Source organism: Heterodontus francisci, chromosome 29, assembly GCF_036365525.1.
Source record: "Heterodontus francisci isolate sHetFra1 chromosome 29, sHetFra1.hap1, whole genome shotgun sequence".
In the NCBI taxonomy this organism is placed as follows: domain Eukaryota; kingdom Metazoa; phylum Chordata; class Chondrichthyes; order Heterodontiformes; family Heterodontidae; genus Heterodontus; species Heterodontus francisci.
In genome coordinates this window covers 70,744,401-70,814,977 of record NC_090399.1, presented here as the reverse complement: position 1 = coordinate 70,814,977, position 70,577 = coordinate 70,744,401, and positions in this window count along the sequence as shown.

Here is a 70,577-nt window from a genome sequence, read left to right as displayed (position 1 = left end):
CAGTCACTCAGTGAGTTGCAGCATTGGCCTCACCCCCAGTCACTCAGTGAGTTGCAGCATTTGCCTCACCACCAGTCAGTGAGTTCCAGCATGGCCTCACCACCAGTCAGTGAGTTACAGCATTGGCCTCAACCCCAGACAGTCAGTGAGTAGCATCATTGGCCTCACCCCCAGTCAGTCAGTGAGTTGCAGCATTGGCCTCACCCCCAGTCAGTGAGTTGCAGCATTGGCCTCACCTCCAGTCAGTCAGCGAGTTACAGCATTGGCCTCACCCCCAGTCAGTGAGTTACAGCATTGGCCTCAGCCCCAGTCAGTCAGTGAGTTACAGCATTGGCCTCACCCCCAGTCAGTCAGTGAGTTGCAGCATTGGCCTCACCCCCAGTCACTCAGTGAGTTGCAGCATTGGCCTCACCCCCAGACACTCAGTGAGTTGCAGCATTTGCCTCACCACCAGTCAGTGAGTTCCAGCATTGGCCTCAACCCCAGACAGTCAGTGAGTAGCATCATTGGCCTCACCCCCAGTCAGTCAGTGAGTTACAGCATTGGCCTCACCCCCAGTCAGTGAGTTGCAGCATTGGCCTCACCTCCAGTCAGTCAGCGAGTTACAGCATTGGCCTCACCCCCAGTCAGTGAGTTACAGCATTGGCCTCAACCCCAGTCAGTCAGCGAGTTACAGCATTGGCCTCACCCCCAGTCAGTGAGTTACAGCATTGGCCTCACCCCCAGTCAGTCAGTGAGTTGCAGCATTGGCCTCACCCCCAGTCAGTGAGTTGCAGCATTGGCCTCACCCCCAGTCAGTCAGCGAGTTACAGCATTGGCCTCACCCCCAGTCAGTGAGTTACAGCATTGGCCTCAACCCCAGTCAGTCAGTGAGTTGCAGCATTGGCCTCACCGCCAGACACTCAGTGAGTTCCAGCATTGGCCTCACCCCCAGTCAGTCAGTGTGTTGCAGCAATGCCCTCACCCCCAGTCAGTCAGTGAGTTGCAGCATTGGCCTCACCCCCAGTCAGTCAGTGAGTTACAGCTTTGGCCTCACCCCCAGGCAGTCAGTGAGTTGCAGTAATGGCCTCACCCCCAGTCAGTGAGTTACAGCATTGGCCTCACCCCCAGTCAGTGAGTTGCAGCATTGGCCTCACCCCCAGTCAGTCAGCGAGTTACAGCATTGGCCTCACCCCCAGGCAGTCAGTGAGTTGCAGCATTGGCCTCACCCCCAGTCAGTGAGTAGCAGCATTGGCCTCACCAACATTCAGTCAGTGATGTGCAGCATTGGCCTCACCCCCAGTCAGTGAGTTACAGCATTGCCCTCACCCCCAGTCAGTGAGTAGCAGCATTGGCCTCACCCCCAATCAGTCAGTGAGTTACAGCATTGGCCTCATCCCCAGTCAGTGAGTTACAGCATTGCCCTCACCCCCAGTCAGTGTGTTGCAGCATTGGCCTCACCCCCAGTCAGTCAGTGAGTTGCAGCATTGGCCTCACCCCCAGTCACTCAGTGAGTTGCAGCATTGCCCTCACCCCCAGTAAGTGAGTAGCAGCATTGGCCTCACCCCCAGTCAGTGAGTTACAGCATTGGCCTCACCCCCAGTCAGTGAGTTACTGCATTGGCCTCAACCCCAGTCAGTCAGTGAGTTGCAGCATTGGCCTCACCACCAGACAGTGAGTTCCAGCATTGGCCTCACCCCCAGTCAGTGAGTTACAGCATTGGCCTCAACCCCAGACAGTCAGTGAGTAGCATCATTGGCCTCACCCCCAGTCAGTCAGTGAGTTGCAGCATTGGCCTCACCCCCAGTCAGTGAGTTGCAGCATTGGCCTCACCTCCAGTCAGTCAGCGAGTTACAGCATTGGCCTCACCCCCAGTCAGTGAGTTACAGCATTGGCCTCAACCCCAGTCAGTCAGTGAGTTGCAGCATTGGCCTCACAGCCAGACACTCAGTGAGTTCCAGCATTGGCCTCACCCCCAGTCAGTCAGTGTGTTGCAGCAATGCCCTCACCCCCAGTCAGTCAGTGAGTTGCAGCATTGGCCTCACCCCCAGTCAGTCAGTGAGTTACAGCTTTGGCCTCACCCCCAGGCAGTCAGTGAGTTGCAGCATTGGCCTCACCCCCAGTCAGTCAGTGATGTGCAGCATTGGCCTCACCCCCAATCAGTCAGTGAGTTGCAGTATTAACCTCACCACCAGTCAGTGAGTTACATCATTGGCCTCACCCCCAGTCAGTGAGTTACAGCATTGCCCTCACCCCCAGTAAGTGCGTTACAGCATTGCCCTCACCCCCAGTCAGTCAGTGAGTTGCAGCATTGGCCTCACCCCCAGTCACTCAGTGAGTTGCAGCATTGGCCTCACCCCCAGTCACTCAGTGAGTTGCAGCATTTGCCTCACCACCAGTCAGTGAGTTCCAGCATGGCCTCACCACCAGTCAGTGAGTTACAGCATTGGCCTCAACCCCAGACAGTCAGTGAGTAGCATCATTGGCCTCACCCCCAGTCAGTCAGTGAGTTGCAGCATTGGCCTCACCCCCAGTCAGTGAGTTGCAGCATTGGCCTCACCTCCAGTCAGTCAGCGAGTTACAGCATTGGCCTCACCCCCAGTCAGTGAGTTACAGCATTGGCCTCAACCCCAGTCAGTCAGTGAGTTACAGCATTGGCCTCACCCCCAGTCAGTCAGTGAGTTGCAGCATTGGCCTCACCCCCAGTCACTCAGTGAGTTGCAGCATTGGCCTCACCCCCAGACACTCAGTGAGTTGCAGCATTTGCCTCACCACCAGTCAGTGAGTTCCAGCATTGGCCTCAACCCCAGACAGTCAGTGAGTAGCATCATTGGCCTCACCCCCAGTCAGTCAGTGAGTTACAGCATTGGCCTCACCCCCAGTCAGTGAGTTACAGCATTGGCCTCACCCCCAGTCAGTGAGTTACAGCATTGGCCTCAACCCCAGTCAGTCAGCGAGTTACAGCATTGGCCTCACCCCCAGTCAGTGAGTTACAGCATTGGCCTCAACCCCAGTCAGTCAGTGAGTTGCAGCATTGGCCTCACCCCCAGTCAGTGAGTTGCAGCATTGGCCTCACCCCCAGTCAGTCAGCGAGTTACAGCATTGGCCTCACCCCCAGTCAGTGAGTTACAGCATTGGCCTCAACCCCAGTCAGTCAGTGAGTTGCAGCATTGGCCTCACCGCCAGACACTCAGTGAGTTCCAGCATTGGCCTCACCCCCAGTCAGTCAGTGTGTTGCAGCAATGCCCTCACCCCCAGTCAGTCAGTGAGTTGCAGCATTGGCCTCACCCCCAGTCAGTCAGTGAGTTACAGCTTTGGCCTCACCCCCAGGCAGTCAGTGAGTTGCAGTAATGGCCTCACCCCCAGTCAGTGAGTTACAGCATTGGCCTCACCCCCAGTCAGTGAGTTGCAGCATTGGCCTCACCCCCAGTCAGTCAGCGAGTTACAGCATTGACCTCACCCCCAGGCAGTCAGTGAGTTGCAGCATTGGCCTCACCCCCAGTCAGTGAGTAGCAGCATTGGCCTCACCCCCAGTCAGTCAGTGAGTTGCAGCATTGGCCTCACCCCCAGTCACTCAGTGAGTTGCAGCATTGGCCTCACCCCCAGACACTCAGTGAGTTGCAGCATTTGCCTCACCACCAGTCAGTGAGTTCCAGCATTGGCCTCAACCCCAGACAGTCAGTGAGTAGCATCATTGGCCTCACCCCCAGTCAGTCAGTGAGTTACAGCATTGGCCTCACCCCCAGTCAGTGAGTTGCAGCATTGGCCTCACCTCCAGTCAGTCAGCGAGTTACAGCATTGGCCTCACCCCCAGTCAGTGAGTTACAGCATTGGCCTCAACCCCAGTCAGTCAGCGAGTTACAGCATTGGCCTCACCCCCAGTCAGTGAGTTACAGCATTGGCCTCAACCCCAGTCAGTCAGTGAGTTGCAGCATTGGCCTCACCCCCAGTCAGTGAGTTGCAGCAATGGCCTCACCCCCAGTCAGTCAGCGAGTTACAGCATTGGCCTCACCCCCAGTCAGTGAGTTACAGCATTGGCCTCAACCCCAGTCAGTCAGTGAGTTGCAGCATTGGCCTCACCGCCAGACACTCAGTGAGTTCCAGCATTGGCCTCACCCCCAGTCAGTCAGTGTGTTGCAGCAATGCCCTCACCCCCAGTCAGTCAGTGAGTTGCAGCATTGGCCTCACCCCCAGTCAGTCAGTGAGTTACAGCTTTGGCCTCACCCCCAGGCAGTCAGTGAGTTGCAGTAATGGCCTCACCCCCAGTCAGTGAGTTACAGCATTGGCCTCACCCCCAGTCAGTGAGTTGCAGCATTGGCCTCACCCCCAGTCAGTCAGCGAGTTACAGCATTGGCCTCACCCCCAGGCAGTCAGTGAAATGCAGCATTGGCCTCACCCCCAGTCAGTGAGTAGCAGCATTGGCCTCACCAACATTCAGTCAGTGATGTGCAGCATTGGCCTCACCCCCAATCAGTCAGTGAGTTGCAGTATTAACCTCACCCCCAGTCAGTGAGTTACAGCATTGCCCTCACCCCCAGTCAGTGAGTAGCAGCATTGGCCTCACCCCCAATCAGTCAGTGAGTTACAGCATTGGCCTCATCCCCAGTCAGTGAGTTACAGCATTGGCCTCACCCCCAGTCAGTCAGTGAGTTGCAGCATTGGCCTCACCCCCAGTCACTCAGTGAGTTGCAGCATTGCCCTCACCCCCAGTAAGTGAGTAGCAGCATTGGCCTCACCCCCAGTCAGTGAGTTACAGCATTGGCCTCACCCCCAGTCAGTCAGTGAGTTGCAGCATTGGCCTCACCCCTAGTCACTCAGTGAGTTGCAGCATTGGCCTCACCCCCAGACACTCAGTGAGTTGCAGCATTTGCCTCACCACCAGTCAGTGAGTTCCAGCATTGGCCTCAACCCCAGACAGTCAGTGAGTAGCATCATTGGCCTCACCCCCAGTCAGTCAGTGAGTTACAGCATTGGCCTCACCCCCAGTCAGTGAGTTGCAGCATTGGCCTCACCGCCAGTCAGTCAGCGAGTTACAGCATTGGCCTCACCCCCAGTCAGTGAGTTACAGCATTGGCCTCAACCCCAGTCAGTCAGTGAGTTGCAGCATTGGCCTCACCGCCAGATACTCAGTGAGTTCCAGCATTGGCCTCACCCCCAGTCAGTCAGTGTGTTGCAGCAATGCCCTCACCCCCAGTCAGTCAGTGAGTTGCAGCATTGGCCTCACCCCCAGTCAGTCAGTGAGTTAAAGCTTTGGCCTCACCCCCAGGCAGTCAGTGAGTTGCAGCATTGGCCTCACCACCAGACAGTGAGTTCCAGCATTGGCCTCACCCCCAGTCAGTGAGTTACAGCATTGGCCTCAACCCCAGGCAGTCAGTGAGTTGCAGCATTGGCCTCACCACCAGTCAGTCAGTGAGTTGCAGCATTGGCTTCACCCCCAGTCAGTGAGTTCCAGCATTGGCCTCAACACCAGTCAGTCAGTGAGTAGCAGCATTGCCCTCACCCCCAGTCAGTGAGTAGCAGCATTGGCCTCACCCCCAGTCAGTCAGTGAGTTGCAGTATTAACCTCACCACCAGTCAGTGAGTTACATCATTGGCCTCACCCCCAGTCAGTGAGTTACAGCATTGCCCTCACCCCCAGTAAGTGCGTTACAGCATTGCCCTCACCCCCAGTAAGTGAGTAGCAGCATTGGCCTCACCCCCAGTCAGTGAGTTACAGCATTGGACTCACCCCCAGTCAGTCAGTGAGTTGCAGCATTGGCCTCACCCCCAGTCACTCAGTGAGTTGCAGCATTGGCCTCACCCCCAGTCACTCAGTGAGTTGCAGCATTTGCCTCACCACCAGTCAGTGAGTTCCAGCATGGCCTCACCACCAGTCAGTGAGTTACAGCATTGGCATCAACCCCAGACAGTCAGTGAGTAGCGTCATTGGCCTCACCCCCAGTCAGTCAGTGAGTTGCAGCATTGGCCTCACCCCCAGTCAGTGAGTTGCAGCATTGGCCTCACCTCCAGTCAGTCAGCGAGTTACAGCATTGGCCTCACCCCCAGTCAGTGAGTTACAGCATTGGCCTCAACCCCAGTCAGTCAGTGAGTTACAGCATTGGCCTCACCCCCAGTCAGTCAGTGAGTTGCAGCATTGGCCTCACCCCCAGTCACTCAGTGAGTTGCAGCATTGGCCTCACCCCCAGACACTCAGTGAGTTGCAGCATTTGCCTCACTACCAGTCAGTGAGTTCCAGCATTGGCCTCAACCCCAGACAGTCAGTGAGTAGCATCATTGGCCTCACCCCCAGTCAGTCAGTGAGTTACAGCATTGGCCTCACCCCCAGTCAGTGAGTTACAGCATTGGCCTCAACCCCAGTCAGTCAGCGAGTTACAGCATTGGCCTCACCCCCAGTCAGTGAGTTACAGCATTGGCCTCAACCCCAGTCAGTCAGTGAGTTGCAGCATTGGCCTCACCCCCAGTCAGTGAGTTGCAGCATTGGCCTCACCCCCAGTCAGTCAGCGAGTTACAGCATTGGCCTCACCCCCAGTCAGTGAGTTACAGCATTGGCCTCAACCCCAGTCAGTCAGTGAGTTGCAGCATTGGCCTCACCGCCAGACACTCAGTGAGTTCCAGCATTGGCCTCACCCCCAGTCAGTCAGTGTGTTGCAGCAATGCCCTCACCCCCAGTCAGTCAGTGAGTTGCAGCATTGGCCTCACCCCCAGTCAGTCAGTGAGTTACAGCTTTGGCCTCACCCCCAGTCAGTCAGTGAGTTGCAGCATTGGCCTCACCCCCAGTCAGTGAGTTGCAGCATTGGCCTCACCCCCAGTCAGTCAGCGAGTTACAGCATTGGCCTCACCCCCAGTCAGTGAGTTACAGCATTGGCCTCAACCCCAGTCAGTCAGTGAGTTGCAGCATTGGCCTCACCGCCAGACACTCAGTGAGTTCCAGCATTGGCCTCACCCCCAGTCAGTCAGTGTGTTGCAGCAATGCCCTCACCCCCAGTCAGTCAGTGAGTTGCAGCATTGGCCTCACCCCCAGTCAGTCAGTGAGTTACAGCTTTGGCCTCACCCCCAGGCAGTCAGTGAGTTGCAGTAATGGCCTCACCCCCAGTCAGTGAGTTGCAGCATTGGCCTCACCCCCAGTCAGTCAGCGAGTTACAGCATTGGCCTCACCCCCAGGCAGTCAGTGAGTTGCAGCATTGGCCTCACCCCCAGTCAGTGAGTAGCAGCATTGGCCTCACCAACATTCAGTCAGTGAGTTGCAGCATTGGCCTCACCCCCAATCAGTCAGTGAGTTGCAGTATTAACCTCACCCCCAGTCAGTGAGTTACAGCATTGCCCTCACCCCCAGTCAGTGAGTAGCAGCATTGGCCTCACCCCCAATCAGTCAGTGAGTTACAGCATTGGCCTCATCCCCAGTCAGTGAGTTACAGCATTGCCCTCACCCCCAGTCAGTGTGTTGCAGCATTGGCCTCACCCCCAGTCAGTCAGTGAGTTGCAGCATTGGCCTCACCCCCAGTCACTCAGTGAGTTGCAGCGTTGCCCTCACCCCCAGTAATTGAGTAGCAGCATTGGCCTCACCCCCAGTCAGTGAGTTACAGCATTGGCCTCACCCCCAGTCAGTCAGTGAGTTGCAGCATTGGCCTCACCCCTAGTCACTCAGTGAGTTGCAGCATTGGCCTCACCCCCAGACACTCAGTGAGTTGCAGCATTTGCCTCACCACCAGTCAGTGAGTTCCAGCATTGGCCTCACCCCCAGACAGTCAGTGAGTAGCATCATTGGCCTCACCCCCAGTCAGTCAGTGAGTTACAGCATTGGCCTCACCCCCAGTCAGTGAGTTGCAGCATTGGCCTCACCGCCAGTCAGTCAGCGAGTTACAGCATTGGCCTCACCCCCAGTCAGTGAGTTACAGCATTGGCCTCAACCCCAGTCAGTCAGTGAGTTGCAGCATTGGCCTCACCGCCAGATACTCAGTGAGTTCCAGCATTGGCCTCACCCCCAGTCAGTCAGTGTGTTGCAGCAATGCCCTCACCCCCAGTCAGTCAGTGAGTTGCAGCATTGGCCTCACCCCCAGTCAGTCAGTGAGTTAAAGCTTTGGCCTCACCCCCAGGCAGTCAGTGAGTTGCAGCATTGGCCTCACCACCAGACAGTGAGTTCCAGCATTGGCCTCACCCAGAGTCAGTGAGTTACAGCATTGGCCTCAACCCCAGACAGTCAGTGAGTAGCATCATTGGCCTCACCCCCAGTCAGTCAGTGAGTTGCAGCATTGGCCTCACCCCCAGTCAGTGAGTTGCAGCATTGGCCTCACCCCCAGTCAGTCAGCGAGTTACAGCATTGGCCTCACCCCCAGTCAGTGAGTTACAGCATTGGCCTCACCCCCAGTCAGTCAGTGAGTTGCAGCATTGGCCTCACCGCCAGACACTCAGTGAGTTCCAGCATTGGCCTCACCCCCAGTCAGTCAGTGTGTTGCAGCAATGCCCTCACCCCCAGTCAGTCAGTGAGTTGCAGCATTGGCCTCACCCCCAGTCAGTCAGTGAGTTACAGCTTTGGCCTCACCCCCAGGCAGTCAGTGAGTTGCAGTAATGGCCTCACCCCCAGTCAGTGAGCTACAGCATTGGCCTCACCCCCAGTCAGTGAGTTGCAGCATTGGCCTCACCCCCAGTCAGTCAGCGAGTTACAGCATTGGCCTCACCCCCAGGCAGTCAGTGAATTGCAGCATTGGCCTCACCCCCAGTCAGTGAGATACAGCATTGGCCTCACCACCAGTCAGTCAGTGAGTTGCTGCATTGGCCTCACCCCCCGTCAGTGAGTTACAGCATTGCCCTCACCCTCAGGCAATCAGTGAGTTGCAGCATTGGCCTCACCACCAGTCAGTCAGTGAGTTGCAGCATTGGCTTCACCCCCAGTCAGTGAGTTCCAGCATTGGCCTCAACACCAGTCAGTCAGTGAGTAGCAGCATTGCCCTCACCCCCAGTCAGTGAGTAGCAGCATTGGCCTCACCCCCAGTCAGTCAGTGATGTGCAGCATTGGCCTCACCCCCAATCAGTCAGTGAGTTGCAGTATTAACCTCACCACCAGTCAGTGAGTTACATCATTGGCCTCACCCCCAGTCAGTGAGTTACAGCATTGCCCTCACCCCCAGTAAGTGAGTAGCAGCATTGGCCTCACCCCCAGTCAGTGAGTTACAGCATTGGACTCACCCCCAGTCAGTCAGTGAGTTCCGGCATTGGCCTCACCCCCAGTCACTCAGTGAGTTGCAGCATTTGCCTCACCACCAGTCAGTGAGTTCCAGCATGGCCTCACCACCAGTCAGTGAGTTACAGCATTGGCCTCAACCCCAGACAGTCAGTGAGTAGCATCATTGGCCTCACCCCCAGTCAGTGAGTTGCAGCATTGGCCTCACCTCCAGTCAGTCAGCGAGTTACAGCATTGGCCTCACCCCCAGTCAGTGAGTTACAGCATTGGCCTCAACCCCAGTCAGTCAGTGAGTTACAGCATTGGCCTCACCCCCAGTCAGTCAGTGAGTTGCAGCATTGGCCTCACCCCCAGTCACTCAGTGAGTTGCAGCACTTGCCTCACCACCAGTCAGTGAGTTCCAGCATTGGCCTCAACCCCAGACAGTCAGTGAGTAGCATCATTGGCCTCACCCCCAGTCAGTCAGTGAGTTACAGCATTGGCCTCACCCCCAGTCAGTCAGTGAGTTGCAGCATTGGCCTCACCCCCAGTCACTCAGTGAGTTGCAGCATTTGCCTCACCACCAGTCAGTGAGTTCCAGCATTGGCCTCAACCCCAGACAGTCAGTGAGTAGCATCATTGGCCTCACCCCCAGTCAGTCAGTGAGTTGCAGCATTGGCCTCACCCCCAGACACTCAGTGAGTTGCAGCATTTGCCTCACCACCAGTCAGTGAGTTCCAGCATTGGCCTCAACCCCAGACAGTCAGTGAGTAGCATCATTGGCCTCACCCCCAGTCAGTCAGTGAGTTACAGCATTGGCCTCACCCCCAGTCAGTGAGTTGCAGCATTGGCCTCACCTCCAGTCAGTCAGCGAGTTACAGCATTGGCCTCACCCCCAGTCAGTGAGTTACAGCATTGGCCTCAACCCCAGTCAGTCAGCGAGTTACAGCATTGGCCTCACCCCCAGTCAGTGAGTTACAGCATTGGCCTCAACCCCAGTCAGTCAGTGAGTTGCAGCATTGGCCTCACCCCCAGTCAGTGAGTTGCAGCATTGGCCTCACCCCCAGTCAGTCAGCGAGTTACAGCATTGGCCTCACCCCCAGTCAGTGAGTTACAGCATTGGCCTCAACCCCAGTCAGTCAGTGAGTTGCAGCATTGGCCTCACCGCCAGACACTCAGTGAGTTCCAGCATTGGCCTCACCCCCAGTCAGTCAGTGTGTTGCAGCAATGCCCTCACCCCCAGTCAGTCAGTGAGTTGCAGCATTGGCCTCACCCCCAGTCAGTCAGTGAGTTACAGCTTTGGCCTCACCCCCAGGCAGTCAGTGAGTTGCAGTAATGGCCTCACCCCCAGTCAGTGAGTTACAGCATTGGCCTCACCCCCAGTCAGTCAGCGAGTTACAGCATTGGCCTCTCCCCCAGGCAGTCAGTGAGTTGCAGCATTGGCCTCACCCCCAGTCAGTGAGATACAGCATTGGCCTCACCACCAGTCAGTCAGTGAGTTGCAGCATTGGCCTCACCCCCCGTCAGTGAGTTACAGCATTGCCCTCACCCTCAGGCAATCAGTGAGTTGCAGCATTGGCCTCACCACCAGTCAGTCAGTGAGTTGCAGCATTGGCTTCACCCCCAGTCAGTGAGTTCCAGCATTGGTCTCAACACCAGTCAGTCAGTGAGTAGCAGCATTGGCCTCACCCCCAGTCAGTGAGTAGCAGCATTGGCCTCACCAACATTCAGTCAGTGAGTTGCAGTATTAACCTCACCACCAGTCAGTGAGTTACATCATTGGCCTCACCCCCAGTCAGTGAATTACAGCATTGCCCTCACCCCCAGTAAGTGAGTTACAGCATTGCCCTCACCCCCAGTAAGTGAGTAGCAGCATTGGCCTCACCCCCAGTCAGTGAGTTACAGCATTGGCCTCACCCCCAGTCACTCAGTGAGTTGCAGCATTGGCCTCACCCCCAGTCACTCAGTGAGTTGCAGCATTTGCCTCACCACCAGTCAGTGAGTTCCAGCATTGGCCTCACCGCCAGACAGTGAGTTCCAGCATTTGCCTCACCCCCAGTCAGTGAGTTACAGCATTGGCCTAAACCCCAGACAGTCAGTGAGTAGCATCATTGGCCTCACCCCCAGTCAGTGAGTTGCAGCATTGGCCTCACCTCCAGTCAGTCAGCGAGTTACAGCATTGGCCTCACCCCCAGTCATTGAGTTACAACATTGGCCTCAACCCCAGTCAGTCAGTGAGTTACAGCATTGGCCTCACCCCCAGTCAGTGAGTTACAGCATTGGCCTCACCCCCAGTCAGTCAGTGAGTTGCAGCATTGGCCTCACCCCCAGTCAGTCAGCGAGTTACAGCATTGGCCTCACCCCCAGGCAGTCAGTGAGTTGCAGCATTGGCCTCACCCCCAGTCAGTAAGATACAGCATTGGCCTCACCACCAGTCAGTCAGTGAGTTGCAGCATTGGCCTCACCCCCAGTCAGTGAGTTGTAGCATTGGCTTCACCCCCAGTCAGTGAGTTCCAGCATTGGCCTCACCGCCAGTCAGTCAGCGAGTTACATCATTGGCCTCACCCTCAGGCAGTCAGTGAGTTACAGCATATGCCTCACCCCCAGTCAGTGAGTTACAGCATTGCCCTCACCCCCAGTAAGTGAGTAGCAGCATTGGCCTCACCCCCAGTCAGTGAGTTACAGCATTGGCCTCACCCCCAGTCAGTCAGTGAGTTGCAGCATTCGCCTCACCCCCAGTCACTCAGTGAGTTGCAGCATTGGCCTCACCCCCAGACACTCAGTGAGTTGCAGCATTTGCCTCACCACCAGTCAGTGAGTTCCAGCATTGGCCTCACCCCCAGTCAGTGAGTTACAGCATTGGCCTCACCCCCAGTCACTCAGTGAGTTGCAGCATTGGCCTCACCCCCAGACAGTGAGTTCCAGCATTTGCCTCACCCCCAGTCAGTGAGTTACAACGTTGGCCTCACCCCCAGTCAGTCAGTGAGTTGCAGCATTGGCCTCACCCCCAGTCAGTGAGTTGCAGCATTGGCCTCACCTCCAGTCAGTCAGCGAGTTACAGCATTGGCCTCACCCCCAGTCAGTGAGTTACAGTATTGGCCTCAACCCCAGTCAGTCAGTGAGTTGCAGCATTGTCCTCACCCAAGACACTCTGTGAGTTACAGCATTGGCCTCACCACCAGTCAGTGAGTTGCAGCATTGGCCTCACCACCAGTCAGTGAGTTACAGCATTGGCCTCAACCCCAGTCAGTCAGTGAGTTACAGCATTGGCCTCACCCCCAGTCAGTCAGTGAGTTGCAGCATTGGCCTCACCCCCAGTCACTCAGTGAGTTGCAGCATTGGCCTCACCCCCAGACACTCAGTGAGTTGCAGCATTTGCCTCACCACCAGTCAGTGAGTTCCAGCATTGGCCTCAACCCCAGACAGTCAGTGAGTAGCATCATTGGCCTCACCCCCAGTCAGTCAGTGAGTTACAGCATTGGCCTCACCCCCAGTCAGTGAGTTGCAGCATTGGCCTCACCTCCAGTCAGTCAGCGAGTTACAGCATTGGCCTGACCCCCAGTCAGTGAGTTACAGCATTGGCCTCAACCCCAGTCAGTCAGCGAGTTACAGCATTGGCCTCACCCCCAGTCAGTGAGTTACAGCATTGGCCTCAACCCCAGTCAGTCAGTGAGTTGCAGCATTGGCCTCACCCCCAGTCAGTGAGTTACAGCATTGGCCTCAACCCCAGTCAGTCAGTGAGTTGCAGCATTGGCCTCACCGCCAGACACTCAGTGAGTTCCAGCATTGGCCTCACCCCCAGTCAGTCAGTGTGTTGCAGCAATGCCCTCACCCCCAGTCAGTCAGTGAGTTGCAGCATTGGCCTCACCCCCAGTCAGTCAGTGAGTTACAGCTTTGGCCTCACCCCCAGGCAGTCAGTGAGTTGCAGTAATGGCCTCACCCCCAGTCAGTGAGTTACAGCATTGGCCTCACCCCCAGTCAGTGAGTTGCAGCATTGGCCTCACCCCCAGTCAGTCAGCGAGTTACAGCATTGGCCTCACCCCCAGGCAGTCAGTGAGTTGCAGCATTGGCCTCACCCCCAGTCAGTGAGATACAGCATTGGCCTCACCACCAGTCAGTCAGTGAGTTGCAGCATTGGCCTCACCCCCCGTCAGTGAGTTACAGCATTGCCCTCACCCTCAGGCAATCAGTGAGTTGCAGCATTGGCCTCACCACCAGTCAGTCACTGAGTTGCAGCATTGGCTTCACCCCCAGTCAGTGAGTTCCAGCATTGGCCTCAAGACCAGTCAGTCAGTCAGTAGCAGCATTGCCCTCACCCCCAGTCAGTGAGTAGCAGCATTGGCCTCACCACCAGTCAGTGAATTACAGCATTGGCCTCACCCCCAGTCAGTGAGTTACAGCATTGGCCTCACCCCCAGTCAGTGAGTTACAGCATTGCCCTCACCCCCAGTAAGTGAGTAGCAGCATTGGCCTCACCCCCAGTCAGTGAGTTACAGCATTGGCCTCACCCCCAGTCAGTCAGTGATTTGCAGCATTGGCCTCACCCCCAGTCACTCAGTGAGTTGCAGCATTGGCCTCACCCCCAGTCACTCAGTGAGTTGCAGCATTTGCCTCACCACCAGTCAGTGAGTTCCAGCATTGGCCTCACCACCAGACAGTGAGTTCCAGCATTTGCCTCACCCCCAGTCATTGAGTTACAGCATTGGCCTCACCCCCAGTCAGTCAGTGAGTTGCAGCATTGGCCTCACCCCCAGTCAGTGAGTTGCAGCATTGGCCTCACCTCCAGTCAGTCAGCGAGTTACAGCATTGGCCTCACCCCCAGTCAGTGAGTTACAACATTGGCCTCAACCCCAGTCAGTCAGTGAGTTACAGCATTGGCCTCACCCCCAGTCAGTCAGTGAGTTGCAGCATTGGCCTCACCCCCAGTCAGTCAGTGAGTTACAGCATTGGCCTCACCCCCAGTCAGTCAGCGAGTTACAGCATTGGCCTCACCCCCAGGCAGTCAGTGAGTTGCAGCATTGGCCTCACCCCCAGTCAGTCAGCGAGTTACAGCATTGGCCTCACCCCCAGGCAGTCAGTGATTTGCAGTAATGGCCTCACCCCCAGTCAGTGAGTTGCAGCATTGGCCTCACCCCCAGTCAGTCAGCGAGTTACAGCATTGGCCTCACCCCCAGGCAGTCAGTGAGTTGCAGCATTGGCCTCACCCCCAGTCAGTGAGATACAGCATTGGCCTCACCACCAGTCAGTCAGTGAGTTGCAGCATTGGCCTCACCCCCCGTCAGTGAGTTACAGCATTGCCCTCACCCCCAGTCAGTGAGTTGCAGCATTGGCTTCACCCCCAGTCAGTGAGTTCCAGCATTGGCCTCACCGCCAGTCAGTCAGCGAGTTACATCATTGGCCTCACCCTCAGGCAGTCAGTGAGTTACAGCATATGCCTCACCCCCAGTCAGTGAGTTACAGCATTGGCCTCACCCCCAGTCAGTCAGCGAGTTACATCATTGGCGTCACCCTCAGGCAGTCAGTGAGTTACAGCATATGCCTCACCCCCAGTCAGTGAGTTACAGCATTGCCCTCACCCCCAGTAAGTGAGTAGCAGCATTGGCCTCACCCCCAGTCAGTGAGTTACAGCATTGGCCTCACCCCCAGTCAGTCAGTGAGTTGCAGCATTGGCCTCACCCCCAGTCACTCAGTGAGTTGCAGCATTGGCCTCACCCCCAGACACTCAGTGAGTTGCAGCATTTGCCTCACCACCAGTCAGTGAGTTCCAGCATTGGCCTCACCCCCAGTCAGTGAGTTACAGCATTGGCCTCACCCCCAGTCACTCAGTGAGTTGCAGCATTGGCCTCACCCCCAGACAGTGAGTTCCAGCATTTGCCTCACCCCCAGTCAGTGAGTTACAACGTTGGCCTCACCCCCAGTCAGTCAGTGAGTTGCAGCATTGGCCTCACCCCCAGTCAGTGAGTTACAGTATTGGCCTCAACCCCAGTCAGTCAGTGAGTTGCAGCATTGTCCTCACCAAAGACACTCTGTGAGTTACAGCATTGGCCTCACCACCAGTCAGTGAGTTGCAGCATTGGCCTCACCACCAGTCAGTGAGTTACAGCATTGCACTCACCACCAGTCAGTCTGTGAGTTGCAGCATTGCCCTCACCCCCAGTCAGTGAGTAGCAGCATTGGCCTCACCCCCAGTCAGTGAGTAGCAGCATTGGCCTCACCCACAGTCAGTCAGTGTGTTCCAGCATTTGCCTCACCGCCAGAAACTCAGTGAGTTCCAGCATTGGCGTCACCACCAGTCACTCAGTGAGTTGCAGCATTGGCCTCACCGCCAGAAACTCAGTGAGTTCCAGCATTGGCCTCACCCCCAATCAGTCAGTGTGTTGCAGCATTGCCCTCACCCCCAGTCAGTCAGTGAGTTGCAGCATTGCCCTCACCCCCAGTCAGTCAGTGAGTAGCAGCATTGGCCTCACCCCCAGTCAGTCAGTGAGTTGCAGCATTGGCCTCACCCCCAGTCAGTCACTGAGTTGCAGCATTGGCCTCACCCCCAGTCAGTGAGTTACAGCATTGGCCTCACCCCCAGTCAGTCAGCGAGTTGCAGCATTGGCCTCACCCCCAGGCAGTCAGTGAGTTGCAGCATTGGCCTCACCCCAGTCAGTGAGTTGCAGCATTGGCCTCACCACCAGTCAGTCAGCGAGTTACAGCATTGGCCTCACCCCCAGGCAGTCAGTGAGTTGCAGCATTGTCCTCACCCCAGTCAGCGAGTTACAGCATTGGCCTCACCCCCAGTCAGTGAGTTACAGCATTGGCCTCAACCCCAGTCAGTCAGTGAGTTGCAGCATTGGCCTCACCACCAGACAGTGAGTTCCAGCATTTGCCTCACCCCCAGTCAGTGAGTTACAGCATTGGCCTCAACCCCAGACAGTCAGTGAGTAGCATCATTGGCCTCACCCCCAGTCAGTCAGTGAGTTGCAGCATTGGCCTCACCCCCAGTCAGTGAGTTGCAGCATTGGCCTCACCTCCAGTCAGTCAGCGAGTTACAGCATTGGCCTCACCCCCAGTCAGTGAGTTACAGCATTGGCCTCAACCCCAGTCAGTCAGTGAGTTGCAGCATTGGCCTCACCGCCAGACACTCAGTGAGTTCCAGCATTGGCCTCACTGCCAGTCAGTCAGTGTGTTGCAGCAATGCCCTCACCCCCAGTCAGTCAGTGAGTTGCAGCATTGGCCTCACCCCCAGGCAGTCAGTGAGTTGCAGTAATGGCCTCACCCCCAGTCAGTGAGTTGCAGCATTGGCCTCACCCCCAGTCAGTGAGTTGCAGCATTGGCCTCACCCCCAGTCAGTCAGCGAGTTACAGCATTGGCCTCACCCCCAGGCAGTCAGTGAGTTGCAGCATTGGCCTCACCCCCAGTCAGTGAGATACAGCATTGGCCTCACCCCCAGTCGGTCAGTGAGTTGCAGCATTGGCCTCACCCCCAGTCACTCAGTGAGTTGCAGCATTGGCCTCACCCCCAGTCACTCAGTGAGTTGCAGCATTTGCTCACCACCAGTCAGTGAGTTCCAGCATTGGCCTCACCACCAGACAGTGAGTTCCAGCATTGGCCTCAACCCCAGACAGTCAGTGAGTAGCATCATTGGCCTCACCCCCAGTCAGTCAGTGAGTTGTAGCATTGGCCTCACCTCCAGTCAGTCAGCGAGTTACAGCATTGGCCTCACCCCCAGTCAGTGAGTTACAGCATTGGCCTCAACCCCAGACAGTCAGTGAGTAGCATCATTGGCCTCACCCCCAGTCAGTCAGCGAGTTGCAGCATTGGCCTCACCTCCAGTCAGTCAGCGAGTTACAGCATTGGCCTCACCCCCAGTCAGTGAGTTACAGCATTGGCCTCAACCCCAGTCAGTCAGTGAGTTACAGCATTGGCCTCACCCCCAGTCAGTGAGTTACAGCATTGGCCTCACCCCCAGTCAGTCAGTGTGTTGCAGCATTGGCCTCACCCCCAGTCAGTCAGTGAGTTACAGCATTGGCCTCACCCCCAGGCAGTCAGTGATTTGCAGTCATGGCCTCACCCCCATTCAGTGAGTTGCAGCATTGGCCTCACCCCCAGTCAGTCAGCGAGTTACAGCATTGGCCTCACCCCCAGGCAGTCAGTGAGTTGCAGCATTGGCCTCACCCCCAGTCAGTGAGTTACAGCATTGGCCTCACCCCCAGGCAGTCAGTGAGTTGCAGCATTGGCCTCACCACCAGTCAGTCAGTGAGTTGCAGCATTGCCCTCACCCTCAGGCAATCAGTGAGTTACAGCATTGCCCTCACCCCCAGTCAGTGAGTTGCAGCATTGGCTTCACCCCCAGTCAGTGAGTTGCAGCATTGGCCTCACCCCCAGTCAGTGAGTTACAGCATTGGCCTCACCTCCAGTCAGTCAGCGAGTTACAGCATTGGCCTCACCCCCAGTCAGTGAGTTACAGCATTGGCCTCACCTCCAGTCAGTCAGTGTGTTGCAGCAATGCCTCACCCCCAGTCAGTCAGTGAGTTGCAGCATTGGCCTCACCCCCAGTCAGTCAGTGAGTTACAGCATTGGCCTCACCCCCAGGCAGTCAGTGAGTTGCAGTAATGGCCTCACCCCCAGTCAGTGAGTTACAGCATTGGCCTCACCCCCAGTCAGTGAGTTGCAGCATTGGCCTCACCCCCAGTCAGTCAGCGAGTTACAGCATTGGCCTCACCCCCAGTCAGTGAGATACAGCATTGGCCTCACCACCAGTCAGTCAGTGAGTTGCAGCATTGGCCTCACCCCCCGTCAGTGAGTTACAGCATTGCCCTCACCCTCAGGCAATCAGTGAGTTACAGCATTGCCCTAACCCCCAGTCAGTGAGTTCCAGCATTGGCCTCACCGCCAGTCAGTCAGCGAGTTACATCATTGGCCTCACCCTCAGGCAGTCAGTGAGTTACAGCATATGCCTCACCCCCAGTCAGTGAGTTACAGCATTGGCCTCACCCCCAGTCAGTCAGCGAGTTACATCATTGGCGTCACCCTCAGGCAGTCAGTAAGTTACAGCATATGCCTCACCCCCAGTCAGTGAGTTACAGCATTGCCCTCACCCCCAGTAAGTGAGTAGCAGCATTGGCCTCACCCCCAGTCAGTGAGTTACAGCATTGGCCTCACCCCCATTGAGTAGCACAATTGGCCTCACCCCCAGTCAGTCAGTGAGTTGCAGCATTGGCCTCACCCCCAGTCACTCAGTGAGTTGCAGCATTGGCCTCACCCCCAGACACTCAGTGAGTTGCAGCATTTGCCTCACCACCAGTCAGTGAGTTCCAGCATTGGCCTCACCACCAGACAGTGAGTTCCAGCATTTGCCTCACCCCCAGTCAGTGAGTTACAGCATTGGCCTCACCACCAGTCACTCAGTGAGTTGCCGCATTGGTCTCACCGCCAGAAACTCAGTGAGTTCCAGCATTGGCCTCACCCCCAATCAGTCAGTGTGTTGCAGCATTGCCCTCACCCCCAGTCAGTCAGTGAGTTACAGCATTGGCCTCACCCCCAGTCAGTCAGTGAGTTGCAGCATTGGCCTCACCCCGTCAGTGAGTTACAGCATTGCCCTCACCCTCAGGCAATCAGTGAGTTACAGCATTGCCTTCACCCCCAGTCAGTGAGTTCCAGCATTGGCCTCAACACCAGTCAGTCAGTGAGTTGCAGCATTAACCTCACCACCAGTCAGTAAGTTGCAGCATTGGCCTCACCCCCAGTCAGTGAGTTACAGCATTGCCCTCACCCCCAGTCAGTGAGTAGCAGCATTGGCCACACCCCCAGTCAGTGAGTTACAGCATTGGCCTCACCCCCAGTCAGTCACTGAGTTGCAGCATTGGCCTCACCCCCAGTCAGTGAGTTACAGCATTGGCCTCACCCCCAGTCAGTCAGTGAGTAGCAGCAATGGCCTCACCCCCAGTCAGTGAGTTACAGCATTGGCCTCACCCCCAGTCAGTCACTGAGTTGCAGCATTGGCCTCACCCCCAGTCAGTGAGTTACAGCATTGGCCTCACCCCCAGTCAGTCAGCGAGTTGCAGCATTGGCCTCACCCCCAGTCAGTCAGTGAGTAGCAGCATTGGCCTCACCCCCAGTCAGTCAGTGAGTTACAGCATTGGCCTCACCCCCAGTCAGTCACTGAGTTGCAGCATTGGCCTCACCCCCAGTCAGTGAGTTGCAGCACTGGCCTCAACCCCAGTCAGTCAGTGAGTTGCAGCATTGGCCTCACCCCCAGTCAGTCAGCGAGTTACAGCATTGGCCTCACCCCCAGTCAGTGAGTTACAGCATTGCCCTCACCCCCAGTCAATCAGTGAGTTACAGCATTGCCCTCACCCACAGTCAGTCAGTGAGTTGCAGCATTGGCCTCACCCCCAGACACTCAGTGAGTTGCAGCATTTGCCTCACCACCAGACAGTGAGTTCCAGCATTTGCCTCACCCCCAGTCAGTGAGTTACAGCATTGGCCTCACCACCAGACAGTGAGTTCCAGCATTTGCCTCACCCCCAGTCAGTGAGTTGCAGCATTGGCCTCACCTCCTGTCAGTCAGCGAGTTACAGCATTGGCCTCACCCCCAGTCAGTGAGTTACAGCTTTGGCCTCAACCCCAGTCAGTCAGTGAGTTGCAGCACTGGCCTCACCCCAGACACTCTGTGAGTTACAGCATTGGCCTCACCCCCAGTCAGTGAGTTGCAGCATTGGCCTCACCCCCAGTCTGTCAGCGAGTTACAGCATTGGCCTCACCCCTAGACACTCAGTGAGTTACAGCATTGGCCTCACCCCCAGTCAGTGAGTTACAGCATTGGCCTCACCACCAGTCAGTGAGTTGCAGCATTGGCCTCACCACCAGTCAGTGAGGTACAGCATTGGCCTCACTTCCAGTCAGTGAGTTACAGCATTGCACTCACCACCAGTCAGTCAGTGAGTTGCAGTATTAAACTCACCACCAGTCAGTGAGTGGCAGCATTGGCCTCACCCCAGACACACTGAGTTACAGCATTGGCCTCACCCCCAGTCAGTGAGTTGCTGCATTGGCCTCACCCACAGTCAGTCAGTGAGTTGCAGCATTGGCCTCACCCCCAATCAGTCAGTGAGTTGCAGCATTGGCCTCACCCACAGACAGTCAGTGAGTTGCAGCATTGGCCTCACCCCCAATCAGTCAGTGAGTTACAGCATTGGCCTCACCCACAGTCATTCAGTAAGTTGCAGCATTGGCCTCACCCCCAAACAGTCAGTGAGTTACAGCATTGGCCTCACCCCAGTCAGTCAGTGAGTTACAGCATTGGCCTCACCCCCAGTCAGTCAGTGAGTAGCAGCAATGGCCTCACCCCAGTCAGTCAGTGAGTTGCAGCATTGCCCTCACCCCCAGTCAGTCAGTGAGTAGCAGCATTGGCCTCACCCCCAGTCAGTCAGTGAGTTCCAGCATTGGCCTCACCACCAGTCAGTCAGTGAGTTGCAGCATTGGCCTCACCCCCAGTCAGTCAGTGTGTTGCAGCATTGGCCTCACCCCCAGTCAGTCAGTAAGTTGCAGCATTGGCCTCACCCCCAGTCAGTCACTGATTTGCAGCATTGGCCTCACCACCAGTCAGTGAGTTCCAGCATTGGCCTCACCCCCAGTCAGTGAGTTACAGCATTGGCCTCACCCCCAGTCAGTCAGCGAGTTGCAGCATTGGCCTCACCCCCAGGCAGTCAGTGAGTTGCAGCATTGGCCTCACCCCCAGTCAGTCAGCGAGTTGCAGCATTGGCCTCACCCCCAGGCAGTCAGCGAGTTGCAGCATTGGCCTCACCCCCAGTCAGTGAGTTGCAGCATTGGCCTCACTTCCAGTCAGTGAGTTGCAGCATTGGCCTCACTTCCAGTCAGTGAGTTACAGCATTGGCCTCACCCCCAGGCAGTCAGCGAGTTGCAGCATTGGCCTCACCCCCAGTCAGTGAGTTGCAGCATTGGCCTCACCCCCAGTCAGTGAGTTACAGCATTGGCCTCACCACCAGTCAGTGAGGTACAGCATTGGCCTCACCACCAGTCAGTGAGTTACAGCATTGCACTCACCACCAGTCAGTCAGTGAGTTACAGCATTGGCCTCACCCACAGTCAGTCAGTAAGTTGCAGCATTGGCCTCACCCCAGACACACTGTGAGTTACAGCATTGGCCTCACCCCCAGTCAGTGAGTTGCTGCATTGGCCTCACCCACAGTCAGTCAGTGAGTTGCAGCATTGGCCTCACCCACAGTCTGTCAGTGAGTTGCAGCATTGGCCTCACCCCCAATCAGTCAGTGAGTTACAGCATTGGCCTCACCCACAGTCAGTCAGTGAGTTGCAGCATTGGCCTCACCCACAGTCTGTCAGTGAGTTGCAGCATTGGCCTCACCCCCAATCAGTCAGTGAGTTACAGCATTGGCCTCACCCACAGTCTGTCAGTGAGTTGCAGCATTGGCCTCACCCCCAATCAGTCAGTGAGTTACAGCATTGGCCTCACCCACAGTCAGTCAGTAAGTTACAGCATTGGCCTCACCCCCAGTCAGTGAGTTGCTGCATTGGCCTCACCCACAGTCAGTCAGTGAGTTGCAGCATTGGCCTCACCCACAGTCTGTCAGTGAGTTGCAGCATTGGCCTCACCCCCAATCAGTCAGTGAGTTACAGCATTGGCCTCACCCACAGTCAGTCAGTAAGTTGCAGCATTGGCCTCACCCCCAATCAGTCAGTGAGTTACAGCATTGGCCTCACCCACAGTCAGTCAGTGAGTTACAGCATTGGCCTCACCCCAGTCAGTCAGTGAGTTACAGCATTGGCCTCACCCCCAGTCAGTCAGTGAGTAGCAGCAATGGCCTCACCCACAGTCAGTCAGTGAGTTACAGCATTGGCCTCACCCCAGTCAGTCAGTGAGTTACAGCATTGGCCTCACCCCCAGTCAGTCAGTGAGTAGCAGCATTGGCCTCACCCCCAGTCAGTCAGTGAGTTCCAGCATTGGCCTCACCACCAGTCAGTCAGTGAGTTGCAGCATTGGCCTCACCCCCAGTCAGTCAGTGAGTTGCAGCAATGGCCTCACCCCAGTCAGTGAGTTGCAGCATTGGCCTCACCACCAGTCAGTGAGTTGCAGCATTGGCCTCACCCCCCGTCAGTGAGTTTCAGCATTGGCCTCACCCCCAGTCAGTCAGCGAGTTACATCATTGGCGTCACCCTCAGGCAGTCAGTGAGTTACAGCATTGGCCTCACCACCAGTCTGTCAGCGAGTTGCAGCATTGCCTTCACCCCCAGTCAGTGAGTTGCAGCATTGGCCTCACCCCCAGTCAGTGAGTTACAGCATTGGCCTCACCCCCAGTCAGTCAGCGAGTTACATCATTGGCGTCACCCTCAGGCAGTCAGTGAGTTACAGCATTGGCCTCACCACCAGTCTGTCAGCGAGTTGCAGCATTGCCCTCACCCCCAGTCAGTGAGTAGCAGCATTGGCCTCACCCCCAGTCAGTGAGTTACAGCATTGCCCTCACCCCCAGTCAGTGAGTTACAGCATTGCCCTCACCCACAGTCAGTGAGTCGTAGCATTGGCCTCACCCCCAGTCAGTAAGTTACAGCATTGGCCTCACCCCCAGTCAGTCAGTGAGTTGCAGCATTGCCCTCACCCCCAGTGAGTAGCACAATTGGCCTCACCCCCAGTCAATCAGTGAGTTGCAGCATTGGCCACACCCCCAGTCACTCAGTGAGTGGCAGCATTGGCCTCACGCCCAGTCACTCAGTGAGTTGCAGCATTGGCCTCACCTCCAGTCAGTCAGCGAGTTACAGCATTGACCTCACCCCCAGTCAGTGAGTTACAGCATTGGCCTCAACCCCAGTCAGTCAGTGAGTTGCAGCATTGGCCTCACCCCAGACACTCTGTGAGTTACAGCATTGGCCTCACCCCCAGTCAGTGAGTTGCAGCATTGTCCTCACCACCAGTCAGTGAGTTGCAGCATTGGCCTCACCACCAGACAGTGAGTTACAGCATTGGCCTCACTTCCAGTCAGTGAGTTACAGCATTGCACTCACCACCAGTCAGTCAGTGAGTTGCAGCATTGGCCTCACCCCCAGTCAGTGAGTTGCAGCATTGGCCTCACCCACAGTCAGTCAGTGAGTTACAGCATTGGCCTCACCCCCAGTCAGTGAGTTGCAGCATTGGCCTCACCCACAGTCAGTCAGTGAGTTGCAGCATTGGCCTCACCCCCAGTCAGTCAGTGAGTTACAGCATTGGCCTCACCCCCAATCAGTCAGTGAGTTGCAGCATTGGCCTCACCCCCAAACAGTCAGTGAGTTACAGCATTGGCCTCACCCCCAGTCAGTGAGTTGCAGCATTAACCTCACCACCAGTCAGTTAGTTGCAGCATTGGCCTCACCCCCAGTCAGTCAGCGAGTTACATCATTGGCGTCACCCTCAGGCAGTCAGTGAGTTACAGCATTGCCCTCACCCCCAGTCAGTGAGTTACAGCATTGGCCTCACCACCAGTCAGTGAGTAGCAGCATTGGCCTCACCCCCAGTCAGTGAGTTACAGCATTGTACTCACCCCCAGTCAGTGAGTAGCAGCATTTGCCTCACCCCCAGTCAGTGAGTAGCAGCATTGGCCTCACCCCCTGTCAGTGAGTTACAGCATTGGCCTCACCCCCAATCAGTCAGTGAGTTACAGCATTGGCCTCACCCCCAGTCAGTGAGTTACAGCATTGCCCTCACCCACAGTCAGTGAGTAGCAGCATTGGCCTCACCCCCAGTTAGTAAGTTACAGCATTGGCCTCACCCCCAATCAGTCAGTTAGTTACAGCATTGGCCTCACCCCCAGTCAGTGAGTTACAGCATTGCCCTCACCCCCAGTCAATCAGTGAGTTACAGCATTGGCCTCACTCCCAGTCAGTGAGTTACAGCATTGCCCTCACCCCCAGTCAATCAGTGAGTTACAGCATTGCCCTCACCCACAGTCAGTCAGTGAGTTGCAGCATTGGCCTCACGCCCAGTCACTCAGTGAGTTGCAGCATTGGCCTCACCTCCAGTCAGTCAGCGAGTTACAGCATTGGCCTCACCCCCAGTCAGTGAGTTACAGCATTGGCCTCAACCCCAGTCAGTCAGTGAGTTGCAGCATTGGCCTCACCCCCAGTCAGTGAGTTACAGCATTGGCCTCACCCTCAGGCAGTCAGTGAGTTGCAGCATTGGCCTCACCCCCAATCAGTCAGTGAGTTACAGCATTGCCCTCACCCCCAGTCAGTGAGTAGCAGCATTGGCCTCACCCCCAATCAGTCAGTGAGTTACAGCATTGCCCTCACCCCCAGTCAGTGAGTTGCAGCATTGGCCTCACCCCCAATCAGTCAGTGAGTTGCAGCATTGGCCTCACCCACAGTCAGTCAGTGAGTTGCAGCATTGGCCTCACCCCCAATCAGTCAGTGAGTTACAGCATTGCCCTCACCCCCAGTAAGTGAGGAGCAGCATTGGCCTCATCCCCAGTCAGTGAGTTACAGCATTGCCCTCACCCCCAGTCAATCAGTGAGTTACAGCATTGCCCTCACCCACAGTCAGTCAGTGAGTTGCAGCATTGGCCTCACGCCCAGTCACTCAGTGAGTAGCAGCATTGGCCTCACCCCCAGTAAGTGAGGAGCAGCATTGGCCTCACCCCCAGTCAGTGAGTTACAGCATTGCCCTCACCCCCAGTCAATCAGTGAGTTACAGCATTGCCCTCACCCACAGTCAGTCAGTCAGTTGCAGCATTGGCCTCACGCCCAGTCACTCAGTGAGTTGCAGCATTGTCCTCACCTCCAGTCAGTCAGCGAGTTACAGCATTGGCCTCACCCCCAGTCAGTGAGTTACAGCATTGGCCTCAACCCCAGTCAGTCAGTGAGTTGCAGCATTGGCCTCACCCCCAGTCAGTCAGCGAGTTACAGCATTGGCCTCACCCCCAGTCAGTGAGTTACAGCATTGCCCTCACCCCCAGTCAATCAGTGAGTTACAGCATTGCCCTCACCCACAGTCAGTCAGTGAGTTGCAGCATTGGCCTCACCCCCAGACACTCAGTGAGTTGCAGCATTTGCCTCACCACCAGTCAGTGAGTTCCAGCATTAGCCTCACCCCCAGTCAGTGAGTTACAGCATTGGGCTCACCACCAGACAGTGAGTTCCAGCATTTGCCTCACCCCCAGTCAGTGAGTTACAGCATTGGCCTCACCACCAGACAGTGAGTTCCAGCATTTGCCTCACCCCCAGTCAGTGAGTTGCAGCATTGGCCTCACCTCCTGTCAGTCAGCGAGTTACAGCATTGGCCTCACCCCCAGTCAGTGAGTTACAGCTTTGGCCTCAACCCCAGTCAGTCAGTGAGTTGCAGCACTGGCCTCACCCCAGACACTCTGTGAGTTACAGCATTGGCCTCACCCCCAGTCAGTGAGTTGCAGCATTGGCCTCACCCCCAGTCTGTCAGCGAGTTACAGCATTGGCCTCACCCCTAGACACTCAGTGAGTTACAGCATTGGCCTCACCCCCAGTCAGTGAGTTACAGCATTGGCCTCACCACCAGTCAGTGAGTTGCAGCATTGGCCTCACCACCAGTCAGTGAGGTACAGCATTGGCCTCACTTCCAGTCAGTGAGTTACAGCATTGCACTCACCACCAGTCAGTCAGTGAGTTGCAGTATTAAACTCACCACCAGTCAGTGAGTGGCAGCATTGGCCTCACCCCAGACACACTGAGTTACAGCATTGGCCTCACCCCCAGTCAGTGAGTTGCTGCATTGGCCTCACCCACAGTCAGTCAGTGAGTTGCAGCATTGGCCTCACCCCCAATCAGTCAGTGAGTTGCAGCATTGGCCTCACCCACAGACAGTCAGTGAGTTGCAGCATTGGCCTCACCCCCAATCAGTCAGTGAGTTACAGCATTGGCCTCACCCACAGTCAGTCAGTAAGTTGCAGCATTGGCCTCACCCCCAGTCAGTCAGTAAGTTGCAGCATTGGCCTCACCCCCAGTCAGTCACTGAGTTGCAGCATTGGCCTCACCCCAGTCAGTGAGTTGCAGCATTGGCCTCACCACCAGTCAGTGAGTTCCAGCATTGGCCTCACCCCCAGTCAGTCAGCGAGTTGCAGCATTGGCCTCACCCCCAGGCAGTCAGTGAGTTGCAGCATTGGCCTCACCCCCAGTCAGTCAGCGAGTTGCAGCATTGGCCTCACCCCCAGTCAGTGAGTTACAGCATTGGCCTCACTTCCAGTCAGTGAGTTACAGCATTGGCCTCACCCTCAGGCAGTCAGTGAGTTGCAGCATTGGCCTCACCCCAGACACACTGTGAGTTACAGCATTGGCCTCACCCCCAGTCAGTGAGTTGCTGCATTGGCCTCACCCACAGTCAGTCAGTGAGTTGCAGCATTGGCCTCACCCACAGTCTGTCAGTGAGTTGCAGCATTGGCCTCACCCCCAATCAGTCAGTGAGTTACAGCATTGGCCTCACCCACAGTCAGTCAGTGAGTTGCAGCATTGGCCTCACCCCCAGTCAGTCAGTGAGTTACAGCATTGGCCTCACCCACAGTCTGTCAGTGAGTTGCAGCATTGGCCTCACCCCCAATCAGTCAGTGAGTTACAGCATTGGCCTCACCCACAGTCAGTCAGTGAGTTGCAGCATTGGCCTCACCCCCAATCAGTCAGTGAGTTACAGCATTGGCCTCACCCACAGTCTGTCAGTGAGTTGCAGCATTGGCCTCACCCCCAATCAGTCAGTGAGTTGCAGCATTGGCCTCACACCCAATCAGTCAGTGAGTTATAGCATTGGCCTCACCCACAGTCAGTCAGTAAGTTACAGCATTGGCCTCACCCCCAGTCAGTGAGTTGCTGCATTGGCCTCACCCACAGTCAGTCAGTGAGTTGCAGCATTGGCCTCACCCACAGTCTGTCAGTGAGTTGCAGCATTGGCCTCACCCCCAATCAGTCAGTGAGTTACAGCATTGGCCTCACCCACAGTCAGTCAGTAAGTTGCAGCATTGGCCTCACCCCCAATCAGTCAGTGAGTTGCAGCATTGACCTCACCCACAGTCAGTCAGTAAGTTACAGCATTGGCCTCACCCCCAGTCAGTGAGTTGCTGCATTGGCCTCACCCACAGTCAGTCAGTGAGTTGCAGCATTGGCCTCACCCACAGTCTGTCAGTGAGTTGCAGCATTGGCCTCACCCCCAATCAGTCAGTGAGTTACAGCATTGGCCTCACCCACAGTCAGTCAGTGAGTTACAGCATTGGCCTCACCCCAGTCAGTCAGTGAGTTACAGCATTGGCCTCACCCCCAGTCAGTCAGTGAGTAGCAGCAATGGCCTCACCCCCAGTCAGTCAGTGAGTTGCAGCATTGCCCTCACCCCCAGTCAGTCAGTGAGGAGCAGCATTGGCCTCACCCCCAGTCAGTCAGTGAGTTCCAGCATTGGCCTCACCACCAGTCAGTCAGTGAGTTGCAGCATTGGCCTCACCCCCAGTCAGTCAGTGAGTTGCAGCAATGGCCTCACCCCCAGTCAGTCACTGAGTTGCAGCACTGGCCTCACCCCAGTCAGTGAGTTGCAGCATTGGCCTCACCACCAGTCAGTGAGTTGCAGCATTGGCCTCACCCCCCGTCAGTGAGTTTCAGCATTGGCCTCACCCCCAGTCAGTCAGCGAGTTACATCATTGGCGTCACCCTCAGGCAGTCAGTGAGTTACAGCATTGGCCTCACCACCAGTCTGTCAGCGAGTTGCAGCATTGCCTTCACCCCCCGTCAGTGAGTTGCAGCATTGGCCTCACCCCCAGTCAGTGAGTTACAGCATTGGCCTCACCCCCAGTCAGTCAGCGAGTTACATCATTGGCGTCACCCTCAGGCAGTCAGTGAGTTACAGCATTGGCCTCACCACCAGTCTGTCAGCGAGTTGCAGCATTGCCTTCACCCCCAGTCAGTGAGTTGCAGCATTGGCCTCACCCCCAGTCAGTGAGTTACAGCATTGGCCTCACCACCAGTCTGTCAGCGAGTTGCAGCATTGCCCTCACCCCCAGTCAGTGAGTAGCAGCATTGGCCTCACCCCCAGTCAGTGAGTTACAGCATTGCCCTCACCCACAGTCAGTGAGTCGTAGCATTGGCCTCACCCCCAGTCAGTAAGTTACAGCATTGGCCTCACCCCCAGTCAGTCAGTGAGTTGCAGCATTGCCCTCACCCCCAGTGAGTAGCACAATTGGCTTCACCCCCAGTCAATCAGTGAGTTGCAGCATTGGCCACACCCCCAGTCACTCAGTGAGTGGCAGCATTGGCCTCACGCCCAGTCACTCAGTTAGTTGCAGCATTGGCCTCACCTCCAGTCAGTCAGCGAGTTACAGCATTGTCCTCACCCCCAGTCAGTGAGTTACAGCATTGGCCTCAACCCCAGTCAGTCAGTGAGTTGCAGCATTGGCCTCACCCCAGACACTCTGTGAGTTACAGCATTGGCCTCACCCCCAGTCAGTGAGTTGCAGCATTGTCCTCAGCCCCAGTCAGTCAGCGAGTTACAGCATTGGCCTCACCCCTAGATACTCAGTGAGTTACAGCATTGGCCTCACCCCCAGTCAGTGAGTTACAGCATTGGCCTCACCACCAGTCAGTGAGTTGCAGCATTGGCCTCACCACCAGACAGTGAGTTACAGCATTGGCCTCACTTCCAGTCAGTGAGTTACAGCATTGCACTCACCACCAGTCAGTCAGTGAGTTGCAGCATTGGCCTCACCCCCAGTCAGTGAGTTGCAGCATTGGCCTCACCCACAGTCAGTCAGTGAGTTACAGCATTGGCCTCACCCCCAGTCAGTGAGTTGCAGCATTGGCCTCACCCACAGTCAGTCAGTGAGTTGCAGCATTGGCCTCACCCCCAGTCAGTCAGTGAGTTACAGCATTGGCCTCACCCCCAATCAGTCAGTGAGTTGCAGCATTGGCCTCACCCCCAAACAGTCAGTGAGTTACAGCATTGGCCTCACCCCCAGTCAGTGAGTTGCAGCATTGGCCTCACCCACAGTCAGTCAGTGAGTTGCAGCATTGGCCTCACCCCCAGTCAGTCAGTGAGTTACAGCATTGGCCTCACCCCCAAACAGTCAGTGAGTTACAGCATTGGCCTCACCCCAGTCAGTCAGTGAGTTACAGCATTGGCCTCACCCACAGTCAGTGAGTTGCAGCATTGGCCTCACCCACAGTCAGTCAGTGAGTTGCAGCATTGGCCTCACCCCCAAACAGTCAGTGAGTTACAGCATTGGCCTCACCCCAGTCAGTCAGTGAGTTACAGCATTGGCCTCACCCCCAGTCAGTGAGTTGCAGCATTGGCCTCACCCACAGTCAGTCAGTGAGTTGCAGCATTGGCCTCACCCCCAAACAGTCAGTGAGTTACAGCATTGGCCTCACCCCAGTAAGTCAGTGAGTTCCAGCATTGGCCTCACCACCAGTCCCTCAGTGAGTTGCAGCATTGGCCTCACGCCCAGACACTCAGTGAGTTCCAGCATTGGCCTCACCCCCAGTCAGTCAGTGTGTTGCAGCATTGGCCTCACCGCCAGTCAGTCAGTGAGTTGCAGCATTGGCCTCACCCGCAGTCAGTCACTGAGTTGCAGCATTGGGCTCACCTCCAGTCAGTGAGTTACAGCATTGGCCTCACCCCCAGTCAGTCAGCGAGTTGCAGCATTGGCCTCACCCCCAGTCAGTGAGTTACAGCATTGGCCTCACCACCAGTCAGTCAGTGAGTTGCAGCATTGGCCTCACCCCCAAACAGTCAGTGAGTTACAGCATTGGCCTCTCACCCAGTCAGTCAGTGAGTTACAGCATTGGCCTCACCACCAGTCAGTCAGTGAGTTGCAGCATTGGCCTCACCCCCAGTCAGTGAGTTACAGCATTGGCCTCACCACTAGTCAGTCAGTGAGTTGCAGCATTGGCCTCACCCCCAGTCAGTCAGCGAGTTACATCATTGGCGTCACCCTCAGGCAGTCAGTGAGTTATCGCATTGGCCTCACCACCAGTCTGTCAGCGAGTTGCAGCATTGCCCTCAACCCCAGTCAGTGAGTTGCAGCATTGGCCTCACCCCAAGTCAGTGAGTTACAGCATTGGACTCACCCCCAATCAGTCAGTGAGTTACAGCATTGCCCTCACCCCCAGTCAGTGAGTAGCAGCATTGGCCTCACCCCCAGTCAGTCAGTGAGTTGCAGCATTGGCCTCACCCCAGACACTCTGTGAGTTACAGCATTGGCCTCACCGCCAGTCAGTGAGTTGCAGCATTGGCCTCACCTCCAGTCAGTCAGCGAGTTACAGCATTGACCTCACCCCCAATCAGTCAGTGAGTTACAGCATTGCCCTCACCCCCAGTCAGTGAGTAGCAGCATTGGCCTCACCCCCAGTCAGTCAGTGAGTTGCAGCATTGGCCTCACCCCAGACACTCTGTGAGTTACAGCATTGGCCTCACCCCCAGTCAGTGAGTTGCAGCATTGGCCTCACCTCCAGTCAGTCAGCGAGTTACAGCATTGCCCTCACCCACAGTCAGTGAGTAGCAGCATTGGCCTCACCCCCAGTCAGTAAGTTACAGCATTGGCCTCACCCCCAGTCAGTCAGTGAGTTGCAGCATTGCCCTCACCCCCAGTGAGTAGCACAATTGGCCTCACCCCCAGTCAATCAGTGAGTTGCAGCATTGGCCACACCCCCAGTCACTCAGCAAGTGGCAGCATTGGCCTCACGCCCAGTCACTCAGTGAGTTACAGCATTGGCCTCACCTCCAGTCAGTCAGCGAGTTACAGCATTGACCTCAGCCCCAGTCAGTGAGTTACAGCATTGGCCTCAACCCCAGTCAGTCAGTGAGTTGCAGCATTGGCCTCACCCCCAGTGAGTAGCACAATTGGCCTCACCCCCAGTCAATCAGTGAGTTGCAGCATTGGCCACACCCCCAGTCACTCAGTAAGTGGCAGCATTGGCCTCACGCCCAGTCACTCAGTGAGTTGCAGCATTGGCCTCACCTCCAGTCAGTCAGCGAGTTACAGCATTGACCTCACCCCCAGTCAGTGAGTTACAGCATTGGCCTCAACCCCAGTCAGTCAGTGAGTTGCAGCATTGGCCTCACCTCCAGTCAGTCAGTGAGTTGCAGCATTGCCCTCACCCCCAGTCAGTCAGTGAGTAGCAGCATTGGCCTCACCCCCAGGCAGTCAGTGAGTTCCAGCATTGGCCTCACCACCAGTCAGTCAGTGAGTTGCAGCATTGGCCTCACCCCCAGTCAGTCAGTGTGTTGCAGCATTGGCCTCACCCCCAGTCAGTCAGTAAGTTGCAGCATTGGCCTCACCCCCAGTCAGTCACTGAGTTGCAGCATTGGCCTCACCCCAGTCAGTGAGTTGCAGCATTGGCCTCACCACCAGTCAGTGAGTTCCAGCATTGGCCTCACCCCCAGTCAGTGAGTTACAGCATTGGCCTCACCCCCAGTCAGTCAGCGTGTTGCAGCATTGGCCTCACCCCCAGGCAGTCAGTGAGTTGCAGCATTGGCCTCACCCCCAGTCAGTCAGCGAGTTGCAGCATTGGCCTCACCCCCAGGCAGTCAGCGAGTTGCAGCATTGGCCTCACCCCCAGTCAGTGAGTTACAGCATTGGCCTCACCCCCAGTCAGTGAGTTGCAGCATTGGCCTCACCACCAGTCAGTGAGGTACAGCATTGGCCTCACCCCCAGTCAGTCAGTGAGTTGCAGCATTGGCCTCACCCCAGTCAGTGAGTTGCAGCATTGGCCTCACCACTAGTCAGTCAGTGAGTTGCAGCATTGGCCTCACCCACAGTCTGTCAGTGAGTTGCAGCATTGGCCTCACCCCCAATCAGTCAGTGAGTTACAGCATTGGCCTCACCCACAGTCTGTCAGTGAGTTGCAGCATTGGCCTCACCCCCAATCAGTCAGTGAGTTACAGCATTGGCCTCACCCACAGTCAGTCAGTAAGTTACAGCATTGGCCTCACCCCCAGTCAGTGAGTTGCTGCATTGGCCTCACCCACAGTCAGTCAGTGAGTTGCAGCATTGGCCTCACCCACAGTCTGTCAGTGAGTTGCAGCATTGGCCTCACCCCCAATCAGTCAGTGAGTTACAGCATTGGCCTCACCCACAGTCAGTCAGTAAGTTGCAGCATTGGCCTCACCCCCAATCAGTCAGTGAGTTACAGCATTGGCCTCACCCACAGTCTGTCAGTGAGTTGCAGCATTGGCCTCACCCCCAATCAGTCAGTGAGTTGCAGCATTGGCCTCACCCCCAATCAGTCAGTGAGTTATAGCATTGGCCTCACCCACAGTCAGTCAGTAAGTTACAGCATTGGCCTCACCCCCAGTCAGTGAGTTGCTGCATTGGCCTCACCCACAGTCAGTCAGTGAGTTGCAGCATTGGCCTCACCCACAGTCTGTCAGTGAGTTGCAGCATTGGCCTCACCCCCAATCAGTCAGTGAGTTACAGCATTGGCCTCACCCACAGTCAGTCAGTAAGTTGCAGCATTGGCCTCACCCCCAATCAGTCAGTGAGTTGCAGCATTGGCCTCACCCACAGTCAGTCAGTAAGTTACAGCATTGGCCTCACCCCCAGTCAGTGAGTTGCTGCATTGGCCTCACCCCCAGTCAGTCAGTGAGTTGCAGCATTGGCCTCACCCACAGTCTGTCAGTGAGTTGCAGCATTGGCCTCACCCCCAATCAGTCAGTGAGTTACAGCATTGGCCTCACCCACAGTCAGTCAGTGAGTTACAGCATTGGCCTCACCCCAGTCAGTCAGTGAGTTACAGCATTGGCCTCACCCCCAGTCAGTCAGTGAGTAGCAGCAATGGCCTCACCCCCAGTCAGTCAGTGAGTTGCAGCATTGCCCTCACCCCCAGTCAGTCAGTGAGGAGCAGCATTGGCCTCACCCCCAGTCAGTCAGTGAGTTCCAGCATTGGCCTCACCACCAGTCAGTCAGTGAGTTGCAGCATTGGCCTCACCCCCAGTCAGTCAGTGAGTTGCAGCAATGGCCTCACCCCCAGTCAGTCACTGAGTTGCAGCATTGGCCTCACCCCAGTCAGTGAGTTGCAGCATTGGCCTCACCACCAGTCAGTGAGTTGCAGCATTGGCCTCACCCCCCGTCAGTGAGTTGCAGCATTGGCCTCACCCCCAGTCAGTCAGTGAGTTACAGCATTGGCCTCACCACCAGTCTGTCAGCGAGTTGCAGCATTGCCTTCACCCCCAGTCAGTGAGTTGCAGCATTGGCCTCACCCCCAGTCAGTGAGTTACAGCATTGGCCTCACCCCCAGTCAGTCAGCGAGTTACATCATTGGCGTCACCCTCAGGCAGTCAGTGAGTTACAGCATTGGCCTCACCACCAGTCTGTCAGCGAATTGCAGCATTGCCCTCACCCCCAGTCAGTGAGTAGCAGCATTGGCCTCACCCCCAGTCAGTGAGTTACAGCATTGCCCTCACCCCCAGTCAGTGAGTTACAGCATTGCCCTCACCCACAGTCAGTGAGTCGTAGCATTGGCCTCACCCCCAGTCAGTAAGTTACAGCATTGGCCTCACCCCCAGTCAGTCAGTGAGTTACAGCATTGCCCTCACCCCCAGTGAGTAGCACAATTGGCCTCACCCCCAGTCAATCAGTGAGTTGAGGCATTGGCCTCACCCCCAGTCACTCAGTGAGTGGCAGCATTGGCCTCACGCCCAGTCACTCAGTGAGTTGCAGCATTGGCCTCACCTCCAGTCAGTCAGCGAGTTACAGCATTGGCCTCACCCCCAGTCAGCGAGTTACAGCATTGGCCTCACCCCCAGTCAGTGAGTTGCAGCATTGGCCTCACCACCAGTCAGTGAGTTGCAGGATTGGCCTCACCACCAGACAGTGAGTTACAGCATTGGCCTCACCCCCAGTCAGTCAGCGAGTTACAGCATTGGCCTCACCCCCAGTCAGTGAGTTGCAGCATTGGCCTCACCCCCAGTCAGTGAGTTGCAGCATTGGCCTCACCCCCAGTCAGTCAGCGAGTTACAGCATTGGCCTCACCCCCAGTCAGTGAGTTACAGCATTGGCCTCACCACCAGTCAGTGAGTTGCAGGATTGGCCTCACCACCAGACAGTGAGTTACAGCATTGGCCTCACTTCCCGTCAGTGAGTTACAGCATTGCACTCACCACCAGTCAGTGAGTTGCAGTATTAACCTCACCACCAGTCAGCGAGTTACAGCATTGGCCTCACCCTCAGGCAGTCAGTGAGTTGCAGCATTGGCCTCACCCCCAGTCAGTGAGATACAGCATTGGCCTCACCACCAGTCAGTCAGTGAGTTGCAGCATTGGCCTCACCCCCAGTCAGTGAGTAGCAGCATTGGCCTCACCACTAGTCAGTCAGTGAGTTGCAGCATTGGCCTCACCACCAGTCAGTGAGTTACAGCATTGGCCTCACCCCCAATCAGTCAGTGAGTTACAGCATTGGCCTCACCCCCAGTCTGTGAGTTACAGCATTGCCCTCACCCCCAGTCAGTGAGTTACAGCATTGGCCTCACCCCCAGTCAGTAAGTTACAGCATTGGCCTCACCCCCAGTCAGTCAGTGAGTTGCAGCATTGCCCTCATCCCCAGTGAGTAGCACAATTGGCCTCACCCCCAGTCAATCAGTGAGTTGCAGCATTGGCCACACCCCCAGTCACTCAGTGAGTGGCAGCATTGGCCTCACGCCCAGTCACTCAGTGAGTTGCAGCATTGGCCTCACCTCCAGTCAGTCAGCGAGTTACAGCATTGACCTCACCCCCAGTCAGTGAGTTACAGCATTGGCCTCAACCCCAGTCAGTCAGTGAGTTGCAGCATTGGCCTCACCCCAGACACTCTGTGAGTTACAGCATTGGCCTCACCCCCAGTCAGTGAGTTGCAGCATTGTCCTCAGCCCCAGTCAGTCAGCGAGTTACATCATTGGCCTCACCCCTAGATACTCAGTGAGTTACAGCATTGGCCTCACCCCCAGTCAGTGAGTTACAGCATTGGCCTCACCACCAGTCAGTGAGTTGCAGCATTGGCCTCACCACCAGACAGTGAGTTACAGCATTGGCCTCACTTCCAGTCAGTGAGTTACAGCATTGCACTCACCACCAGTCAGTCAGTGAGTTGCAGCATTGGCCTCACCCCCAGTCGGTGAGTTGCAGCATTGGCCTCACCCACAGTCAGTCAGTGAGTTACAGCATTGGCCTCACCCCCAGTCAGTGAGTTGCAGCATTGGCCTCACCCACAGTCAGTCAGTGAGTTGCAGCATTGGCCTCACCCCCAGTCAGTCAGTGAGTTAAAGCATTGGCCTCACCCCCAATCAGTCAGTGAGTTGCAGCATTGGCCTCACCCCCAAACAGTCAGTGAGTTACAGCATTGGCCTCACCCCCAGTCAGTGAGTTGCAGCATTGGCCTCACCCACAGTCAGTCAGTGAGTTGCAGCATTGGCCTCACCCCCAGTCAGTCAGTGAGTTACAGCATTGGCCTCACCCCCAATCAGTCAGTGAGTTGCAGCATTGGCCTCACCCCCAAACAGTCAGTGAGTTACAGCATTGGCCTCACCCCAGTCAGTCAGTGAGTTACAGCTTTGGCCTCACCCACAGTCAGTGAGTTGCAGCATTGGCCTCACCCACAGTCAGTCAGTGAGTTGCAGCATTGGCCTCACCCCCAAACAGTCAGTGAGTTACAGCATTGGCCGCTCCCCAGTCAGTCAGTGAGTTACAGCATTGGCCTCACCCCCAGTCAGTGAGTTGCAGCATTGGCCTCACCCACAGTCAGTCAGTGAGTTGCAGCATTGGCCTCACCCCCAAACAGTCAGTGAGTTACAGCATTGGCCTCACCCCAGTAAGTCAGTGAGTTCCAGCATTGGCCTCACCACCAGTCCCTCTGTGAGTTGCAGCATTGGCCTCACCCCCAGACACTCAGTGAGTTCCAGCATTGGCCTCACCCCCAGTCAGTCAGTGTGTTGCAGCATTGGCCTCACCGCCAGTCAGTCAGTGAGTTGCAGCATTGGCCTCACCCGCAGTCAGTCACTGAGTTGCAGCATTGGGCTCACCTCCAAGTCAGTGAGTTACAGCATTGGCCTCACCCCCAGTCAGTCAGCGAGTTGCAGCATTGGCCTCACCCCCAGTCAGTGAGTTGCAGCATTGGCCTCACCCCCAGTCAGTCAGTGAGTTGCAGCATTGGCCTCACCCCCAAACAGTCAGTGAGTTACAGCATTGGCCTCTCACCCAGTCAGTCAGTGAGTTACAGCATTGGCCTCACCACCAGTCAGTCAGTGAGTTGCAGCATTGGCCTCACCCCCAAACAGTCAGTGAGTTACAGCATTGGCCTCTCACCCAGTCAGTCAGTGAGGTACAGCATTGGCCTCACCACCAGTCAGTCAGTGAGTTGCAGCATTGGCCTCACCCCCAGTCAGTGAGTTACAGCATTGGCCTCACCACTAGTCAGTCAGTGAGTTGCAGCATTGGCCTCACCCCCATTCAGTCAGCGAGTTACATCATTGGCGTCACCCTCAGGCAGTCAGTGAGTTATCGCATTGGCCTCACCACCAGTCTGTCAGCGAGTTGCAGCATTGCCCTCAACCCCAGTCAGTCAGTTGCAGCATTGGCCTCACCCCAAGTCAGTGAGTTACAGCATTGGCCTCACCCCCAATCAGTCAGTGAGTTACAGCATTGCCCTCACCCCCAGTCAGTGAGTAGCAGCATTGGCCTCACCCCCAGTCAGTCAGTGAGTTGCAGCATTGGCCTCACCCCAGACACTCTGTGAGTTACAGCATTGGCCTCACCCCCAGTCAGTGAGTTGCAGCATTGGCCTCACCTCCAGTCAGTCAGCGAGTTACAGCATTGACCTCACCCCCAATCAGTCAGTGAGTTACAGCATTGCCCTCACCCCCAGTCAGTGAGTAGCAGCATTGGCCTCACCCCCAGTCAGTCAGTGAGTTGCAGCATTGGCCTCACCCCAGACACTCTGTGAGTTACAGCATTGGCCTCACCCCCAGTCAGTGAGTTGCAGCATTGGCCTCACCCCAGACACTCTGTGAGTTACAGCATTGGCCTCACCCCCAGTCAGTGAGTTGCAGCATTGGCCTCACCTCCAGTCAGTCAGTGAGTTGCAGCATTGGCCTCACCCCCAGTCAGTCAGTGAGTTGCAGCATTGCCCTCACCCCCAGTGAGTAGCACAATTGGCCTCACCCCCAGTCAATCAGTGAGTTGCAGCATTGGCCACACCCCCAGTCACTCAGTGAGTGGCAGCATTGGCCTCACGCCCAGTCACTCAGTGAGTTGCAGCATTGGCCTCAACTCCAGTCAGTCAGCGAGATACAGCATTGACCTCACCCCCAGTCAGTGAGTTACAGCATTGGCCTCAACCCCAGTCAGTCAGTGAGTTGCAGCATTGGCCTCAGCCCCAGTCAGTCAGCGAGTTACAGCATTGGCCTCAACCCTAGATACTCAGTGAGTTACAGCATTGGCCTCACCCCCAGTCAGTGAGTTACAGCATTGGCCTCACCACCAGTCAGTGAGTTGCAGCATTGGCCTCACCACCAGACAGTGAGTTACAGCATTGGCCTCACTTCCAGTCAGTGAGTTGCAGTATTAACCTCACCACCAGTCAGCGAGCTACAGCATTGGCCTCACCCTCAGGCAGTGAGTTGCAGCATTGGCCTCACCCACAGTCAGTCAGTGAGTTGCAGCATTGGCCTCACCCCCAGTCAGTGAGTTGCAGCATTGGCCTCACCCACAGTCAGTCAGTGAGTTGCAGCATTGGCCTCACCCCCAGTCAGTCAGTGAGTTACAGCATTGGCCTCACCCCCAATCAGTCAGTGAGTTGCAGCATTGGCCTCACCCCCAAACAGTCAGTGAGTTACAGCATTGGCCTCACCCCAGTCAGTCAGTGAGTTACAGCATTGGCCTCACCCACAGTCAGTGAGTTGCAGCATTGGCCTCACCCACAGTCAGTCAGTGAGTTGCAGCATTGGCCTCACCGCCAAACAGTCAGTGAGTTACAGCATTGGCCTCACCCCAGTCAGTCAGTGAGTTACAGCATTGGCCTCACCCCCAGTCAGTGAGTTGAAGCATTGGCCTCACCCACAGTCAGTCAGTGAGTTGCAGCATTGGCCTCACCCCCAAACAGTCAGTGAGTTACAGCATTGGCCTCACCCCAGTAAGTCAGTGAGTTCCAGCATTGGCCTCACCACCAGTCCCTCAGTGAGTTGCAGCATTGGCCTCACCCCCAGACACTCAGTGAGTTCCAGCATTGGCCTCAACCCCAGTCAGTCAGTGTGTTGCAGCATTGGCCTCACCTGCAGTCAGTCACTGAGTTGCAGCATTGGGCTCACCTCCAGTCAGTGAGTTACAGCATTGGCCTCACCCCCAGTCAGTCAGCGAGTTGCAGCATTGGCCTCACCCCCAGTCAGTGAGTTGCAGCATTGGCCTCACCCCCAGTCAGTCAGTGAGTTGCAGCATTGGCCTCACCCCCAAACAGTCAGTGAGTTACAGCATTGGCCTCTCACCCAGTCAGTCAGTGAGTTACAGCATTGGCCTCACCACCAGTCAGTCAGTGAGTTGCAGCATTGGCCTCACCCCCAAACAGTCAGTGAGTTACAGCATTGGCCTCTCACCCAGTCAGTCAGTGAGTTACAGCATTGGCCTCACCACCAGTCAGTCAGTGAGTTGCAGCATTGGCCTCACCCCCAAACAGTCAGTGAGTTACAGCATTGGCCTCTCACCCAGTCAGTCAGTGAGTTACATCATTGGCCTCACCACCAGTCAGTCAGTGAGTTGCAGCATTGGCCTCACCCCCAGTCAGTCAGCGAGTTACATCATTGGCGTCACCCTCAGGCAGTCAGTGAGTTATCGCATTGGCCTCACCACCAGTCTGTCAGCGAGTTGCAGCATTGCCCTCAACCCCAGTCAGTGAGTAGCAGCATTGGCCTCACCCCAAGTCAGTGAGTTACAGCATTGGCCTCACCCCCAATCAGTCAGTGAGTTACAGCATTGCCCTCACCCCCAGTCAGTGAGTAGCAGCATTGGCCTCACCCCCAGTCAGTCAGTGAGTTGCAGCATTGGCCTCACCCCAGACACTCTGTGAGTTACAGCATTGGCCGCACCCCCAGTCAGTGAGTTGCAGCATTGGCCTCACCTCCAGTCAGTCAGCGAGTTACAGCATTGACCTCACCCCCAGTCAGTGAGTTACAGCATTGGCCTCACCCCTAGACACTCAGTGAGTTACAGCATTGGCCTCACCCCAGTCAGTCAGTGAGTTACAGCATTGGCCTCACCCCCAGTCAGCGAGTTACAGCATTGGCCTCACCCCTAGACACTCAGTGAGTTACAGCATTGGCCTCACCCCAGTCAGTCAGTGAGTTACAGCATTGGCCTCACCCCCAGTCAGTGAGTTGCAGCATTGGCCTCACCCACAGTCAGTCAGTGAGTTGCAGCATTGGCCTCACCCCCAAACAGTCAGTGAGTTACAGCATTGGCCTCACCCCAGTCAGTCAGTGAGTTCCAGCATTGGCCTCACCCCCAGACACTCAGTGAGTTCCAGCATTGGCCTCACCCCCAGTCAGTCAGTGTGTTGCAGCATTGGCCTCACCCCCAGTCAGTCAGTGAGTTGCAGCATTGGCCTCACCCCCAGTCAGTCACTGAGTTGCAGCATTGGGCTCACCTCCAGTCAGTGAGTTACAGCATTGGCCTCACCCCCAGTCAGTCAGCGAGTTGCAGCATTGGCCTCACCCCCAGTCAGTGAGTTGCAGCATTGGCCTCACCCCCAGTCAGTCAGTGAGTTGCAGCATTGGCCTCACTCCCAAACAGTCAGTGAGTTACAGCATTGGCCTCTCACCCAGTCAGTCAGTGAGTTACAGCATTGGCCTCACCACCAGTCAGTCAGTGAGTTGCAGCATTGGCCTCACCCCCAGTCAGTGAGTTACAGCATTGGCCTCACCACTAGTCAGTCAGTGAGTTGCAGCATTGGCCTCACCCCCAGTCAGTCAGCGAGTTACATCATTGGCGTCACCCTCAGGCAGTCAGTGAGTTATAGCATTGGCCTCACCACCAGTCTGTCAGCGAGTTGCAGCATTGCCCTCAATCCCAGTCAATGAGTAGCAGCATTGGCCTCACCCCAAGTCAGTGAGTTACAGCATTGGCCTCACCCCCAATCAGTCAGTGAGTTACAGCATTGCCCTCAACCCCAGTCAGTGAGTAGCAGCATTGGCCTCACCCCCAGTCAGTCAGTGAGTTGCAGCATTGGCCTCACCCCAGACACTCTGAGAGTTAGAGCATTGGCCTCACCCCCAGTCAGTGAGTTGCAGCATTGGCCTCACCCCCAGTCAGTCAGTGAGTTGCAGCATTGCCCTCACCCCCAGTCAGTCAGTGAGTAGCAGCATTGGCCTCACCCCCAGTCAGTCAGTGAGTAGCAGCATTGGCCTCACCCCCAGTCAGTCAGTGAGTAGCAGCATTGGCCTCACCCCCAGTCAGTCAGTGAGTTCCAGCATAGGCCTCACCCCCAGTCAGTCAGTGAGTTGCAGCATTGGCCTCACCCCCAGTCATTCAGTGAGGAGCAGCATTGGCCTCACCCCCAGTCAGTCAGTGAGTTGCAGCATTGCCCTCACCCCCAGTCAGTCAGTGAGTAGCAGCATTGGCCTCACCCCCAGTCAGTCAGTGAGTTCCAGCAATGGCCTCACCCCCAGTCAGTCAGTGTGTTGCAGCATTGGCCTCACCCCCAGTCAGTCAGTGAGTTGCAGCATTGGCCTCACCCCCAGTCAGTCACTGAGTTGCAGCATTGGCCTCACCCCCAGTCAGTCAGTGAGTTACAGCATTGGCCTCACCCCCAGTCAGTCAGAGAGTTGCAGCATTGGCCTCACCCCCAGGCAGTCAGTGAGTTGCAGCATTGGCCTCACCCCCAGTCAGTGAGTTGCAGCATTGGCCTCACCACCAGTCAGTCAGCGAGTTGCAGCATTGGCCTCACTCCCAGGCAGTCAGTGAGTTGCAGCATTGGCCTCACCCCCAGTCAGTGAGATACAGCATTGGCCTCACCACCAGTCAGTCAGTGAGTTACAGCATTGGCCTCACCCCCAGTCAGTCAGCGAGTTGCAGCATTGGCCTCACCCCCAGTCAGTGAGTTGCAGCATTGGCCTCACCCCCAGTCAGTCAGTGAGTTGCAGCATTGGCCTCACCCCCAGTCAGTCAGCGAGTTGCAGCATTGGCCTCACCTCCAGTCAGTCAGCGAGTTACAGCATTGGCCTCACCCCCAGTCAGTCAGTGAGTTGCAGCATTGGCCTCACCCCCAGTCAGTGAGTTGCAGCATTGGCCTCACCTCCAGTCAGTCAGTGAGTTACAGCATTGGCCTCACCGCCAGACACTCAGTGAGTTCCAGCATTGGCCTCACCCCCAGTCAGTCAGTGTTTTGGAGCAATGTCCTCACCCCAGACACTCTGTGAGTGACAGCATTGGCCTCACCCCCAGTCAGTGAGTTACAGCATTGGCCTCAACCCCAGTCAGTCAGTGAGTTGCAGCATTGGCCTCACCGCCAGACACTCAGTGAGTTCCAGCATTGGCCTCACCCCCAGTCAGTCAGTGTTTTGGAGCAATGTCCTCACCCCAGACACTCTGTGAGTGACAGCATTGGCCTCACCCCCAGTCAGTGAGTTACAGCATTGGCCTCACCACCAGTCAGTCAGTGAGTTACAGCATTGGCCTCACCACTAGTCAGTCACTGAGTTGCAGCATTGCCCTCACCCCCAGTCAGTGAGTTACAGCATTGGCCTCACCACCAGTCAGTCAGTTAGTTGCAGCATTAACCTCACCACCAGTCAGTGAGTTGCAGCATTGGCCTCACCCCCAGTCAGTCAGCGAGTTACATCATTGGCGTCACCCTCAGGCAGTCAGTGAGTTACAGCATTGGCCTCACCACCAGTCAGTCAGCGAGTTGCAGCATTGGCCTCACCCCCAGTCAGTCAGCGAGTTACATCATTGGCGTCACCCTCAGACAGTCAGTGAGTAGCGTCATTGGCCTCACCACCAGTCAGTCAGCGAGTTGCAGCATGGGCCTCACCCCCAGTCAGTGGGTTACAGCATTGCCCTCACCCCCAGTCAGTGAGTAGCAGCATTGGCCTCACCCCCAGTCAGTGAGTTACAGCATTGGCCTCACCCCCAATCAGTCAGTGAGTTACAGCATTGGCCTCACCCCCAGTCAGTGAGTTACAGCATTGCCCTCACCCCCAGTCAGTGAGTTACAGCATTGCCCTCACCCACAGTCAGTGAGTAGCAGCATTGGCCTCACCCCCAGTCAGTAAGTTACAGCATTGGCCTCACCCCCAGTCAGTCAGTGAGTTGCAGCATTGCTCTCACCCCCAGTGAGTAGCACAATTGGCCTCACCCCCAGTCAATCAGTGAGTGGCAGCATTGGCCTCACCCCCAGTCACTCAGTGAGTGGCAGCATTGGCCTCACGCCCAGTCACTCAGTGAGTTGCAGCATTGGCCTAGCCTCCAGACACTCAGTGAGTTGCAGCATTGGCCTCACCCCCAGACACTCAGTGAGTTCCAGCATTGGCCTCACCCCCAGTCAGTCAGTGTGTTGCAGCATTGGCCTCACCCCCAGTCTGTCACTGAATTGCAGCATTGGCCTCACCCCCAGTCAGTGAGTTGCAGCATTGGCCTCACCAACGGTCAGTCAGCGAGCTTCAGCATTGGCCTCTCCCCCAGACACTCTGTGAGTGACAGCATTGGCCTCACCCCCAGTCAGTGAGTTACAGCATTGGCCTCACCCCCAGTCAGTCACTGAATTGCAGCATTGGCCTCACCCCCAGTCAGTGAGTTGCAGCATTGGCCTCACCAACGGTCAGTGAGCGAGCTTCAGCATTGGCCTCACCCCCAGTCAGTCACTGAATTGCAGCATTGGCCTCACCCCCAGTCAGTGAGTTGCAGCATTGGCCTCACCAGCGGTCAGTCAGCGAGCTTCAGCATTGGCCTCACCACCAGTCAGTCAGTGAGTTGCAGCATTGGCCTCACCCCGAGTCAGTGAGTTGCAGCATTGGCCTCACCACCAGTCAGTCAGTGAGTTGCGGCATTGGCCTCACCCCCAGTCAGTGAGTTACAGCATTGGCCTCACCACCAGTCAGTCAGTGAGTTGCAGCATTAACCTCACCACCAGTCAGTGAGTTGCAGCATTGGCCTCACCCCCAGTCAGTGAGTTGCAGCATTGCCCTCACCCCCAGTCAGTGAGTAGCAGCATTGGCCTCACCAACATTCAGTCAGTGAGTTGCAGCATTGGCCTCACCCCCCCGTCAGTGAGTTACAGCATTGGCCTCACCCCCAATCAGTCAGTGTGTTGCAGTATTAACCTCACCACCAGTCAGTGAGTTACAGCATTGGCCTCACCCCCAGTCAGTCAGTGAGTTACAGCATTGGCCTCACCCCAGTCAGTCAGTGAGTTACAGCATTGGCCTCACCCTCATGCAGTCTGTGAGTTGCAGCATAGGCCTCACCCCCAGTCAGTGAGTAGCAGCATTGGCCTCACCCCCAGTCAGTCAGTGAGTAGCAGCATTGGCCTCACCCCCAGTCAGTCAGTGAGTAGCAGCATTGGCCTCACCCCCAGTGAGTAGCACAATTGGCCTCACCCCCAGTCAGTCAGTGAGTTGCAGCATTGGCCTCACCCCCAGTCACTCAGTGAGTTGCAGCATTGGCCGCACCCCCAGACACTCAGTGAGTTCCAGCATTGGCCTCACCCCCAGTCAGTGAGTTGCAGCATTGGCCTCACCACCAGACAGTGAGTTCCAGCATTTGCGTCACCCCCAGTCAGTGATTTACAGCATTGCCCTCACCCCCAGTCAGTGAGTTACAGCATTGCCCTCACCCAAAGTCAGTGAGTAGCAGCATTGGCCTCACCCCCAGTCAGTAAGTTACAGCATTGGCCTCACCCCCAGTCAGTCAGTGAGTTGCAGCATTGCCCTCACCCCCAGTGAGTAGCACAATTGTCCTCACCCCCAGTCAATCAGTGAGTTGCAGCATTGGCCTCACGCCCAGTCACTCAGTGAGTTGCAGCATTGACCTAGCCTCCAGACACTCAGTGAGTTGCAGCATTTGCCTCACCACCAGTCAGTGAGTTCCAGCATTGGCCTCACCCCCAGTCAGTGAGTTACAGCATGGGCCTCACCACCAGTCACTCAGTGAGTTGCAGCATTGGCCTCACCCCCAGTCTATCAGTGAGTTGCAGCATTGGCCTCACCACCAGTCACTCAGTGAGTTGCAGCATTGGCCTCACCCCCAGACACTCAGTGAGTTCCAGCATTGGCCTCACCACCAGTCAGTGAGTTACAGCATTGGCCTCACCAACGGTCAGTCAGCGAGTTTCAGCATTGGCCTCACCCCCAGGCAGTCAGTGAGTTGCAGCATTGGCCTCACCCCCAGTCAGTGAGATACAGCATTGGCCTCACCACCAGTCAGTCAGTGAGTTGCAGCATTGGCCTCACCCCGAGTCAGTGAGTTGCAGCATTGGCCTCACCACCAGTCAGTCAGTGAGTTGCGGCATTGGCCTCACCCCCAGTCAGTGAGCTACAGCGTTGGCCTCACCACCAGTCAGTCAGCGAGGTTCAGCATTGGCCTCACCCTCATGCAGTCAGTGAGTTGCAGCATAGGCATCACCCCCAGTCAGTGAGTAGCAACATTGGCCTCACCCCCAGTCAGTCAGTGAGTAGCAGCATTGGCCTCACCACCAGTCAGTCAGCGAGTTGCAGCATGGGCCTCACCCCCAGTCAGTGGGTTACAGCATTGCCCTCACCCCCAGTCAGTGAGTAGCAGCATTGGCCTCACCCCCAGTCAGTGAGTTACAGCATTGGCCTCACCCCCAATCAGTCAGTGAGTTACAGCATTGGCCTCACCCCCAGTCAGTGAGTTACAGCATTGCCCTCACCCCCAGTCAGTGAGTTACAGCATTGCCCTCACCCACAGTCAGTGAGTAGCAGCATTGGCCTCACCCCCAGTCAGTAAGTTACAGCATTGGCCTCACCCCCAGTCAGTCAGTGAGTTGCAGCATTGCCCTCACCCCCAGTCAGTGAGTTACAGCATTGGCCTCACCACCAGTCAGTCAGTTAGTTGCAGCATTAACCTCACCACCAGTCAGTGAGTTGCAGCATTGGCCTCACCCCCAGTCAGTCAGCGAGTTACATCATTGGCGTCACCCTCAGGCAGTCAGTGAGTTACAGCATTGGCCTCACCACCAGTCAGTCAGCGAGTTGCAGCATTGGCCTCACCCCCAGTCAGTCAGCGAGTTACATCATTGGCGTCACCCTCAGACAGTCAGTGAGTAGCGTCATTGGCCTCACCACCAGTCAGTCAGCGAGTTGCAGCATGGGCCTCACCCCCAGTCAGTGGGTTACAGCATTGCCCTCACCCCCAGTCAGTGAGTAGCAGCATTGGCCTCACCCCCAGTCAGTGAGTTACAGCATTGGCCTCACCCCCAATCAGTCAGTGAGTTACAGCATTGGCCTCACCCCCAGTCAGTGAGTTACAGCATTGCCCTCACCCCCAGTCAGTGAGTTACAGCATTGCCCTCACCCACAGTCAGTGAGTAGCAGCATTGGCCTCACCCCCAGTCAGTAAGTTACAGCATTGGCCTCACCCCCAGTCAGTCAGTGAGTTGCAGCATTGCTCTCACCCCCAGTGAGTAGCACAATTGGCCTCACCCCCAGTCAATCAGTGAGTGGCAGCATTGGCCTCACCCCCAGTCACTCAGTGAGTGGCAGCATTGGCCTCACGCCCAGTCACTCAGTAAGTTGCAGCATTGGCCTAGCCTCCAGACACTCAGTGAGTTGCAGCATTGGCCTCACCCCCAGACACTCAGTGAGTTCCAGCATTGGCCTCACCCCCAGTCAGTCAGTGTGTTGCAGCATTGGCCTCACCCCCAGTCTGTCACTGAATTGCAGCATTGGCCTCACCCCCAGTCAGTGAGTTGCAGCATTGGCCTCACCAACGGTCAGTCAGCGAGCTTCAGCATTGGCCTCTCCCCCAGACACTCTGTGAGTGACAGCATTGGCCTCACCCCCAGTCAGTGAGTTACAGCATTGGCCTCACCCCCAGTCAGTCACTGAATTGCAGCATTGGCCTCACCCCCAGTCAGTGAGTTGCAGCATTGGCCTCACCAACGGTCAGTGAGCGAGCTTCAGCATTGGCCTCACCCCCAGTCAGTCACTGAATTGCAGCATTGGCCTCACCCCCAGTCAGTGAGTTGCAGCATTGGCCTCACCAGCGGTCAGTCAGCGAGCTTCAGCATTGGCCTCACCACCAGTCAGTCAGTGAGTTGCAGCATTGGCCTCACCCCGAGTCAGTGAGTTGCAGCATTGGCCTCACCACCAGTCAGTCAGTGAGTTGCGGCATTGGCCTCACCCCCAGTCAGTGAGTTACAGCATTGGCCTCACCACCAGTCAGTCAGTGAGTTGCAGCATTAACCTCACCACCAGTCAGTGAGTTGCAGCATTGGCCTCACCCCCAGTCAGTGAGTTGCAGCATTGCCCTCACCCCCAGTCAGTGAGTAGCAGCATTGGCCTCACCAACATTCAGTCAGTGAGTTGCAGCATTGGCCTCACCCCCCCGTCAGTGAGTTACAGCATTGGCCTCACCCCCAATCAGTCAGTGTGTTGCAGTATTAACCTCACCACCAGTCAGTGAGTTACAGCATTGGCCTCACCCCCAGTCAGTCAGTGAGTTACAGCATTGGCCTCACCCCAGTCAGTCAGTGAGTTACAGCATTGGCCTCACCCTCATGCAGTCTGTGAGTTGCAGCATAGGCCTCACCCCCAGTCAGTGAGTAGCAGCATTGGCCTCACCCCCAGTCAGTCAGTGAGTAGCAGCATTGGCCTCACCCCCAGTCAGTCAGTGAGTAGCAGCATTGGCCTCACCCCCAGTGAGTAGCACAATTGGCCTCACCCCCAGTCAGTCAGTGAGTTGCAGCATTGGCCTCACCCCCAGTCACTCAGTGAGTTGCAGCATTGGCCGCACCCCCAGACACTCAGTGAGTTCCAGCATTGGCCTCACCCCCAGTCAGTGAGTTGCAGCATTGGCCTCACCACCAGACAGTGAGTTCCAGCATTTGCGTCACCCCCAGTCAGTGATTTACAGCATTGCCCTCACCCCCAGTCAGTGAGTTACAGCATTGCCCTCACCCAAAGTCAGTGAGTAGCAGCATTGGCCTCACCCCCAGTCAGTAAGTTACAGCATTGGCCTCACCCCCAGTCAGTCAGTGAGTTGCAGCATTGCCCTCACCCCCAGTGAGTAGCACAATTGTCCTCACCCCCAGTCAATCAGTGAGTTGCAGCATTGGCCTCACGCCCAGTCACTCAGTGAGTTGCAGCATTGACCTAGCCTCCAGACACTCAGTGAGTTGCAGCATTTGCCTCACCACCAGTCAGTGAGTTCCAGCATTGGCCTCACCCCCAGTCAGTGAGTTACAGCATGGGCCTCACCACCAGTCACTCAGTGAGTTGCAGCATTGGCCTCACCCCCAGTCTATCAGTGAGTTGCAGCATTGGCCTCACCACCAGTCACTCAGTGAGTTGCAGCATTGGCCTCACCCCCAGACACTCAGTGAGTTCCAGCATTGGCCTCACCACCAGTCAGTGAGTTACAGCATTGGCCTCACCAACGGTCAGTCAGCGAGTTTCAGCATTGGCCTCACCCCCAGGCAGTCAGTGAGTTGCAGCATTGGCCTCACCCCCAGTCAGTGAGATACAGCATTGGCCTCACCACCAGTCAGTCAGTGAGTTGCAGCATTGGCCTCACCCCGAGTCAGTGAGTTGCAGCATTGGCCTCACCACCAGTCAGTCAGTGAGTTGCGGCATTGGCCTCACCCCCAGTCAGTGAGCTACAGCGTTGGCCTCACCACCAGTCAGTCAGCGAGGTTCAGCATTGGCCTCACCCTCATGCAGTCAGTGAGTTACAGCATTGGCCTCACCCCCAGTCAGTCACTGAATTGCAGCATTGGCCTCACCCCCAGTCAGTGAGTTGCAGCATTGGCCTCACCAACGGTCAGTGAGCGAGCTTCAGCATTGGCCTCACCCCCAGTCAGTCACAGAATTGCAGCATTGGCCTCACCCCCAGTCAGTGAGTTGCAGCATTGGCCTCACCAGCGGTCAGTCAGCGAGCTTCAGCATTGGCCTCACCACCAGTCAGTCAGTGAGTTGCAGCATTGGCCTCACCCCGAGTCAGTGAGTTGCAGCATTGGCCTCACCACCAGTCAGTCAGTGAGTTGCGGCATTGGCCTCACCCCCAGTCAGTGAGTTACAGCATTGGCCTCACCACCAGTCAGTCAGTGAGTTGCAGCATTAACCTCACCACCAGTCAGTGAGTTGCAGCATTGGCCTCACCCCCAGTCAGTGAGTTGCAGCATTGCCCTCACCCCCAGTCAGTGAGTAGCAGCATTGGCCTCACCAACATTCAGTCAGTGAGTTGCAGCATTGGCCTCACCCCCCCGTCAGTGAGTTACAGCATTGGCCTCACCCCCAATCAGTCAGTGTGTTGCAGTATTAACCTCACCACCAGTCAGTGAGTTACAGCATTGGCCTCACCCCCAGTCAGTCAGTGAGTTACAGCATTGGCCTCACCCCAGTCAGTCAGTGAGTTACAGCATTGGCCTCACCCTCATGCAGTCTGTGAGTTGCAGCATAGGCCTCACCCCCAGTCAGTGAGTAGCAGCATTGGCCTCACCCCCAGTCAGTCAGTGAGTAGCAGCATTGGCCTCACCCCCAGTCAGTCAGTGAGTAGCAGCATTGGCCTCACCCCCAGTGAGTAGCACAATTGGCCTCACCCCCAGTCAGTCAGTGAGTTGCAGCATTGGCCTCACCCCCAGTCAGTCAGTGAGTTGCAGCATTGGCCTCACCCCCAGTCACTCAGTGAGTTCCAGCATTGGCCTCACCCCCAGTCAGTGAGTTGCAGCATTGGCCTCACCACCAGACAGTGAGTTCCAGCATTTGCGTCACCCCCAGTCAGTGATTTACAGCATTGCCCTCACCCCCAGTCAGTGAGTTACAGCATTGCCCTCACCCAAAGTCAGTGAGTAGCAGCATTGGCCTCACCCCCAGTCAGTAAGTTACAGCATTGGCCTCACCCCCAGTCAGTCAGTGAGTTGCAGCATTGCCCTCACCCCCAGTCAGTGAGTTACAGCATTGCCCTCACCCACAGTCAGTGAGTAGCAGCATTGGCCTCACCCCCAGTCAGTAAGTTACAGCATTGGCCTCACCCCCAGTCAGTCAGTGAGTTGCAGCATTGCCCTCACCCCCAGTGAGTAGCACAATTGGCCTCACCCCCAGTCAATCAGTGAGTGGCAGCATTGGCCTCACCCCCAGTCACTCAGTGAGTGGCAGCATTGGCCTCACGCCCAGTCACTCAGTGAGTTGCAGCATTGGCCTAGCCTCCAGACACTCAGTGAGTTGCAGCATTGGCCTCACCCCCAGACACTCAGTGAGTTCCAGCATTGGCCTCACCCCCAGTCAGTCAGTGTGTTGCAGCATTGGCCTCACCCCCAGTCTGTCACTGAATTGCAGCATTGGCCTCACCCCCAGTCAGTGAGTTGCAGCATTGGCCTCACCAACGGTCAGTCAGCGAGCTTCAGCATTGGCCTCTCCCCCAGACACTCTGTGAGTGACAGCATTGGCCTCACCCCCAGTCAGTGAGTTACAGCATTGGCCTCACCCCCAGTCAGTCACTGAATTGCAGCATTGGCCTCACCCCCAGTCAGTGAGTTGCAGCATTGGCCTCACCAACGGTCAGTGAGCGAGCTTCAGCATTGGCCTCACCCCCAGTCAGTCACTGAATTGCAGCATTGGCCTCACCCCCAGTCAGTGAGTTGCAGCATTGGCCTCACCAGCGGTCAGTCAGCGAGCTTCAGCATTGGCCTCACCACCAGTCAGTCAGTGAGTTGCAGCATTGGCCTCACCCCGAGTCAGTGAGTTGCAGCATTGGCCTCACCCCCAGGCAGTCAGTGAGTTGCAGCATTGGCCTCACCCCCAGTCAGTGAGATACAGCATTGGCCTCACCACCAGTCATTCAGTGAGTTGCAGCATTGGCCTCACCCCGAGTCAGTGAGTTGCAGCATTGGCCTCACCACCAGTCAGTCAGTGAGTTGCGGCATTGGCCTCACCCCCAGTCAGTGAGCTACAGCGTTGGCCTCACCACCAGTCAGTCAGCGAGGTTCAGCATTGGCCTCACCCTCATGCAGTCAGTGACTTGCAGCATAGGCATCACCCCCAGTCAGTGAGTAGCAACATTGGCCTCACCCCCAGTCAGTCAGTGAGTAGCAGCATTGGCCTCACCACCAGTCAGTCAGCGAGTTGCAGCATGGGCCTCACCCCCAGTCAGTGGGTTACAGCATTGCCCTCACCCCCAGTCAGTGAGTAGCAGCATTGGCCTCACCCCCAGTCAGTGAGTTACAGCATTGGCCTCACCCCCAATCAGTCAGTGAGTTACAGCATTGGCCTCACCCCCAGTCAGTGAGTTACAGCATTGCCCTCACCCCCAGTCAGTGAGTTACAGCATTGCCCTCACCCACAGTCAGTGAGTAGCAGCATTGGCCTCACCCCCAGTCAGTAAGTTACAGCATTGGCCTCACCCCCAGTCAGTCAGTGAGTTGCAGCATTGCCCTCACCCCCAGTGAGTAGCACAATTGGCCTCACCCCCAGTCAATCAGTGAGTGGCAGCATTGGCCTCACCCCCAGTCACTCAGTGAGTGGCAGCATTGGCCTCACGCCCAGTCACTCAGTGAGTTGCAGCATTGGCCTAGCCTCCAGACACTCAGTGAGTTGCAGCATTGGCCTCACCCTCAGACACTCAGTGAGTTCCAGCATTGGCCTCACCCCCAGTCAGTCAGTGTGTTGCAGCATTGGCCTCACCCCCAGTCTGTCACTGAATTGCAGCATTGGCCTCACCCCCAGTCAGTGAGTTGCAGCATTGGCCTCACCAACGGTCAGTCAGCGAGCTTCAGCATTGGCCTCTCCCCCAGACACTCTGTGAGTGACAGCATTGGCCTCACCCCCAGTCAGTGAGTTACAGCATTGGCCTCACCCCCAGTCAGTCACTGAATTGCAGCATTGGCCTCACCCCCAGTCAGTGAGTTGCAGCATTGGCCTCACCAACGGTCAGTGAGCGAGCTTCAGCATTGGCCTCACCCCCAGTCAGTCACAGAATTGCAGCATTGGCCTCACCCCCAGTCAGTGAGTTGCAGCATTGGCCTCACCAGCGGTCAGTCAGCGAGCTTCAGCATTGGCCTCACCACCAGTCAGTCAGTGAGTTGCAGCATTGGCCTCACCCCGAGTCAGTGAGTTGCAGCATTGGCCTCACCACCAGTCAGTCAGTGAGTTGCGGCATTGGCCTCACCCCCAGTCAGTGAGTTACAGCATTGGCCTCACCACCAGTCAGTCAGTGAGTTGCAGCATTAACCTCACCACCAGTCAGTGAGTTGCAGCATTGGCCTCACCCCCAGTCAGTGAGTTGCAGCATTGCCCTCACCCCCAGTCAGTGAGTAGCAGCATTGGCCTCACCAACATTCAGTCAGTGAGTTGCAGCATTGGCCTCACCCCCCCGTCAGTGAGTTACAGCATTGGCCTCACCCCCAATCAGTCAGTGTGTTGCAGTATTAACCTCACCACCAGTCAGTGAGTTACAGCATTGTCCTCACCCCCAGTCAGTCAGTGAGTTACAGCATTGGCCTCACCCCAGTCAGTCAGTGAGTTACAGCATTGGCCTCACCCTCATGCAGTCTGTGAGTTGCAGCATAGGCCTCACCCCCAGTCAGTGAGTAGCAGCATTGGCCTCACCCCCAGTCAGTCAGTGAGTAGCAGCATTGGCCTCACCCCCAGTCAGTCAGTGAGTAGCAGCATTGGCCTCACCCCCAGTGAGTAGCACAATTGGCCTCACCCCCAGTCAGTCAGTGAGTTGCAGCATTGGCCTCACCCCCAGTCAGTCAGTGAGTTGCAGCATTGGCCTCACCCCCAGTCACTCAGTGAGTTCCAGCATTGGCCTCACCCCCAGTCAGTGAGTTGCAGCATTGGCCTCACCACCAGACAGTGAGTTCCAGCATTTGCGTCACCCCCAGTCAGTGATTTACAGCATTGCCCTCACCCCCAGTCAGTGAGTTACAGCATTGCCCTCACCCAAAGTCAGTGAGTAGCAGCATTGGCCTCACCCCCAGTCAGTAAGTTACAGCATTGGCCTCACCCCCAGTCAGTCAGTGAGTTGCAGCATTGCCCTCACCCCCAGTGAGTAGCACAATTGTCCTCACCCCCAGTCAATCAGTGAGTTGCAGCATTGGCCTCACCCCCAGTCACTCAGTGAGTGGCAGCATTGGCCTCACGCCCAGTCACTCAGTGAGTTGCAGCATTGGCCTAGCCTCCAGACACTCAGTGAGTTGCAGCATTTGCCTCACCACCAGTCAGTGAGTTCCAGCATTGGCCTCACCCCCAGTCAGTGAGTTACAGCATGGGCCTCACCACCAGTCACTCAGTGAGTTGCAGCATTGGCCTCACCCCCAGTCTATCAGTGAGTTGCAGCATTGGCCTCACCACCAGTCACTCAGTGAGTTGCAGCATTGGCCTCACCCCCAGACACTCAGTGAGTTCCAGCATTGGCCTCACCACCAGTCAGTGAGTTACAGCATTGGCCTCACCAACGGTCAGTCAGCGAGTTTCAGCATTGGCCTCACCCCCAGGCAGTCAGTGAGTTGCAGCATTGGCCTCACCCCCAGTCAGTGAGATACAGCATTGGCCTCACCACCAGTCAGTCAGTGAGTTGCAGCATTGGCCTCACCCCGAGTCAGTGAGTTGCAGCATTGGCCTCACCACCAGTCAGTCAGTGAGTTGCGGCATTGGCCTCACCCCCAGTCAGTGAGCTACAGCGTTGGCCTCACCACCAGTCAGTCAGCGAGGTTCAGCATTGGCCTCACCCTCATGCAGTCAGTGAGTTGCAGCATAGGCATCACCCCCAGTCAGTGAGTAGCAACATTGGCCTCACCCCCAGTCAGTCAGTGAGTAGCAGCATTGGCCTCACCCCCAGTCAGTCAGTGAGTAGCAGCATTGGCCTCACCCCCAGTGAGAAGCACAATTGGCCTCACCCCCAGTCAGTGAGTTGCAGCATTGGCCTCACCCCCAGTCACTCAGTGAGTTGCAGCATTGGCCTCACCCCCAGACACTCAGTGAGTAGCAGCATTTGCCTCACCACCAGTCAGTGATTTCCAGCATTGGATCACCCCCAGTCAGTGAGTTACAGCATTGGCCTCACCACCAGACAGTGAGTTCCAGCATTTGCGTCACCCCCAGTCAGTGATTTACAGCATTGACCTCAACCCCAGTCAGTCAGTGAGTAGCATCATTGGCCTCACCCCCAGTCAGTCAGTGAGTTGCAGCATTGGCCTCACCACCAGTCAGTCAGTGAGTAGCATCATTGGCCTCACCCCCAGTCAGGCAGTGAGTTGCAGCATTGGCCTCACACCCAGACACTCAGTGAGTTCCAGCATTGGCCTCACCCCCAGTCAGTGAGTTGCAGCATTGGCCTCACCACCAGACAGTGAGTTCCAGCATTTGCTTCACCCCCAGTCAGTGATTTACAGCATTGCCCTCACCCCCAGTCAGTGAGTTACAGCATTGCCCTCACCCAAAGTCAGTGAGTAGCAGCATTGGCCTCACCCCCAGTCAGTAAGTTACAGCATTGGCCTCACCCCCAGTCAGTCAGTGAGTTACAGCATTGCCCTCACCCAAAGTCAGTGAGTTGCAGCATTGGCCTCACCCCCAGTCACTCAGTGAGTGGCAGCATTGGCCTCACGCCCAGTCACTCAGTGAGTTGCAGCATTGGCCTAGCCTCCAGACACTGAGTGAGTTGCAGCATTTGCCTCACCACCAGTCAGTGAGTTCCAGCATTGGCCTCACCCCCAGTCAGTGAGTTACAGCATTGGCCTCACCACCAGTCACTCAGTGAGTTGCAGCATTGGCCTCACCCCCAGACACTCAGTGAGTTCCAGCATTGGCCTCACCCCCAGTCAGTCAGTGTGTTGCAGCATTGGCCTCACCCCCAGTCAGTCACTGAATTGCAGCATTGGCCTCACCACCAGTCAGTGAGTTACAGCATTGGCCTCACCCCCAGTCAGTGAGTTGCAGCATTGGCCTCACCAACGGTCAGTCAGCGAGTTTCAGCATTGGCCTCACCCCCAGGCAGTCAGTGAGTTGCAGCATTGGACTCACCCCCAGTCAGTGAGATACAGCATTGGCGTCACCACCAGTCAGTCAGTGAGTTGCAGCATTGGCCTCACCCCGAGTCACTCAGTGAGTTGCAGCATTGGCCTCACCACCAGTCAGGCAGTGAGTTGCGGCATTGGCCTCACCCCCAGTCAGTGAGTTACAGCATTGGCCTCACCACCAGTCAGTCAGTGAGTTGCGGCATTGGCCTCACCCCCAGTCAGTGAGTTACAGCATTGGCCTCACCACCAGTCAGTCAGTGAGTTGCAGCATTGGCCTCACCCCGAGTCAGTGAGTTGCAGCATTGGCCTCACAACCAGTCAGTCAGTGAGTTGCGGCATTGGCCTCACCCCCAGTCAGTGAGTTACAGCATTGGCCTCACCACCAGTCAGTCAGTGAGTTGCGGCATTGGCCTCACCCCCAGTCAGTGAGTTACAGCATTGGCCTCACCACCACCAGTCAGTGAGTTGCAGCATTGGCCTCACCCCCAGTCAGTGAGTTGCAGCATTGCCCTCACCCCCAGTCAGTGAGTAGCAGCATTGGCCTCACCAACATTCAGTCAGTGAGTTGCAGCATTGGCCTCACCCCACCGTCAGTGAGTTACAGCATTGGCCTCACCCCCAGTCAGTCAGTGAGTTACAGCATTGGCCTCACCCCAGTCAGTCAGTGAGTTACAGCATTGGCCTCACCCCCAGTCAGTGAGTTACAACATTGCCCTCACCCACAGTCAGTGAGTAGCAGCATTGGCCTCACCCCCAGTCAGTAATTTACAGCATTGGCCTCACCCCCGGTCAGTCAGTGTGTTGCAGCATTGCCCTCACCCCCAGTGAGTAGCACAATTGGCCTCACCCCCAGTCACTCAGTGAGTGGCAGCATTGGCCTCACGCCCAGTCACTCAGTGAGTTGCAGCATTGGCCTCACCTCCAGTCAGTCAGCGAGTTACAGCATTGGCCTCACCCCCAGTCAGTGAGTTGCAGCATTGGCCTCAGCCCCAGTCAGTCAGTGAGTTGCAGCATTGGCCTCACCCCAGACACTCTGTGAGTTACAGCATTGGCCTCACCCCCAGTCAGTGAGTTGCAGCATTGTCCTCACCCCCAGTCAGTCAGCGAGTTACAGCATTGGCCTCACCCCTAGACACTCAGTGAGTTACAGCATTGGCCTCACCCCCAGTCAGTGAGTTACAGCATTGGCCTCACCACCAGTCAGTGAGTTGCAGCATTGGCCTCACCACCAGAAAGTGAGTTGCAGCATTGTCCTCACCCCCAGTCAGTCAGCGAGTTACAGCATTGGCCTCACCCCTAGACACTCTGTGAGTTACAGCATTGGCCTCACCCCCAGTCAGTGAGTTGCAGCATTGTCCTCACCCCCAGTCAGTCAGCGAGTTACAGCATTGGCCTCACCCCTAGACACTCTGTGAGTTACAGCATTGGCCTCACCCCCAGTCAGTGAGTTGCAGCATTGTCCTCACCCCCAGTCAGTCAGCGAGTTTCAGCATTGGCCTCACCCCCAGGCAGTCAGTGAGTTGCAGCATTGGCCTCACCCCCAGTCAGTGAGATACAGCATTGGCCTCACCACCAGTCAGTCAGTGAGTTGCAGCATTGGCCTCACCCCGAGTCAGTGAGTTGCAGCATTGGCCTCACCACCAGTCAGTCAGTGAGTTGCGGCATTGGCCTCACCCCCAGTCAGTGAGCTACAGCGTTGGCCTCACCACCAGTCAGTCAGCGAGGTTCAGCATTGGCCTCACCCTCATGCAGTCAGTGAGTTGCAGCATAGGCATCACCCCCAGTCAGTGAGTAGCAACATTGGCCTCACCCCCAGTCAGTCAGTGAGTAGCAGCATTGGCCTCACCCCCAGTCAGTCAGTGAGTAGCAGCATTGGCCTCACCCCCAGTGAGAAGCACAATTGGCCTCACCCCCAGTCAGTGAGTTGCAGCATTGGCCTCACCCCCAGTCACTCAGTGAGTTGCAGCATTGTCCTCACCCCCAGTCAGTCAGCGAGTTACAGCGTTGGCCTCACCCCTAGACACTCAGTGAGTTACAACATTGGCCTCACTTCCAGTCAGCGAGTTACAGCATTGGCCTCACCCCAGACACTCTGTGAGTTACAGCATTGGCCTCACCCCCAGTCAGTGAGTTGCAGCATTGGCCTCACCCACAGTCAGTCAGTGAGTTGCAGCATTGGCCTCACCCCCAATCAGTCAGTGAGTTGCAGCATTGGCCTCACCCCCAGTCAGCCAGTGAGTTACAGCATTGGCCTCACCCACAGTCATTCAGTGAGTTGTAGCTTTGGCCTCACCCCCAAACAGTCAGTGAGTTACAGCATTGGCCTCACCCCAGTCAGTCAGTGAGTTCCAGCATTGGCCTCACCACCAGTCCCTCAGTGAGTTGCAGCATTGGCCTCACTCCCAGACACTCAGTGAGTTCCAGCATTGGCCTCACCCCCAGTCAGTCAGTGTGTTGCAGCATTGGCCTCACCCCCAGTCAGTCAGTGTGTTGCAGCATTGGCCTCACCCCCAGTCAGTCACTGAGTTGCAGCATTGGGCTCACCTCCAGTCAGTGAGTTATAGCATTGGCCTCACCACCAGTCAGTCAGTGAGTTGCAGCATTGGCCTCACCCCCAGTCAGTGAGATACAGCATTGGCCTCACCACCAGTCAGTCAGTGAGTTGCAGCATTGGCCTCACCCCCAGTCAGTGAGATACAGCATTGGCCTCACCACCAGTCAGTCAGTGAGTTGCAGCATTGGCCTCACCCCCAGTCAGTGAGTTGCAGCATTGGCTTCACCCCCAGTCAGTCCGCGAGTTACATCATTGGCGTCACCCTCAGGCAGTCAGCGAGTTGCAGCATTGCCCTCAACCCCAGTCAGTGAGTAGCAGCATTGGCCTCACCCCAAGTCAGTGAGTTACAGCATTGGCCTCACCCCCAATCAGTCAGTGAGTTACAGCATTGCCCTCACCCCCAGTCACTGAGTTGCAGCATTGGCCTCACCCCCAGTCAGTCAGTGAGTTGCAGCATTGGCCTCACCCCCAGTCAGTGAGTTGCAGCATTGGCCTCACCCCCAGTCATTCAGTGAGTTACAGCATTGGCCTCACCCCCAGTCAGTCAGTGAGTAGCAGCATTGGCCTCACCCCCAGCCAGTCAGTGAGTTGCAGCATTGCCCTCACCCCCAGTCAGTCAGTGAGTAGCAGCATTGGCCTCACCCTCAGTCAGTCAGTGAGTTCCAGCAATGGTCTCACCACCAGTCACTCAGTGAGTTGCAGCATTGGCCTCACCCCCAGACACTCAGTGAGTTGCAGCATTGGCCTCACCCCCAGTCAGTCAGTGTGTTGCAGCATTGGCCTCACCCCCAGTCAGTCAGTGAGTTGCAGCATTGGCCTCACCCCCAGTCAGTCACTGAGTTGCAGCATTGGCCTCACCCCCAGTCAGTGAGTTACAGCATTGGCCTCACCCCCAGTCAGTCAGCGAGTTGCAGCATTGGCCTCACCCCCAGTCAGTGAGTTGCAGCATTGGCCTCACCCCCAGTCAGTCCGCGAGTTACATCATTGGCGTCACCCTCAGGCAGTCAGCGAGTTGCAGCATTGCCCTCAACCCCAGTCAGTCAGTGTGTTGCAGCATTGGCCTCACCACCAGTCAGTCAGTGAGTTACAGCATTGGCCTCACCCCGAGTCACTCAGTGAGTTGCAGCATTGGCCTCACCACCAGTCAGGCAGTGAGTTGCGGCATTGGCCTCACCCCCAGTCAGTGAGTTACAGCATTGGCCTCACCACCAGTCAGTCAGTGAGTTGCGGCATTGGCCTCACCCCCAGTCAGTGAGTTACAGCATTGGCCTCACCACCAGTCAGTCAGTGAGTTGCAGCATTGGCCTCACCCCGAGTCAGTGAGTTGCAGCATTGGCCTCACAACCAGTCAGTCAGTGAGTTGCGGCATTGGCCTCACCCCCAGTCAGTGAGTTACAGCATTGGCCTCACCACCAGTCAGTCAGTGAGTTGCGGCATTGGCCTCACCCCCAGTCAGTGAGTTACAGCATTGGCCTCACCACCACCAGTCAGTGAGTTGCAGCATTGGCCTCACCCCCAGTCAGTGAGTTGCAGCATTGCCCTCACCCCCAGTCAGTGAGTAGCAGCATTGGCCTCACCAACATTCAGTCAGTGAGTTGCAGCATTGGCCTCACCCCACCGTCAGTGAGTTACAGCATTGGCCTCACCCCCAGTCAGTCAGTGAGTTACAGCATTGGCCTCACCCCAGTCAGTCAGTGAGTTACAGCATTGGCCTCACCCCCAGTCAGTGAGTTACAACATTGCCCTCACCCACAGTCAGTGAGTAGCAGCATTGGCCTCACCCCCAGTCAGTAATTTACAGCATTGGCCTCACCCCCGGTCAGTCAGTGTGTTGCAGCATTGCCCTCACCCCCAGTGAGTAGCACAATTGGCCTCACCCCCAGTCACTCAGTGAGTGGCAGCATTGGCCTCACGCCCAGTCACTCAGTGAGTTGCAGCATTGGCCTCACCTCCAGTCAGTCAGCGAGTTACAGCATTGGCCTCACCCCCAGTCAGTGAGTTGCAGCATTGGCCTCAGCCCCAGTCAGTCAGTGAGTTGCAGCATTGGCCTCACCCCAGACACTCTGTGAGTTACAGCATTGGCCTCACCCCCAGTCAGTGAGTTGCAGCATTGTCCTCACCCCCAGTCAGTCAGCGAGTTACAGCATTGGCCTCACCCCTAGACACTCAGTGAGTTACAGCATTGGCCTCACCCCCAGTCAGTGAGTTACAGCATTGGCCTCACCACCAGTCAGTGAGTTGCAGCATTGGCCTCACCACCAGAAAGTGAGTTGCAGCATTGTCCTCACCCCCAGTCAGTCAGCGAGTTACAGCATTGGCCTCACCCCTAGACACTCTGTGAGTTACAGCATTGGCCTCACCCCCAGTCAGTGAGTTGCAGCATTGTCCTCACCCCCAGTCAGTCAGCGAGTTACAGCATTGGCCTCACCCCTAGACACTCTGTGAGTTACAGCATTGGCCTCACCCCCAGTCAGTGAGTTGCAGCATTGTCCTCACCCCCAGTCAGTCAGCGAGTTTCAGCATTGGCCTCACCCCCAGGCAGTCAGTGAGTTGCAGCATTGGCCTCACCCCCAGTCAGTGAGATACAGCATTGGCCTCACCACCAGTCAGTCAGTGAGTTGCAGCATTGGCCTCACCCCGAGTCAGTGAGTTGCAGCATTGGCCTCACCACCAGTCAGTCAGTGAGTTGCGGCATTGGCCTCACCCCCAGTCAGTGAGCTACAGCGTTGGCCTCACCACCAGTCAGTCAGCGAGGTTCAGCATTGGCCTCACCCTCATGCAGTCAGTGAGTTGCAGCATAGGCATCACCCCCAGTCAGTGAGTAGCAACATTGGCCTCACCCCCAGTCAGTCAGTGAGTAGCAGCATTGGCCTCACCCCCAGTCAGTCAGTGAGTAGCAGCATTGGCCTCACCCCCAGTGAGAAGCACAATTGGCCTCACCCCCAGTCAGTGAGTTGCAGCATTGGCCTCACCCCCAGTCACTCAGTGAGTTGCAGCATTGTCCTCACCCCCAGTCAGTCAGCGAGTTACAGCGTTGGCCTCACCCCTAGACACTCAGTGAGTTACAACATTGGCCTCACTTCCAGTCAGCGAGTTACAGCATTGGCCTCACCCCAGACACTCTGTGAGTTACAGCATTGGCCTCACCCCCAGTCAGTGAGTTGCAGCATTGGCCTCACCCACAGTCAGTCAGTGAGTTGCAGCATTGGCCTCACCCCCAATCAGTCAGTGAGTTGCAGCATTGGCCTCACCCCCAGTCAGCCAGTGAGTTACAGCATTGGCCTCACCCACAGTCATTCAGTGAGTTGTAGCTTTGGCCTCACCCCCAAACAGTCAGTGAGTTACAGCATTGGCCTCACCCCAGTCAGTCAGTGAGTTCCAGCATTGGCCTCACCACCAGTCCCTCAGTGAGTTGCAGCATTGGCCTCACTCCCAGACACTCAGTGAGTTCCAGCATTGGCCTCACCCCCAGTCAGTCAGTGTGTTGCAGCATTGGCCTCACCCCCAGTCAGTCAGTGTGTTGCAGCATTGGCCTCACCCCCAGTCAGTCACTGAGTTGCAGCATTGGGCTCACCTCCAGTCAGTGAGTTATAGCATTGGCCTCACCACCAGTCAGTCAGTGAGTTGCAGCATTGGCCTCACCCCCAGTCAGTGAGATACAGCATTGGCCTCACCACCAGTCAGTCAGTGAGTTGCAGCATTGGCCTCACCCCCAGTCAGTGAGATACAGCATTGGCCTCACCACCAGTCAGTCAGTGAGTTGCAGCATTGGCCTCACCCCCAGTCAGTGAGTTGCAGCATTGGCTTCACCCCCAGTCAGTCCGCGAGTTACATCATTGGCGTCACCCTCAGGCAGTCAGCGAGTTGCAGCATTGCCCTCAACCCCAGTCAGTGAGTAGCAGCATTGGCCTCACCCCAAGTCAGTGAGTTACAGCATTGGCCTCACCCCCAATCAGTCAGTGAGTTACAGCATTGCCCTCACCCCCAGTCACTGAGTTGCAGCATTGGCCTCACCCCCAGTCAGTCAGTGAGTTGCAGCATTGGCCTCACCCCCAGTCAGTGAGTTGCAGCATTGGCCTCACCCCCAGTCATTCAGTGAGTTACAGCATTGGCCTCACCCCCAGTCAGTCAGTGAGTAGCAGCATTGGCCTCACCCCCAGCCAGTCAGTGAGTTGCAGCATTGCCCTCACCCCCAGTCAGTCAGTGAGTAGCAGCATTGGCCTCACCCTCAGTCAGTCAGTGAGTTCCAGCAATGGTCTCACCACCAGTCACTCAGTGAGTTGCAGCATTGGCCTCACCCCCAGACACTCAGTGAGTTGCAGCATTGGCCTCACCCCCAGTCAGTCAGTGTGTTGCAGCATTGGCCTCACCCCCAGTCAGTCAGTGAGTTGCAGCATTGGCCTCACCCCCAGTCAGTCACTGAGTTGCAGCATTGGCCTCACCCCCAGTCAGTGAGTTACAGCATTGGCCTCACCCCCAGTCAGTCAGCGAGTTGCAGCATTGGCCTCACCCCCAGTCAGTGAGTTGCAGCATTGGCCTCACCCCCAGTCAGTGAGTTACAGCATTGGCCTCAGCCCCAGTCAGTGAGTTGCAGCATTGGCCTCACCCCCAGGCAGTCAGTGAGTTGCAGCATTGGCCTCAGCCCCAGTCAGTGAGTTGCAGCATTGGCCTCACCACCAGTCAGTCAGCGAGTTGCAGCATTGGCCTCACCCACAGGCAGTCAGTGAGTTGCAGCATTGGCCTCACCCCCAGTCAGTGAGATACAGCATTGGCCTCACCACCAGTCAGTCAGTGAGTTGCAGCATTGGCCTCACCCCCAGTCAGTGAGTTGCAGCATTGGCCTCACCCCCAGTCAGTGAGTTACAGCATTGGCCTCAGCCCCAGTCAGTGAGTTGCAGCATTGGCCTCACCCCCAGGCAGTCAGTGAGTTGCAGCATTGGCCTCAGCCCCAGTCAGTGAGTTGCAGCATTGGCCTCACCACCAGTCAGTCAGCGAGTTGCAGCATTGGCCTCACCCACAGGCAGTCAGTGAGTTGCAGCATTGGCCTCACCCCCAGTCAGTGAGATACAGCATTGGCCTCACCACCAGTCAGTCAGTGAGTTGCAGCATTGGCCTCACCCCCAGTCAGTGAGTTGCAGCATTGGCCTCACCCCCAGTCAGTGAGTTACAGCATTGGCCTCACCACCAGTCAGTCAGTGAGTTACAGCATTGGCCTCACCACCAGTCAGTCAGTGAGTTGCAGCATTGTCCTCACCACCAGTCAGTCAGTGAGTTACAGCATTGGCCTCACCACCAGTCAGTCAGTGAGTTGCAGCATTGGCCTCACCCCCAGTCAGTGAGTTGCAGCATTGGCCTCACCCCCAGTCAGTCAGCGAGTTACATCATTGGCGTCACCCTCAGGCAGTCAGTGAGTTCCAGCATTGGCCTCACCCCCAGTCAGTCAGTGAGTTGCAGCATTGGCCTCACCCCCAGTCAGTGAGTTGCAGCATTGGCCTCACCCCCAGTCATTCAGTGAGTTACAGCATTGGCCTCACCCCCAGTCAGTCAGTGAGTAGCAGCATTGGCCTCACCCCCAGTCAGTCAGTGAGTTGCAGCATTGCCCTCACCCCCAGTCAGTCAGTGAGTAGCAGCATTGGCCTCACCCCCAGTCAGTCAGTGAGTTCCAGCAATGGCCTCACCACCAGTCACTCAGTGAGTTGCAGCATTGGCCTCACCCCAAGACACTCAGTGAGTTGCAGCATTGGCCTCACCCCCAGTCAGTCAGTGTGTTGCAGCATTGGCCTCACCCCCAGTCAGTCAGTGAGTTGCAGCATTGGCCTCACCCCCAGTCAGTCACTGAGTTGCAGCATTGGCCTCACCCCCAGTCAGTGAGTTACAGCATTGGCCTCACCCCCAGTCAGTCAGCGAGTTGCAGCATTGGCCTCACCCCCAGGCAGTCAGTGAGTTGCAGCATTGGCCTCAGCCCCAGTCAGTGAGTTGCAGCATTGGCCTCACCACCAGTCAGTCAGCGAGTTGCAGCATTGGCCTCACCCACAGGCAGTCAGTGAGTTGCAGCATTGGCCTCACCCCCAGTCAGTGAGATACAGCATTGGCCTCACCACCAGTCAGTCAGTGAGTTGCAGCATTGGCCTCACCCCCAGTCAGTGAGTTGCAGCATTGGCCTCACCCCCAGTCAGTGAGTTACAGCATTGGCCTCACCACCAGTCAGTCAGTGAGTTACAGCATTGGCCTCACCACCAGTCAGTCAGTGAGTTGCAGCATTGTCCTCACCACCAGTCAGTCAGTGAGTTACAGCATTGGCCTCACCACCAGTCAGTCAGTGAGTTGCAGCATTGGCCTCACCCCCAGTCAGTGAGTTGCAGCATTGGCCTCACCCCCAGTCAGTCAGCGAGTTACATCATTGGCGCCACCCTCAGGCAGTCAGTGAGTTACAGCATTGGCCTCACCCCCAGTCAGTCATCGAGTTACATCATTGGCGTCACCCTCAGACAGTCAGTGAGTAGCGTCATTGGCCTCACCACCAGTCAGTCAGCGAGTTGCAGCATGGGCCTCACCCCCAGTCAGTGAGTTCCAGCATTGGCCTCACCCCCAGTCAGTGAGTTACAGCATTGGCCTCACCACCAGTCACTCAGTGAGTTGCAGCATTGGCCTCACCCCAGAGACACTCAGTGAGTTCCAGCATTGGACTCACCCCCAGTCAGTCAGTGTGTTGCAGCATTGGCCTCACCCCCAGTCAGTCACTGAATGAGAACATAGAAAAACATAGAAAAATACAGCACAGAACAGGCCCTTCGGCCCACGATGTTGTGCCGATCCTTTGTCCTCTGTCAAGGACAATTTAATCTATACCCCATCATTCTCCTTTATCCATATACCTATCTAAAAGCCGTTTGAAAGTCCCTAAAGTTTCTGACTCAACAACTTCCCCAGGCAAGGCATTCCATGCCCCGACCACTCTCTGGGTAAAGAACCTTCCCCTGACATCCCCCTTATATCTCCCACCCTTCACCTTAAATTTATGACCCCTTGTAACGCTTTGCTCCACCCGGGGAAAAAGTTTCTGACTGTCTACCCTATCTATTCCCCTGATCATCTTATAAACCTCTATCATGTCACCCCTCATCCTTCTCCGTTCTAATGAGAAGAGGCCTAGAATGTTCAGCCTTTCCTCGTAAGACTTATTCTCCATTCCAGGCAACATCCTGGTAAATCTCCTCTGCACCCTCTCCAAGGCTTCCACATCCTTCCTAAAATGAGGCGACCAGAACTGCACACAGTACTCCAAATGAGGCCTTACCAAGGTCCTGTACAGCTGCATCATCACCTCACGGCTCTTAAATTCAATCCCTCTGCTAATGAACGCTAACACCCCATGTGCCTTCTTCACAGCCCTATCCACTTGAGTTGCAACTTTCAACGATCTATGCACATAGACCCCAAGGTCTTTCTGCTCCTCCACATGCCCAAGAACCCTACCGTTAACCCAGTATTTTGCATTCGTGTTTGTCCTTCCAAAATGGACGACCTCACACTTTTCAGGGTTAAACTCCATCTGCCACTTTTCAGCCCAGCACTGCAACCTATCCAAGTCCCTTTGCAGACGACAATAGCCCTCCTCGGTATCCACAACTCCACCAACCTTTGTATCATCTGCAAATTTACTGACCCACCCTTCGACTTCCTCATCCAAGTCGTTAATAAAAATCACAAACAGGAGAGGACCCAGAACTGATCCCTGTGGCACGCCACTGGTAACTGGGCTCCAGGCTGAGTATTTACCATCTAAGACCACTCTCTGCCTTCTATCAGTTAGCCAATTCTTAATCCAACTGGCCACATTCCCCACTATCCCATGCCTCCTGACTTTCTCCATAAGTCTACCATGGGGGACCTTATCAAATGCCTTACTAAAATCCATGTACACCACATCCACTGGTTTACCCTCATCCACTTGCTTGGTCACCTGCTCAAAGAATTCAATCAGGCTTGTGAGGCAAGACCTACCCCTCACAAAACCGTGCTGACTGTCCCGAATCAAGCAGTGTCTTTCCAGATGCTCAGAAATCCTATCCCTCAGCACCTTTTCCATCAACTTGCCTACCACCGAAGTAAGACTAACTGGCCTGTAATTCCCAGGGTTGTTCCTATTCCCTTTCTTGAACAGGGGCACAACATTTGCCACCCTCCAATCACCTGGTACCACCCCCGTCAACAGAGAAGATGAAAAGATCATTGCCAGCATTGGCCTCACCACCAGTCAGTGAGTTACAGCATTGGCCTCACCCCCAGTCAGTCAGTGAGTTGCAGCATTGGCCTCACCAACGGTCAGTCAGCGAGTTTCAGCATTGGCCTCACCCCCAGGCAGTCAGTGAGTTGCAGCATTGGCCTCACCACCAGTCAGTCAGTGAGATACAGCATTGGCCTCACCCCGAGTCAGTGAGTTGCAGCATTGGCCTCACCACCAGTCAGTCAGTGAGTTGCAGCATTGGCCTCACCCCGAGTCAGTGAGTTGCAGCATTGGCCTCACCACCAGTCAGTCAGTGAGTTGCAGCATTGGCCTCACCCCGAGTCAGTGAGTTGCAGCATTGGCCTCACCACCAGTCAGTCAGTGAGTTGCGGCATTGGCCTCACCCCCAGTCAGTGAGTTGCAGCATTGCCCTCACCCCCAGTCAGTGAGATACAGCATTGGCCTCACCACCAGTCAGTCAGTGAGTTGCAGCATTGGCCTCACCCCCCCGTCAGTGAGTTACAGCATTGGCCTCACCCCCAGTCAGTCAGTGAGTTGCAGTATTAACCTCACCACCAGTCAGTGAGTTACAGCATTGGCCTCACCCCCAGTCAGTCAGTGAGTTACAGCATTGGCCTCACCCCAGTCAGTCAGTGAGTTACAGCATTGGCCTCACCCTCATGCAGTCAGTGAGTTGCAGCATAGGCATCACCCCCAGTCAGTGAGTAGCAACATTGGCCTCACCCCCAGTCAGTCAGTGAGTAGCAGCATTGGCCTCACCCCCAGTCAGTTAGTGAGTAGCAGCATTGGCCTCACCCCCAGTCACTCAGTGAGTTGCAGCATTGGCCTCAGCCCCAGACACTCAGTGAGTAGCAGCATTTGCCTCACCACCAGTCAGTGAGTTCCAGCATTGGATCACCCCCAGTCAGTGAGTTACAGCATTGGCCTCAACCCCAGGCAGTCAGTGAGTAGCATCATTGGCCTCACCCTGAGTCAGTCAGTGAGTTGCAGCATTGGCCTCACCACCAGTCAGTCAGTGAGTAGCATCATTGGCCTCACCCCCATTCAGGCAGTGAGTTGCAGCATTGGCCTCACCCCCAGACACTCAGTGAGTTCCAGCATTGGCCTCACCCCCAGTCAGTCAGTGTGTTGCAGCATTGGCCTCACCCCCAGTCAGTCACTGAATTGCAGCATTGGCCTCACCACCAGTCAGTGAGTTACAGCATTGGCCTCACCAACGGTCAGTCAGCGAGTTTCAGCATTGGCCTCACCCCCAGGCAGTCAGTGAGTTGCAGCATTGGCCTCACCCCCAGTCAGTGAGATACAGCATTGGCCTCACCACCAGTCAGTCAGTGAGTTGCAGCATTGGCCTCACCACCAGTCAGTCAGTGAGTTGCGGCATTGGCCTCACCCCCAGTCAGTGAGTTACAGCATTGGCCTCACCACCAGTCAGTCAGTGAGTTGCGGCATTGGCCTCACCCCCCCGTCAGTGAGTTACAGCATTGGCCTCACCACCAGTCAGTCAGTGAGTTGCAGTATTAACCTCACCCCCAGTCAGTCAGTGAGTTACAGCATTGGCCTCACCCCAGTCAGTCAGTGAGTTACAGCATTGGACTCACCCTCATGCAGTCAGTGAGTTGCAGCATAGGCATCACCCCCAGTCAGTGAGTAGCAGCATTGGCCTCACCCCCAGTCAGTCAGTGAGTAGCAGCATTGGCCTCACCCCCAGTGAGAAGCACAATTGGCCTCACCCCCAGTCAGTCAGTGAGTTGCAGCATTGGCCTCACCCCCAGTCACTCAGTGAGTTGCAGCATTGGCCTCACCCCCAGTCACTCAGTGAGTTGCAGCATTGGCCTCACCCCCAGACACTCAGTGAGTTGCAGCATTTGCCTCACCATCAGTCAGTGAGTTCCAGCATTGGCCTCACCACCAGACAGTGATTTACAGCATTGGCCTCAACCCCAGGCAGTCAGTGAGTTGCAGCATTGGCCTCACCACCAGTCAGTCAGTGAGTAGCATCATTGGCCTCACCCCCAGTCAGGCAGTGAGTTGCAGCATTGCCCTCACCCCCAGTCAGTGAGTAGCAGCATTGGCCTCACCAACATTCAGTCAGTGAGTTACAGATTTTGGCCTCAGCCCAGTCAGTGAGTTACAGCATTGGCCTCACCCCCAATCAGTCAGTGAGTTACAGCATTTGCCTCACCCCCAGTCAGTAAGTTACAGCATTGGCCTCACCCCCAGTCAGTCAGTGAGTTGCAGCATTGCCCTCACCCCCAGTCACTCAGTGAGTGGCAGCATTGGCCTCACGCCCAGTCACTCAATGAGTTGCAGCATTGGCCTCGCCTCCAGACTCTCAGTGAGTTGCAGCATTTGCCTCACCACTAGCCAGTGAGTTCCAGCATTGGCCTTACCCCAGTCAGTGCGTTGCAGCATTGGCCTCACCCCCAGTCAGTCACTGAATTGCAGCATTGGCCTCACCCCCAGTCAGTGAGTTACAGCATTGGCCTCACCAACGGTCAGTCAGCGAGTTTCAGCTTTGGCCTCACCCCCAGGCAGTCAGTGAGTTGCAGCATTGGCCTCACCCCCAGTCAGTGAGATACAGCATTGGCCTCACCACCAGTCAGTCAGTGAGTTACAGCATTGGCCTCACCCCCCGACACTCAGTGAGTTCCAGCATTGGCCTCACCCCCAGTCAGTCAGTGTGTTGCAGCATTGGCCTCACCCCCAGTCAGTCACTGAATTGCAGCATTGGCCTCACCACCAGTCAGTGAGTTACAGCATTGGCCTCACCCCCAGTCAGTGAGTTGCAGCATTGGCCTCACCAACGGTCAGTCAGCGAGTTTCAGCATTGGCCTCACCCCCAGGCAGTCAGTGAGTTGCAGCATTGGCCTCACCCCCAGTCAGTGAGATACAGCATTGGCCTCACCACCAGTCAGTCAGTGAGTTGCGGCATTGGCCTCACCCCCAGTCAGTGAGTTACAGCATTGGCCTCACCACCAGTCAGTCAGTGAGTTGCGGCATTGGCCTCACCCCCAGTCAGTGAGTTACAGCATTGGCCTCACCACCAGTCAGTCAGTGAGTTGCGGCATTGGCCTCACCCCCAGTCAGTGAGTTGCAGCATTGCCCTCACCCCCAGTCAGTGAGTAGCAGCATTGGCCTCACCCCCCCGTCAGTGAGTTACATCATTGGCCTCACCCCCAATCCGTCAGTGAGTTGCAGTATCAACCTCACCACCAGTCAGTGAGTTACAGCATTGGCCTCACCCCCAGTCAGTCAGTGAGTTACAGCATTGGCCTCACCCCAGTCAGTCAGTGAGTTACAGCATTGGCCTCAGCCCAGTCAGTCAGTGAGTTACAGCATTGGCCTCACCCCAGTCAGTCAGTGAGTTACAGATTTTGGCCTCAGCCCAGTCAGTGAGTTCCAGCATTGGCCTCACCCCCAGTCAGAGAGTTCCAGCATTTGCCTCACCCCCAGTCAGTGAGTTCCAGCATTGGCCTCAACCCCAGTCAGTCAGTGAGTTGCAGCATTGGCCTCACCCCAGACACTCTGTGAGTTACAGTATTGGCCTCACCCCCAGTCAGTGAGTTGCAGCATTGGCCTCACCCCCAGTCAGTCAGCGAGTTACAGCATTGGCCTCACCACTAGACACTCAGTGAGTTACAGCATTGGCCTCACCCCCAGTCAGTGAGTTACAGCATTGGCCTCACCACCAGTCAGTGAGTTGCAGCATTGGCCTCACCACCAGTCAGTGAGTTACAGCATTGGCCTCACTTCCAGTCAGTGAGTTGCAGCATTGGCCTCACCACCAGTCAGTGAGTTGCAGCATTGGCCTCACCACCAGTCAGTGAGTTACAGCATTGGCCTCACTTCCAGTCAGTGAGTTGCAGCATTGGCCTCACCACCAGTCAGTGAGTTGCAGCATTGGCCTCACCACCAGTCAGTGAGTTACAGCATTGGCCTCACTTCCAGTCAGTGAGTTGCAGCATTGGCCTCACCACCAGTCAGTGAGTTGCAGCATTGGCCTCACCACCAGTCAGTGAGTTACAGCATTGGCCTCACTTCCAGTAAGTGAGTTGCAGCATTGGCCTCACCACCAGTCAGTGAGTTACAGCATTGGCCTCACTTCCAGTCAGTGAGTAACAGCATTGCACTCACCACCAGTCAGTCAGTGAGTTGCAGTATTAACCTCACCCCAGTCAGTCTGTGAGTTACAGCATTGGCCTCACCCCCAGTCAGTCAGTGAGTTGCAGCATTGGTCTCACCCCCAAACAGTCAGTGAGTTACAGCATTGGCCTCACCCCCAGTCAGTCAGTGAGTTGCAGCATTGGCCTCACCCCCAAACAGTCAGTGAGTTACAGCATTGGCCTCACCCCCAGTCAGTCAGTGAGTTGCAGCATTGGCCTCACCCCCAGTCAGTCAGCGAGTTTCAGCTTTGGCCTCACCCCCAGGCAGTCAGTGAGTTGCAGCATTGGCCTCACCCCCAGTCAGTGAGATACAGCATTGGCCTCACCACCAGTCAGTCAGTGAGTTACAGCATTGGCCTCACCCCCAGACACTCAGTGAGTTGCAGCATTGGCCTCACCCCCAGTCAGTCACTGAATTGCAGCATTGGCCTCACCACCAGTCAGTGAGTTACAGCATTGGCCTCACCCCCAGGCAGTCAGTGAGTTGCAGCATTGGCCTCACCAACGGTCAGTCAGCGAGTTTCAGCATTGGCCTCACCCCCAGGCAGTCAGTGAGTTGCAGCATTGGCCTCACCCCCAGTCAGTGAGATACAGCATTGGCCTCACCACCAGTCAGTCAGTGAGTTGCAGCATTGGCCTCACCCCGAGTCAGTGATTTGCAGCATTGGCCTCACCACCAGTCAGTCAGTGAGTTGCGGCATTGGCCTCACCCCCAGTCAGTGAGTTACAGCATTGGCCTCACCACCAGTCAGTCAGTGAGTTGCGGCATTGGCCTCACCCCCAGTCAGTGAGTTACAGCATTGGCCTCACCACCAGTCAGTCAGTGAGTTGCAGCATTTTCCTCACCACCAGTCAGTGAGTTGCAGCATTGCCCTCACCCCCAGTCAGTGAGTAGCAGCATTGGCCTCACCAACATTCAGTCAGTGAGTTGCAGCATTGGCCTCACCCCCCCGTCAGTGAGTTACAGCATTGGCCTCACCCCCAATCAGTCAGTGAGTTGCAGTATTGGCCTCACCCCCAGTCAGTGAGTTATAGCATTGGCCTCACCCCCAATCAGTGAGTTGCAGCATTGGCCTCACCCCCAGTCAGTGAGTTGCAGCATTGGCCTCACCCCAGTCAGTCAGTGAGTTACAGCATTGGCCTCACCCCCAGACACTCAGTGAGTTACAGCATTGGCCTCACCCCCAGTCAGTCAGTGTGTTGCAGCATTGGCCTCACCCCCAGTCAGTCAGTGAGTTGCAGCATTGGCCTCACCCCCAGTCAGTCACTGAGTTGCAGCATTGGCCTCACCCCCAGTCAGTGAGTTACAGCATTGGCCTCACCCCCAGTCAGTGAGTTGCAGCAT